Raw genomic sequence first — 72,089 nt, 5'->3', positions numbered from 1 at the left:
GATAATGGGGCTGAATCCATTTCTTTACGTTCTTTTTTTGATAGCAAGGGTATTGTGTTTCACACTTCTTGTCCTTCTACTCCCCAACAAAATGGGGTCGTTGAAAGAAAACATCGCCATCTTTTAAATGTTGGGCGAGCACTTCGTTTTCAAGCCAACTTACCTTTAATTTTTTGGGGGGAAAGTGTTCAAACGGCATGTTATTTAATCAATCGCTTACCAACACCACTCCTCCATCACAAAACCCCATTTGAGCTTTTACATTGTACACCTCCAGATTTTCATCACTTGCGTGTGTTTGGTTGCTTATGCTATGCCACAAATCTCACTCCCACACACAAGTTTGATCAACGTGCTCGGAAATGCATATTTGTTGGATATCCTCTTGGTCAAAAGGGGTACCGTGTTTATGATCTCACTACCCACAAATTCTCCACCTCCCGTGATGTGATATTTCATGAGGACACCTTTCCCTTTCTTTCCCAACCCCCAGATCACCAACCTGACAGTGTTGTTCTCTCCCTTCCCCTTGATACTACCATCGCCTCACCTGCCCCTACCACCACTACCATCCCCCTTCCATCCCACAACACACCACACGACCCACCGCACGACCCACCACAAGTCACACCCCCTATCCATGCCACCAACCCTTCCTCGGACCCTCTCATCACCGAGCCTGCTCCCTCCCCTCTTCCCCTTGTCATTCGCCACTCCAACCGTCCTCCAAAACCCTCCGTACGACTTCAGGGCTATCATTTATATCATGTACACTCTCTTGCTCCCAGTGCCACCTCCTCTTCCATGTCAGGTACACGTTATCCTTTATCTCACTATGTTTCTTATGCTCATCTTTCTTCTTCACACCGTTCTTTTGCTTGTGCTATTTCCAACATTGTTGAACCCACTACCTTTGAGCAAGCTAATAGTGATCCTGCATGGCAAGCCGCCATGCAAGCTGAACTCCTAGCCTTGGAACAAAATCAGACTTGGACTCTCACTCGTCTCCCTCCCGGGCATCGAGCTATTGGTTGCAAATGGGTTTACAAGGTCAAGTATCATTCAGATGGGTCTGTCGAGCGTTATAAAGCTCGCCTTGTTACCAAGGGTTTTACACAACGTGAAGGTATCGATTACAAAGAGACTTTCGCCCCAGTTGCCAAACTTATTACCGTCCGATGTCTTTTGGCCGTAGCTTCTGTTCGTCATTGGTCTCTCCACCAAATGGATGTTCAAAATGCCTTCCTCCATGGAGATCTTGAGGAAGAAGTCTATATGCAACTGCCTCCTGGTCTTCGTCGTCAGGGGGAGCACAATGTATGCCGACTCAACAAGTCACTTTATGGGCTTAAACAAGCCTCTTGAAGCTGGTTTCACAAATTTTCCACTGCTATACACCAAGCTGGGTATCAACAATCCAAGGCCGATTATTCCTTGTTCACCAAGGTACGTGATCACTCATTCACAGCTATACTAATCTACGTCGATGACATGATCATCACAGGCAATGATGAAGAGGCCATTCGTGATCTCAAACAGTTTCTTCACACTCAGTTTCGAATCAATGATCTGGGACCATTAAAATACTTTCTCGGCGTAGAGGTGGCTAGGTCTTCTCAAGGTATTTCTATCTCACAACGGAAATACACGCTTGACATTCTTGATGAAGCCAGCTTACTGGGTGCCAAACCTGCAAAATTTCCCATGGAAGAAAATTTGAAGTTATCTCCAACGGAAGGGCAAGTTCTTCATGATGCCTCGAAGTATAGGAGACTTGTTGGTAAACTTATTTACCTTACTATCACTAGACCGGAAATTTCATATGCAGTTCATGTACTCAGCCAATACATGCAACAACCAAGAAAACCACATTTAGATGCAGTCCATCGTCTCTTGCGATACTTGAAAGGGGCACCTGGACAAGGACTTCTATTTCCTTCAAAGGGGGACCTAATCTTGGCTGGATATTGTGATGCCGATTGGGCTCGATGTTCAATTACAAGGAGATCTGTCACGGGTTATTGCATATTCCTTGGAGGAGCATTGGTATCTTGGAAGACTAAGAAACAAACCACCGTTTCTCGATCTTCAGCAGAAGCAGAGTATCGTGCCATGGCCTCTGCGACGTGTGAGCTTACATGGATGAAATACTTGTTGGCTGACTTACGAGTTGATCATCATGTGCCAGCAAAACTGCATTGTGACAATCAAGCGGCTCTTCATATAGCAGCCAATCCCGTGTTCCACGAGCGTACCAAACACATAGAAATCGATTGCCATGTTGTTCGTGAACATATTCAATCAGGGGTTATCACGACAGCCTACGTTCGTACTGGAGCATAGTTGGCTGATATATTTACCAAGCCGCTTGGACAAGGGATGTTTCACTCATTACTTGGCAAGATGGGTGTGATTGACATTCACATTCCACCTTGAGAGGGAGTATTAAGCAATTAAAATGCATGAAATAAACATGTTGGAATAATGGTAGGCTAGTCAATTTTCTTGTTCAAAGTTAGGCAAGTTAGGTTAGTCAAACAAGATAGGTAAGTTAGGCAAAATTAGGCTTATGTTCTTTTTCTTCCCTATATATATGTTTCATCTTGTAATTGTTTCATTAAGCAAATATACAAAACCATCTTCAACACTTCTCTCTCATAGCTTAAACCCTAGAACCCACGAAACCCTAGCAGGTTCATATTTTATCAATACTTATTCTTAAACTTCTAATACTCGAACCAAAGAGATCTTAATTAAATATATGGGTGAAGGATTTAGGCGAAAATAAGTAGAAACATATCACAAAACATTAGATTAAAAGTTTGAAAATTCACTACATGAATATCATAAGACCGCGAAATAAAGGATTTTTAATGATTCATTTTAAATAGTCATATACAAATCTCTCTGTGCATTACATCAAAGTCATTTTAAATACATTTATCAAATGTTTTATTGCGCACATTGTAGTAGCAAAATTCCGCAGTCTTCGGTTTTGATGAAATTGTAACTACAAAACAAAATAACACCTTTGACCAAGTTAGTTTTTCTGAAAATATTCAGTGTTTATGACTTTCTGGGCTTGTATGCATAGCAAAAAGTTTATCATAATTTGGTGAAGATGAGACATTTATAGGGACGCGACCGACCTGGTTGTAAGGTTTTGCCTTACACATGACAGATTCCCATTGACCAAAGTGAGTCATTCGTAGAATAGATGAGATAAGAATATTCTCAATATATTTATTAGGAGATAATATCTTGAATGTGATGAAGATTCTTAACTTGTTTGAGTTGATATTCAATTAAAATAGTATTAAAAATAAATTTTGACAATTAATCATATCTTTAATGTCTTTGACTTCTATTCCTAGCAATGAAAGAGTTTAGAAGTATATCATTTACGTCTCCCAAATTTGTTGAATTATTTTTAGCTACACACAATCACACATCTTACTAGTGTGTTTCATAAAACACTCTCAGATCTCTCATCCTTTTACGTATAATCTTGACCAGCTTTTTTGTTGGAAGCCCCATGAATACCTTGCTTGTAGTACAAGGCCCTATGTGCTAGTATGGTCCCATCCATAGAACTCAAACTACAACCAGCATTTGATCTTATTTATATATCCACATTCAATGAACTTTATGACCCCCCGAAAGACCAACTTATTTAATTCCAGTAATATATAGCCCTAGGGAACAACGGTTTCTCTTCTTTTTATTTCATGGTCCCAACTGCTGCCTGTCTTATACATGTTTGAATTAAAAAGAGAGAAAGAAAGTTGAATGTCACATTACCCTTGTGGCCTATAGGTTCCAAATTTCAAAGTTTAAGTGAACTAATTTGAAAGGAAATGGAAGCATAGGTGGGTGAATTAGTTTTCAATCCCAAAGAAGCTTTGCTAAAATTAATATTTAGAGCAAAATTGACAGCTCCTTGCAAGTTTGGAGGAGAAAATCAGTGACTATCTCGTTAATATTTGTAATTAAATTAGAAAAGTGTTATTGACACTCTAAAAATCTCATTCTATACTCTTTACAAGTATATTTTTCTTTCATAATATAAAAAGTTTGAAGTGTAGAATGAAATTTTTGAAATGCTAATAACAATTCCCTTAAATTAATTGTATTCTCTCAAAAGGCATAGAGAGACCAATAATACCTTCTTCCTCCATCTCCCATGCTATCTATATTGGTTTCTTCGTCTTCAGCCCCAACCACCCTCCACAAAGTTCTCTCCTCTGTCAGTACCATTCTTCATCCCTCCTCCAACTGTCGACTCCACATCGTAGTGGTGCTTCGATGTTATATCACCAGTACCTCCAACAGATGAAGCAAGCAGATATGTTTGCTTCAGAGCTTCAGCTGCAGCATCCTGCATATAATAATAAAAAACTTGAGTCGCAATTTAGATACCCGAAAAAAAATAAAAATAAAAAAGAAATTAGCTAGAAGACTTAAAGCTAAGAGGTAACCACCTGAATTTGCGAATTAGGGTGTCTCAAATTCTCATTAAGACTATCAAGCAGACTACGTTTTATCTTTTCGGGCAGTGACACAGATGATACAGATACACATTCAATGAAGCGGGAAACAGCTGCACGCATTATTTCTCCGCCTATTCCACGATAAAGGCGTGCTTTCTCAATAGCAGGCACAACACCAGCAACACGTTTTTGCTTATCTGTAAACACCAAGTTTAACAAAACAGTAATGGCTAATGCAAAAAAACTACCAATCTTACACCACACCGCAGCCACTGCCCCCAACAAAAAAAAGCATGGATAGAAAAAGAAAAGTAGAAAACAAACCCGGTACAACTGCTTTGCTTGAATTGGAAAGAAAAAAGATCTATTTTACTTGAAATTTGAAAACTATCTGAAAAGGAGACATTAGGAACGTATGCTGTCAATGACCTCAGATGGGTTGGCTCCTAGACATGTCATTTTATAACTTCCTCCTCATGGATTAGGGCTTTTGGTACAACATCTAAACTGGTAAGCAAGGACTTTGTTTTGTGTGACCTAGTTCTATCAAACCATTTTGTTTCTAAGCAATCATGTCTTTCAAGTTTCAGAAGTGGCTCAAAAAACATTTCACTGTTTTTAACATTAAAAAAAAATAGTGAAAAAAAGAACATTTGAAAACACTTCTCTATGCTTTCACTCCTATAATTTATCTCCCTCTTATCCCACTGCACCTACTTTTTCTGTTCACTTTGGTGAACAGTACTACGTCCTTATCCTGATACCTGCCGGAAAATATATAAACATACATACAAGTCAATTTCTAAGAAAGTTACTCGGTTCACATTTGATTCAGAAACTGTACTTCTGAAATGTTTCTGAATCTGAAACCTTGTGCTTGGAAATCTAACTTGACAAGAAAACACTTTAATCGAAGGTAGACCCAAAGATCAAGTTTTATTTTGCTCATTGTAATCTTCTACTTGTATTTCTTAGAGGTTAGAACACCAACCTGCAGAAAGAGCATACCCACACTTGTGCAGTGCTAAAACAAGTTCCACAAATGGATAAAGATAACCCTCATATTGAGCAATAGAGACAGCAACATGAACATAAGACTTTATTCGTTAAGAAAGTGAAAAATAGTCCGCAGTGTTCACTATGTCAATTCCATGAGGGTAACTACCCTGTCTTCCAACATTCTCTTGAAAAGCCGCAGCAGCTGCTCTTCTACAATTAACCTAAGCATCATAAAACTAGAAAATAAGAAACCTAAAGCAAATGTGGTACCAAATAATGATTCAAATCATACTATAATAAAAGTTTAGTACCTCACGGTCATAGCAGGCCACTGTCAGAAGGTGTGGCGCAAGCTGGTCCAGTATATTTCTCATATCTGTGTGATAATATGCACGGCCAAAAGCCCAACAAACATATGCTGCAGCATCCCGTACATGAGATCCAACACTATGTGGACCTCTTCGAATATCATAATGTAGTGCCTATTTAGAAGATTTACTCTCATCAGTGCTAATTTATATCTCTACAAGCCAAGAATTTATAGTTTAAACTTAATTGAACTTTAACATCGATCATTAATCTAACGTCGAATACAACAGAGTAGAAGTACAACAGAGAAACAGCACCATATTAGAGCAACCTACTGCGGTGTAAACTTGAAGCTTAATTAAAGCTCACCAAAATAAGTGCCCTAGTATAACTCCACGTCAGAAAAAAAAAATATCAATTGTTTTAGTGTTCATATTTGTGCATGCCGATGTAACTTTTCTTTGATAAAACGATAGCATGATGTGAGGGATTATGCTAAGCAACAAGATGGGTTGGCCATAATTTGGTATCTAACTTGTCATTTAAAAGACTCAAACCTAAAATCTCTCACTTATAAGTGAAGAAAAAATAGATTTCATTTCTAAGCCATAATATTAGTTTGTATTTAGATAAGGTACACAAATATTTCACAAGCAAAAATCAACTAAGGTATGAAAGGTATTTTTGTATAAAACTTATAGTTATCGGATAATTTTCTAATTTATTGTCCCTTGGAGCTTCATAAGAATTGTCATATTTTTCTCTCTCTAATTTTTATATATAATGTTATAAACAATGAATGAACCAAAAGAAAAATTATTGAAAAACCAAAAACCAAATATATGTTATTAAAAATATAACTCATTTTTATTGGATAAGAAAGAAAAGTAACCCTAAACCCTAACATTATATTGAAACAGAACATCATTGCTAAAGAAAAAGGAAAATTAACGAAAAGAGCTTGAAAACTTTGAGTTTTAACGAAATGGTAAAGTAAATAGTACTAAGATTGATTTTTTAGTGTAAAAATGTGATTTTTCGTTAAAGTGAACAGTACTAGGAGCTTTTAGTTAAAGTTCTCAAAAGAAAAAGGTCCTCATTTTGAACTTGGGTGACTACTACTATTATTATTATTTGCCAAAGGGTGGTAATTAATTGAAAATGAATTTGTAAAAACCACTTTCGTCAAAGGCACATATAGAAATATAGCTACTTATTTAAACCAAAGATGAAATTAATGCATAAAAATAAAAAAAAAACACATTTGAGTTTCGAACCCGTGTTCCTTTCCATTGCAAGAAAGCAGCGAAACACCACTGCAAATGACATCTTATGACAAATATCCAGTTTTATATTTTTATAGGCTTATTGAACATAACATTATAATAATAGAAATTAAATTTTTTGGTGCCCTCGATTTTTTGAGGCCCTGTGCGGTCGCCCTTGTTGCCCTAGGCTAGGGCCGGGCCTAGTGGTGAGCAAAAATGCTCCCATTCTACGTGAGGTTCTCCTGGTTATGGCGAAATGAATGGCAGTAACTACTACCACGTGTAATGTAACATCCCACATTGTCCAGGGAAGTGGATCATGTAAGCCTTATATGTATATTCTCATCTCTACCTAGCATGAGGTCTTTTGGGAGCTCACTGGCCTTTTGGGAGATGAGAATATACATATAAGGCTTACATGATCCACTCACCTGGGCAATGTGGGATGTTACAATCCACCCCCCTCAAGGGCCCGGCGTCCTCGTGGGTACACTTCCGGCCAGGGATTGGCTTTGATACCAAATTGTCACATCCCGCCCCAGAACCCCATCACATCCTGGGCACAACTCTACCGTAGCACAATATTGTCCGTTTTGGGCCTCAACCACGCCCTCATGGTTTTGTTTTTGGGAACTCACACGAGAACTTCCTAGTGGGTCACCTATATGGGGATTGCTCTCTCGCGAACTCGCTTAACTTCGAAGTTCCTACGAAACCTGAAGCCAGTGAGCTCCCAAAAAGCCTCGTGCTAGGTAGAGATGAGAATATACATATAAGGCTTACATGATCCACTCCCCTAAACGATGTGGGATGTTACATGTAAAATGTAAACAAAACTCAAAGCACTCAAACGGTGTCATGTAATTAAGTTATAATAAACTAAGGTTTTAACTTTTTCATCTTCTTATTTCCGATGATGGGTATGCAGACTCTGCAATCTGCTACCGCACCAAGCTTTGCAACTGCAACCATGGTTGTCTTATTAAAGTCGAGATTGGCATCAAACCAGATGTTAAAAAAAACAAAAAAAAAACAAAAAAAAAACAAAAAAAAAAAAAGGCAATCAGTTGCTGCGCAACAGCATAACCAAATCATCGAAGAACAGGAAGGGGCTGAAGCCTGAACCGGTCGGGTTTTCCAGCAAGGAGAAGGGCTGAACTAGCACTCCAATTATGTTTTCCAGCGAGAGGAGTGGCAGCCGCCACTCCTCGCCCCCACGTGACTTTGCCACTAGTTCATGATCTTTGTGAGCCTCAAGTGGTTTAATTTTAGCATTGTAACTTTTGACCAAAAAATGAAAGTACCACTGATTCGCTTGTTTCCGTTGGGGCAACGATCTTACTTCTTGGTCCTTGTTGCCACTTATTTGCAAGCACATATGTACTGTGATCTCAATCATCGCATCATTGTTCCGTTGACTGTGGGTCTAACCATCCATTGCTCTGGTATAGTGTCAGAGCATAGCAAATTTTTTGTGCTTGCATGTAGAAACTCAATACACTAGCCAAAGATGAAAGGCCAAAATTGATGTCACGTTCAGTGCTATCCAAAAACCGAAGACCAAGGAAGCAGGGGTCCAAAATGGTGATGTCATTGCTTATCAGTTGATCTTGGTTGATTTCTGAAATCCAGTTATGATACAGTGAATGTCTTCTTTTGTATATGTGAATGACAAATCAATCGTACGAAACTGAAATGGAAGATTTTTTTTTGGGAGAAAAAATGGAAGAATTTGGTTCACGTGATGTTGTGAAAATTATTTATCATCGCATGGAATAGCATATCATGGTACCCAAGGGTTTTAGCCTTCCCCCCTTCCTCCAAAAAGACCATGTAACAAGTATTTTGTCTTTTAAAATGCCCATGTAGCAGATCAAAATCGAATCGAGCAACTTTGATCTATATTTGGATTCTGTTATAATCGGCTTATCGCATTTATCAAATTTAACTTGTCGACTCATATTCAATAAGCATTGAATCGGATCAAATTGAATTCTTGTTCGATCTAATTTATGATTTAAAAATGATTATAACATCATTACTAACATCATTCTTTTATTATATTTATCTATAGTTAATTTGAACTTTTCATTTTGTATAAACATAAAGTAGTGAATAAGTGTATTTTGAATGCTTACTAAACATGGTAATACAATATCATACTTATTCTTAAACTTCTAATACTCGAACCAAAGAGATCTTAATTAAATATATGGGTGAAGGATTTAGGCGAAAATAAGTAGAAACATATCACAAAACAATAGATTAAGAGTTTGAAAATTCACTACATGAATATCATAAGACCGCGAAATAAAGGATTTTTAATGATTCATTTTAAATAGTCATATACAAATCTCTCTGTGCATTACATCAAAGTCATTTTAAATACATTTATCAAATGTTTTATCGCGCACATTGTAGTAGCAAAATTCTGCAGTCTTCGGTTTTGACAAAATTGTAACTACAAAACAAAATAACACCTTTGACCAAGTTAGTTTTTCTGAAAATATTCAGTGTTTATGACTTTCTGGGCTTGTATGCATAGCAAAAAGTTTATCAGAATTTGGTGAAGATGAGACATTTATAGGGACGCGACCGACCTAGTTGTAAGGTTTTGCCTTACACATGACAGATTCCCATTGACCAAAGTGAGTCATTCGTAGAATAGATGAGATAAGAATATTCTCAATATATTTATTAGGAGATAATATCTTGAATGTGATGAAGATTCTTAACTTGTTTGAGTTGATATTCAATTAAAAGAGTATTAAAAATAGTATTAAAAATAAATTTTGACAATTAATCATATCTTTAATGTCTTTGACTTCTATTCCTAGCAATGAAAGAGTTTAGAAGTATATCATTTACGTCTCCCAAATTTGTTGAATTATTTTTAGCTACACACAATCACACATCTTACTAGTGTGTTTCATAAAACACTCTCAGATCTCTCATCCTTTTACGTATAATCTTGACCACCTTTTTTGTTGGAAGCCCCATGAATACCTTGCTTGTAGTACAAGGCCCTATGTGCTAGTATGGTCCCATCCATAGAACTCAAACTACAACCAGCATTTAATCTTATTTATATATCCACATTCAATGAACTTTATGACCCCCCGAAAGACCAACTTATTTAATTCCAGTAATATATAGCCCTAGGGAACAACGGTTTCTCTTCTTTTTATTTCATGGTCCCAACTGCTGCCTGTCTTATACATGTTTGAATTAAAAAGAGAGAAAGAAAGTTGAATGTCACATTACCCTTGTGGCCTATAGGTTCCAAATTTCAAAGTTTAAGTGAACTAATTTGAAAGGAAATGGAAGCATAGGTGGGTGAATTAGAAAAGTGTTATTGACACTCTAAAAATCTCATTCTATACTCTTTACAAGTATATTTTTCTTTCCTAATATAAAAAGTTTGAAGTGTAGAATGAAAATTTTAAAATGCTAATAACAATTCCCTTAAATTAATTGTATTCTCTCAAAAGGCATAGAGAGACCAATAATACCTTCTTCCTCCATCTCCCATGCTATCTATATTGGTTTCTTCGTCTTCAGCCCCAACCACCCTCCACAAAGTTCTCTCCTCTGTCAGTACCATTCTTCATCCCTCCTCCAACTGTCGACTCCACATCGTAGTGGTGTCAGTGGTTAAGTGACTTGGCAATTGAGGTCGCCCTCGGCGTGAGTGCGGAGGACGAGTTTGGTGCAGCCTTGGGCTTGAAGCTTGCAGACAGTAACTGATCCGGCGATCTATGAGCGATGTTTTACACTTATTTATACTACGTGGAGGAGGGATAGTTTGAATTTCGAATATAGTGAATTGATGACAAAAACCCTTATCATCGAAACAATCCATCACTTAAATGCACATACTAGTTCTGCTTCAAAATTGGCACCTATCTCAATGTCTCTACAAAGTGTCCCAGTTAATAAAGGTTTTCAAAACTTAATGTACATTGTAGTCTTTCCGAACTCCGAAAGAAGTGGTTAACCATGATTTATCACCAAATGTCCCCCTTTTAAAAAGAAAAAGAAAATGTACATTGTGAGTACATTCACAAAGTCTCAACTAGGTTTACCAATTAAGATGGTTGGCCTAACATAGGATTAAACATCTGGACTAATTAAATCATGTTTTTCATTGTTAAACTTACTCTGTTAGGTTTTTATTTATTGTTTTCGTAGTAGGGCCCCGGGCCCGAGTGCCAAGGTCTTTTGTGCGGTTTACAAGAGCAATTTATGGTTTGGTCTAGTGGATAAAAGCTGGTTTGGCCACAAGTTGAACGATTCTTTTGAGTATCATTCTTAAGGAAGTCAGAGGTTCGATCATCCGCTTGTAAAAAAATCTCTTGGGAGGGTTTTTCGTAAAAACAGTGACCCAGCTCGGAATGGTAGCCCACTACTACCATTTTTTACTTTTTTACCAAAAAAAAGAGAGCAATTGATATAAAATAAATACACCATATTCTGGCGTTTCAATAAACATACATTGTCAAGTAGAGAAAAACTTACTCATAATAATGCAAATCCAATCAATGTCTTTCTCTCAATTTATGAGTAATGCGCCCTAAGCCATGTGATGGGATTAGTACGATTAATTAGTTGTCGTAACTTTTTATAAGGATTGATTATGCTATAAAATGCAAATAAAAATAACACATGTTTCGTGTAAATTCGTTCGTTGTAAGTAATCATGGGATCCCTTCCTTCTAATCCACCAAGATTGAAGATCCGGCCATTGAAATTTAATTCAATGGCTAAAATTATTATAACTTTTCAAGTGAGCTCCTATTTGTAACCGTTGGATCAAATTTCAATGGTCCGGATTCCCGAACTTGATGGATTAGAAGGAAATGATCCAGAGAGGATCCCTTTCCAATAATCATACACTAAGTACTGTACATTAGGATTGAATTACTATATATAATGCAATGCTAGTACTTGTCCTACACACCAAACGAGACCAATTCTTGAAACGGAATCTTAGTTAAAAGAGAAATGTTAAGGAGATTCTTAAAAAGTTAGACTATTCATAAACTCTCTGCCAGCTTATGTTTTTGACATGATGTTTTATATGTTAGCAAGAGAATTGTGCCAAAAACATAATGTAGTGGAGAGTCCACCGAAAATTTCATTTTTGAGAAAATCTTCTTAGCATTTCTCTAGTTAAAAACGTTCCTCGTAGCTCTTCCATTGTGATTTTGCATAATTAATATTCTTTCATTGGTTGAATCATTGACTTACTCAAAGTTAAAATATGTTGCTCCATTTTTATATACGTGCCAAGAGTTAAAACAGCCACTCTCCAATGGTTCAAAGGGCTAGATTATTTTATATTGCGTACAAACAAAGCTTTCAATGGCATATATATATACTGAAATACATAATAAAGTTTTAATGACCACTAAAGGCATCATTCAAAAGTGTAAAGTTGACTTATGGAATTTTTTTTTTTTTTAATACAAAGATAGTATTTACACTAAGTGAGTGAGAAATGGGGCTAAACCACACAATAAGTTAGTCATAATCTAATATGTCACATTTGCTGGTGGAAATTTATTCTATAATGCTTCTTGCTCTATAGAGCTTTGAAATAGTGGGCTTTTCATTAAGGGGTGAGCATCAATCGGTTTTGATTTGATTTGATATTAAAATTATAACCAAATTAACAGTTTCGTTTAGTTTTGATCAATATCACCATTGAAATCGAACCAAACCATTGTTATCGGTTTAATTTTGGTTTGGTTTGGTCGGTTTAAGCCTATTCCCTACACATCAATAAGATATATCCAACATTTCGATACATCTCACACATGTCAAATGGATAATTTTGAAACATAAAGATTTCATCCAGTCAGCTAGGACTAATTAAGTTTCAATTATATAAAAACTCATATTAGCAAACATTTTATTAGTTACAATCTCACATAATCCTAAAATACAAACAAATCTTCTATTGGTTAGTAGTCATTAATTACAACTTATAATGTGTTAACACTTATTGTATATGTAAAATTAGACATCCAAAGAACCTATAATATGTTGACATATGTAAAATAAATAAAGTTATAATTAAAAGATATATTATCAGTTCCCGTTTAGTTTTGGTCAGTTTCAAAAGTATCAAAACCGAACCAAACTAACATAAAATCAGTTCGTTTTAGTTTTGGTCGGTTTTAAAAGTATCAAAACCAAACTAACATAAAATCAGTTTGGTTTGGTTCTGAAATTGTTTGACTTTTTTCTTGGTCAAAACCAAACCAAACCGACCAATACAATTTAGATTAGTCGGTTTGGATGGTTCGATCGATTTGATGCTCACCCTTACATTTCATACTTATTTTGTTCTATACTAAGAAATTATCACTATTAATTCCATCTGCTATATTCATTTTCTTTTACTTGAAGGCACTATTTGTGCTATTTTTTATGAATCAGACCACCCTTCAACGAAAATGAATATATACTATAGAGTGATATAATAGTTTTACAATCCAAACAATCTTATGCCTTATTACCAACAACTCAAAATAGATTCATGAATAAATTAATACCCTAACCAATTCACTACTATGATAAGAGAGATGGGCATCAGACCACCACTAATTTCATGGATATTGTTCCTACTTAATCACCTATGTAATCAATGGATGTGAGACTTTTATGTAAAGGACCTCTAGGAAATTAGAAATAAATCCATCTGATATAAGTTGTGTTTTATTTTGTGAAATGGTCAAAGTGAGACATTTTGCTTTAATTAACCAGTTCACCGTCACGTAGCATCTCAGTTTAATTATACATTGTCTTGTGCAAATTTCTCTGATTATATGAATGCATTATTGAAACACTGTCAAACAATCCATTATTGAACTAAAACGCTGAATGACACTGAACTCGTTTTGACGTAAGTTGCTATCAACAACTGTAGAAAACGAGGGTGGTTAACCAAAATTTACCTTTGTTTTATGATCTAATGTTGTTTGGAAGGAGACACTTTTGATAATAATTAACCTTATCTAGTTGCACTTTATAAGGCTATTACGAAATAGGGACCAAACAACTTTTTCTTTTAGGTGAACAAATTGTGGGGATAAAAAACCTTGAAGATCTTTTTACACTGCAGACCTGATCTGAGATGTATGGCAAAAATTCAATAGAGTAAAGCAAGAGACAGATCTTCTGGTTAGTGCGGCTGCCCCCCACCCCCGACAGATCTCACCGGCGGTAAAAACGGCTTTTACCCCCCTGCCCAGCCTTGACTCGTTCGCTCAATGCCATGCATCCATGCATCCATCCATCCATAGATCACATGTCCTAAATATACTACTGTTAATTACATAAAGTGAAATGGTGTAGCGTAGAGTAGGCTGTAGAGACAGGGGATGGTTGTTGTAATGTCTTTTGGTAAGAAGTTGGCGGGGTAGAAACAACAAAACAAAACACACAACTCAGAAGGGAGAGATTTTTTTATTGTGTTCTCAATACGAACAGTACATCACATGTTATTATACGTTTGTATAATGACATGTGTTGTACCGCTTACCGTGTTCGAGCCAAACTAAAAAATTCCTGAGAAGGGAAGCGTGTTCGTGAAAATCTCAAATGTAGCTGCTTCTCTGCACAAAAGCCAAACGCAACACACAAAAAACGGATTATGCAATAGAATTCTAGAGAGAGAGGAACACAAGCACAACACAGAAAACCTCTCTTTCCTCTCTCTCTCTCTCTGTATATGTAGAGTGCAAACTTAAATGCCCGTTTCTGTATCTCTCTGATTTGAAGCAAATTTTCTCAAGAAATTAAGGGGAAGAAATTTTGAACTTAGAAAGAAAGAAGGCTGCAATTTCTCTCACTTGTCCTCCGAGCTGCTTGTTCGGTCTCTCAGATTTTTTGCTTTACAGCGACATGTGAAGGGATTTCTGGCTTAATATCAAGGTACCGCTTCTTTACACAACCTTGTCATGCGTTTGGCTGCTGAGAAAATCAAAACAGAAAGAAAGAGAAGGAAAATTTCATGTCTTGAAGTTCTTTCTTTCATTTTCTTAGTAGCCAAACAGGAATGTACAGGTAGGAGATGAAACAGGGCTTTAAATTCTGCTTCAGTATTTCTGAGAATGCCCATGTCCATATTTTGCCCTAAATTTTGCAAATTTTTTAAATATATGTTGTAATTTGTCACAAATTGTTGAAAGAAAAGTTTTTATTCTGAATTTATAGTAAAAGTTTCTTAGTCTATGAGGATAGTGCTGCAATGTACACATAACTACACACACAAATATGAATATATAGTGAAAGTTTATATTTTTCTTTAGTTTAAATTTCATTTTTTAGCATAAAGTACTGAAAGAATTTGTTTCCGTTTTGTAGCTTGTTATGTGAATCTCAGTTTAATTCGTGGTGCAAAAATGAATGTTAATGGACATATGGAAATGCATTACCTGGGCACGGGCTATCCTTACCCGCCTACTGAAGGCTTCATGGGTTTCTTTGACGGTCTTGCTAATGTACCGATGAATTATGGTCACACCATGCCGATGCATGATCAGGCAAGTTAGCTTTTTCCATTTTTGATGTGTTCTTTTGTTGTGAGAGTTATTCTGCAATGACATGTTTTGCGCCGCCTCATAAGGTTTGCTGCCTCATAAGATTGTTTTAGATCCATCTTGCTTGTAAATTTGGAAAGCTGGTGTTTGTTCGGATGCACTTGCTTTCGTCTTCCGTCTGGTATTCATGAGATTTTGGTTAGATCTGGGGAAGCTGAAATGTATTAATGCCCTTACTGAGTGTCAATTTAGAGTTTTGGTTACAAATTACCATTTTTGCTGAGTGAAATACTGTATTATTTTGACGAACTTAAATTTTAGTTTTTGCTGAAACGCTAACCTTTATATGCTGTTTGTCCAGGAAACTGCGTACTGGTCAATGAATATGAATTCATACAAGTTTTTACCATCTGGTCCGGGGAGTACTTCTTATTACGGTACATATGAGGTAAATGATCATTTACCAAGAATGGACGTCAGCAGGAGGACTTGGGAATACCCTACATTGACAAATCCAGAAGAGCCTGCAACCTCCGACTCACAGCCAGAAGAAGACGCTGTCATGGAAGCTCAAGCTGTGCCTGAAGAATGTTAGTCAGAAACTTCTACGTATTTGTATTCCTACACTGAAAATTGTTTTGATTGATCACACTTTGATTAGACTGCATGTCAAATGTTTTAATTTATTAGGTTTCCCTTATTGTCATGCTTTGCTTCTTGTGCTTGGAATTTGAAATGAAATTTCAGTTCAATTCAGTTTCCTGTGTGACTACTTATCCGGTGGAATCAAAGATTATGCTACTGGCCAATTGGAGTTATCAAAGATCATTTTTCCTTGACATTTCATATTTTCATTACGTTTTAAAACCCGCAATACCATTTTGTTGCAATTGATTTCTGATGGTGCTATAATGCCGTAATGTGATTTGAATTTTCCTATAACCTTATTGATACTTCACTCATGTTTTGTGAAACTGACATTTAACAAGTCGATTGAACACTATCTCTAACCATAAAGAATTTCTTTTTCTTTTTAAGGTATTCAGAATCAGCAAAATACAAATACTTCTGAGGTATGGATCCTGCTTTGTGGTTTGTGCAATTGCATATTTTTCCTTCTGCTGGATTATTTACTCTGCATTATTAAGCCTACTAATTTGTTTTGGAAAAATGCACTTAACTATTTCGAACTTGAACTCCTGCACAGCAGTTATGCTAAATTTCAGCCTTTTGCTCTCTGTATACGTGCAGGTTGCATGGCAAGAGGATATTGATCCTGATAACATGACCTATGAGGTTCGTTATGTATACCTTATTCTATTATCCTGCATTGTTACTGTCCCATGGGTTTTTCAGACGAAGTAAATCTTGTTGGAAGTAGAAATTCTTTACCATTTTGTTCCCACAAGGGACTTATTAAGCATTAACACAAACCGGGGCAGTTGCACGTCCACACATAACTCTTTGAAGTTAGTAATGCATGAAACTGGCTTTTTATGGTTCTTTAGATTTTGAAGATGAACAATATAATCACATTGAGGCTTCAGAAACTATCTTATCACATTGTGATATACAGCATACAAAGTTACTTCAATATTGGTTTAACTTCTTTATACCCGGCCCAAATTAAGAATATGAGACATTGCAATCCGTTTTGCGCCAAATCTTCTGTTAGCTGCAAGTACTCCTTGTCTTTTCTTGAAGTCTCTTTCCAAGTCTTCTTATGTCTTCCTCTACCTCTTTTTCCTTGAGCCTTTGTCTCATAATTGCAATTAGCCATATTTGCTGTATAGATTGGGGTACTTAAGGCAAGCGGTTTCACTGATCTTGTGCACTGGCTTCTCTTTGTTTTGTTATTTATATTGGTTTGACACATCTAGTACAAACTATAGGATTTTCCAATTTTTCATGAATGATATTGAAATGTTTTATTTTATGTATTGCCACTAGGAATTACTTGACTTGGGTGAGGCAGTTGGCACTCAAAGCCGAGGTCTCTCTGACGAACTTATTAGTTTGCTTCCATCGTCAAAATACAAGTGTGGAAACTTCTTTTTAAGGAAAAAATCCGGAGAGAGGTAACATTCTGACTCATGGACAGTTGATAATGAGAATTTATCTGCCTAAATCAGTAAACCTGTTTTCCGACCTTATCTTTTCCTTATCTCAGAAGTAAATGTGATGGCCTCTCATTTCATTTGTAATTCTCTAGACAATCTGGATATTTGTCTGGTATTATGCAAATAATCTTGTCATAAACACTTAACCTATCAGAAATGAGAAATTTTTCCTGCTTCAACTCTATCATCATCTACAAGGCACTTGAGACGCAAACCTCATTATATAGCAACTGAAAATGTGATTTCTCGACAAGCGTTGTCTTAGAAACCTCTAAGATGAACTTTAATCTTTAAAAGATGTAAATTATCTGGTGATGCTTTTGATTTTTTTTTTACTGTCTTCACAATGATTTTCCAAAAAATGAAATTACTAGCATATAATTGCTTGATAAAATGGGCAACTTCGTGGCGCACCCTTTATTTGCTGATGATTTGTTCAGTTGGTTTGTGTTGTAGAAGTTATCAAAAGAACACTTCTTTTCCCATTCTTTTATCTGTTTCCAGAAAACTTGTTGGAGGATTCTCCTTTGACCAGAAAAAAGAAGAAGAATCCTCTTTTTCTTTTGATCTTTTGGAATTTGCCCCTTGATACGAACTTTTTCCACGAGCAGGTGTGTGATTTGCCAGATGCAGTATAAAAGAGGAGATCGACAAATCACATTGCCATGCAAACATGTCTACCATAGCGAATGCATCAGCAAATGGCTCGGTATCAACAAGGTAGGCCAACGCCCTAAAATCATGGATTTCAGAATTCATTATATCACTATTTTCTATCTTCCATTTGATGATCCATCCCGCTAACTCACTCTCATTTCCGTTTCTATATTTGTTTAGGTATGCCCAGTTTGCAACCTCGAGGTTTTCGGTGAGGAGTCAAGGCACTAGAGCATCAATTTCATTTCCTAGCTGAAGCTGAAATTTTATCTTCCTTTCCTTTCATATAGTTTGGTTATTTTTTCTTTGCCTATACATAAAGTAGTTGAAGACTATGGTAAGACTATGGTCCTCCCCCTTTACCTCTTTCGTTTAACACGCTCCGGTGAAGCAGTAGAGAAAACAAACCCTATAATTCAACCTCCTGTAAGTGAATATGAGATTCAAATTAGAGATAAATTACCTGACAAATTTATATTGTGCGTAAAATCACTGATTTGCGTCGAAGCTAGAGGTTTAGTTTATTTGAGCTTGTGTTCTTGAAAATGTTGTTATATCAGATTCATGTCAATTTATTTAGTTAATTTTTTAGTTTTGGATGATTGATTGAAGACTTGAGGATATTGAGGTGGATCAGATCTTATTTGGGTTCTGTGAAGTTGATGATTTGGTACTGATTGGATCTGTTTACATCACACGAAACAAAAATTCACTTGTCCAAAACAATAATGAATTCCTTATTTTACAAGAAGCTTTAGCATGTGAAAAGTGCCAACCTTTTGCTATGGAAGAGAGAGAGAGAAGAAAGTTATTGGCACTCTAAAAGTTTCGTTATTTTGAGACTTTGTGGCTACAAGCCAACAATCAAGGATTTAAGTTTCGATTTTGTAGATGTATTGATAGTCCAAATTTAGAAAAATATCGAGTGAAAATATAGGTTTAAAACATAAAATAATGAATGTATTAAAAATATATATAATATAAAATTTCTACGCCAGTAAGAATTTTGAATTTGAATTATATTGTATAAAATACACTTTCTATATTTCTATTCCTTGTTGTTTGTACTTTATAACATACATGAAACCTTGATGGTATGATTTAAGTTTTTTTTAATTAAACAATGCAAACACATGCATGGTAGTTGAGACAATTGTTTTATGAACAGAACTTGGCTGCTAAAAAATCAGCAGCAGCTCCTGCTATTGACCAATCATAGATGGACACGTGTCTAAGTAATTGATTTTTTAATCGCATATTGGACACGTGTCCATTTGTAATTTGCTAGCAGTAGAAGCTGCTGTTGATTTTTTCAACAGCCAAGTTCTGTCTTTGTTTTATTGTCTTTCAATTTTAAATTACACTATTCAGATATTGACTAGCAACTATAAAAAATATTGTGATCGAAATTGCACCAAAATTTTCATCAAATTTTTGTTGAAATATCTTTAAATTTCTCAAATCTATCTCGATTGAACCAAACTATCAAAATTCTTGATATTACTAAAATATCTTTGAAGTTTCTAAGATATCCTGTATAGATATTGCTTCACCCATATTGATTATTGGCAACCCTATTTTACAGATGTATTGAGATATACTTTGGTAATATGAAGGATATTTTAATCTATGGTAGCACATGTAGATGCAAATTCCGTCCATTTTTGGATAGACGAAATCACACCTACAAAACAAAAATCATCGTTAGCTTAATTGACGAACACCCGAGAATAAGGGGAAGGGTGTTTGCCAAAGGGCCTTTGATGCCTAAATCATCACAAGCAACTAGGAGGAGAGGTTGTAGATCATGCTTGGCAGATTACTATGTTTTGCGAGTGTGGTGTATACCAATTTCCGTAGGTAACTATGAGAAGTCCTTGATGGGAAGTCTCTAGTAGGAAGTGGCGCCGGAGGGTGCGACACCCAAGGGGGGAATCCGAAGAGTGGACCCATGCCTCATCAAGCCAGAAAAGGCACGGTAGCACAAATAATATATCATGGGCCTTAAGGATGTACGTGGGCCCGAATGCCATTGACCTACAAGGCAGGCGTATGTTTAGCTTTTTAAGGTTAGGTGTGGTATGCTCACAATTCATGTGTCGTTCTCTTATTTAATGTGCTTAATTTATGTGTCATCGTAATTATCTAATTTAGTATGATACTCTTTTTTTTTCCACAAATCTTAAAAATCACATGATTGTCATCCAAAAGCCACGTGTACCTCCGAAGTCCAGATCCAAGAATGGGAAACCCTACTAAATAAGCCACGACCCCAATACTTAATTAATTAATTAATCTCCAACGGTCGAAAAGTTGGTAAAACCCCACCGACGCCACCAACGTTCGCTCTCTCTCCCGTAACGGTTACTTCTTCTTCTTCCACTGTCCACCTCTTCAGCTCCAAAACCCAACAAAACCCCCTACTCTCTGTCTCCCTCTCTCTCTTGCAGTGGTTGTTGTACAGCTTGCTTTCTTTCTGGGTTTTTGTCTGTGAGAGTTATGGAACCGGCAAAAATAGATTGGAAACGTTTAGAGTGGAGATTCACAGAGGACAAATACTACGAGCAAATAAACGCCCCCAAGTGGTTCGATTTCTTGAACCCCAATGACAACTCCGTCGACGATCAGGCCTGGTTCTGCCGCCCAGGTACCTTAATCATTCACAAATTATACTTCAACCCCTTCTCTTTTTCTTTGTTTCGAATTTTGACTCACTCATGATTTGCTTGGATTTTTTTTTTTTTTGTAAATTGCAGAATGCAAGCATCCGAAGACGGCTGAAGATTTTCTCAAGTCATCACCTCCCAAGGTTTCTTCTTTTCCAGCCTTTCTTTCTTTTTGGTCGGTTTTCTGATGAGGGTTTTGTTTATTTTATATTTCATTCTTGTTAATCTGCTTGGTTGCTAAGAAAATGTGATGGGAAAGATTGAAAATTGAAGATTTCCATTTTCCAGCCTAAACCCTTTTTGTATTCGGGATAAGATTTTATTTTCGCTTTCGTCTTTATTTTCCTTAAATTTCGAAGTTACCCCAGCATATATTTTGTATAATTCTCTCAACTTTTACCCTTTCTAGAGTTTCTAAATTCTAATTTCTTTGTTTGTTGATTTGGGAAAGGTTCCGAGGTCAGCTGTTGTTTCTGAAGTTTCTCCACTTGGTGATAAAATCCAGAGGTAACAAGAAAAACCCATGAATCCTTTTCTTTCACAGTACAGTTTTAATTCAAATTCAGCACGATTTAACTTCTTTTTTTGGCTGATTCAGAGATGTGAAGTTAAAGAGAAGGGGATTGAAGCAATCTTCGATTTACCCAACTAATAACTCAAGATTCAAGGAAGATGGTGAAAATCAGAACCCCAATTTATCAACCCCTCCAATGAACCAAGCTAAGGCCATGAAGGCAACAATCAAATCAAGCACAGCGAAGAAGCAACCAATTGAGAGCACACCGCCAAACAATGAGGTGCTTCCAAAGCTGAGAAGCACGCTGTCTGCAAGGAATTTATTTGCGGGGAGGGATATTCTGAATCAGATTACAGACTTCTGTTCTGAATTGAAGAGAATGGCGATGAGAGCGAGGGAGAGAGAGGATGTGGAGAATTCAGATGTGAGGAAAATCCCAGCGGGTTTGAAGGAAGAGGTAGTGAAGAATGAGGAGTGTAACAGTGAGGTTTTAAGGGAGTTGAAAGGGAGGGAAACAGAGAGAATGCCACTGCTTGAGGTGGGTAATGGAAAAACTGAGAGGCAAACTGAGACAACTCCATTGCTGGAGGTTAATAAAGGGAAAAATGAGAGGCAAGCGGAGAGAACGCCATTGCATGGGGTAAGCAAAACAAAGACTGAAGGAATGGAGGGGAGCAATACCGAGGAGAAGCAGACGAGGAAGAAGTAAGTTTGTTCTTTTTCTCTATGTATTTGTGTGTAATGAAAGCCTCGATATTTGTGCACAGTTGTACGCCTTGTTCTGTATGTAAATGTGTGTTTGCATCTGTGTTTTTATGGCGTGATCATTTTCTTTTTCACTTGTTATGGTGAAAACATACATATGGTGCAGTTAAAATGATGATCATATGATAACAAGGCAATATACCTCCATGAATGTTGAAACATTCTGGCTTTGATGATTGGATACATATCGTTAACTTTTGATGATCACCTTCTGCAGAAGAGATGATGAGGCAGAGAACGTCCCAATCCCTCTAAGTTTAGAGAATGTCAAGTGCAAAGGAGGCGAGAGCTTGTTGCAAATCCGCACCAACCCTCCCTCTCCTCAATGCTTTTCTGCCACAACGCCCTCCAGCAACATCACACCTTCAAAAGCTTCCAAGTCCAAGCTGATGGTACGTACCTAGCTGCGTCCTTCTCCTTCTTCATATTATATTCGTTCGCTTAATCACAAGGTGAGAGAAGAATTGCATGAAGAACTAAAACTATGGTCTGGGTTCTTTCCCTGCCGATGATACCCAAAAGTCGGTAGGGAAGGAAATATAAGCTAGCTCTTTGGTCCAGTCAAGTCTATCTTTAACTTGACTGAGATATTCGAGTCTTTCTTGCAACTCAAGCTTGTTAGTACTAAAACTTTGGTCCAGTCAAGAAGAATTTCAGTCATGCCTAACCAACATTAGTAATTTGCTTGAGATTTACAAATAGATATTTCATCCCATAAGCGTTAGTGCTATGATTCCACAAACTCTAAACCATTTTTTATTTGACTCAACTTGCTGCCCCAAACTTAGATCACATCGTATATCCCTGCTAATATTTATCCAAGTTATGTCATTTTTCTGATTGACTTGTAACTGAATGATGATCAGGAACGGGGAATCCTTGGAGAGGTAGAGCAGAATAAAAAGGTGGTGAGCAAGGAGGATTCCACAGAGAAAGGTAAACCTGCCTGTATAGTCGATGGAAGAGAAGCAAGAGCGTTGGATGTTTTCTGGTTTTTAAAACCTTGCACAACACTTTCCGGCTAAAACATTGAGCAGCAAATTACATCCATTCTTTCATTCTTTCGATTCTTTTTCTAAGTTCTTTGTTACCGTTCGTTAATTGTTTCACCCTCGTGGTCTATAGTTTTAATTTGCTTCGGACAAATCTAGCTTTGCTAAATAAAACTGTACTGAGCACACCCACACAATAATTGTACTGAGCTCAGCTCCCATCAATAAGCTTTCGATATTCAGCATTGAGTTTCATACACCGTAAGCCTTTTGTTATGACATTGTTTTGGTTCTCTTGATCTGGTGAAGGCCAAATTATGAGTTCCATGTAGTTTGGCGAAGTTCTACTTTTGAACATGTAGTTTCAAGTTTCCAAATTTTCACATGAAAATTTGGATATTTTAGAGGTCTGAAACACCTTATTAATGAAAATTTGGACATTTTAGAGGTCTGAAACACCTCATTAACGTCCTCTCACGTGCTTGTCCAAGAGACAATGTGTTACAGATATCACTTTTTCTTTACTTCTAGAGTCTTATCTGCCATATAACATAGACATATTTTGATGGTCCAACGTCCAACGATACTATTATTCTATACCATAAGAGTGAAAGGTAAACCCGTCACATCTAATAGTTTAAAGAGTTGACATACGACACATTATGGTGTAAAGTTTCACATGACAAATGTTTCTAAAATCGTAGGCCTCACTTGTTAAGGTTCCCTTTCGTTTTTCTTAGGTGTGGTACCAACTTCAGATGTCAACAATGAACCAACAATGACCAACCGCCAAACCTTCTCAAGAATCTCAACCTAATCCACATAGAGATAAAAAACCCACCTCACATCCCATATTTTTTTTGTTCTTTTCGGCCTTGGCTACAAAGCCCACAATTGAAGGCTCCCAGAAAAAAACATTAATTTTGTACTTTTCCGCCGTTTTTAGTCAAATACAGACAGATTCAAATTTGAAACATCTTTTAAGATTTCATTTCGAATGTATACAACTAATAGTAAAAAGATTCAAACTTGAGACCTCTTATGATCTTCAAAGATTGAATCTCATTAATATACTAACCGATATAATTTGTATCTTAGACGACTCTCTCACTATCGATGTGTTATTTATTCTCATAGTTTTTTTTCTTTTGGTAAAACTGGGGCCAAAAGACCCAAGAAAAACAACTAACTATAGAACACTCTTCCAGAAAAGTACTATTAACAAAACGTTCTGCGGAAGCCCAACTACATCCTCAAAGATCAACCCATCCACAAGAGGAGAGGCTCATAAAAAACATGAAGACCAATGTCAAACTCATGGCCTAGTTCTGCCATAACATCAGCCACTCTATTCTTCTCACAATAAACATGTGAAAACGAGCAAATCCAATCCCTCCGCAATAGCTCTCGGCAAGCAGTAATGAGATGAGCAAGAGGGTGAAGTGAGGAATTAAAATCCATTACTAAAGTAACAGCCACAACAGAGTCCATTTCAACTAGCACTTATCTATAACAATCTCCAAGCAAGAGAGCGGCCGTGAAAAAGACCCCATAACTCAGCATTAAGCACACTCCCCACACAAACATTTATAGTGAAACAAGCAATCCACTCACCTGCAGCAGCACGTAAAATACCATTAGCACAAGAGCAACCCTTGCCACTCTTTATACTTCCATCCACTTTCGACTTAGCATAATTAGGGGGAGGAGGATCCCAGGCTAAATAAATCTTATGCCTCACAGGCTTTAGCATCAAAATTTTGCACCTCAAACCACACTTTAACGGCTTTAAAAATAAGAATCTGAGGTCGACTAGGGAAAACAAAACCGTGCGTATCTAGACAATTCTCTAACTATCAATATGTTACACATTCTAATAGTTAAAGCCACAAAGTTCACTCTTCGTTCCTTTGTTCTTATATTATCATCCTATAGTTTCCGGAAATTTAGGGCTCAACTTTGAATACTAATCCTCAAAGACATCTATGAAGCATGACATATGAAACTCTTGACCATCCAACTCTAGAAGCAACCGGCTTATAGCTCGAGCTGCCAAGATCATTGATCCTGAACTCTGAGCCTCAAAAGTCCTGTGTTCGATTCCCCTCGATTTCAGTTGTATAACAACAACAACAAAAAAAAAAAAAAAAAAAAAAAAAAAAAAAAAAAACCATCCAACTCTAAATAACTTAAAAAGCTATGAAGCTCATAACCATAGTTTTAACTCAAATCATGACTATTATGAGTCTAGCTGCCCGTGAAAACCCAGAATCTAAAATCCAGATTATACCATGTATATGTAACAATTGAAGGACTTACATGACATGGATGCTGCGACTGTCCAATTGTAAAAGAACATATGTAGTTTTTGTTCACATATGTTGGTAGACACAAGAAACTACTAAAATGGCGGTATACCAGTACCATATAAGTTGCACTAAAATATGAGAGATGGAAATAAAGAAATAAAAAAACAGAACATCCCTGCAATATGCCATGAAAATATTCTCATGAAATGATGAAATTACAAGACAGCATTTTTACAACATCAGCAAATAATCGGGCCAGCAAAACACCAACAACACAACCACCACAATCACCAAAACCAAACTCTCCATCACTCACACCTTATTTACCACAAAAAGGAAAAACAAAAACCAAAATCTGAAACATGTTTCAGAAGTGAAGCTAGGTGATATGTAGTTGACTACATGTACCAACTGAAATCAAAATCTTTATATATATATATATATATATATATATATATATGCGTGTGTGTGTGTGTGTATCTACCTTGTGGTTCTGCTGCAAAGTAAGTAATCCAAGATCCTAAACCAAAGATGTCGGACACGTGGGTAGACCCTATTTGTGTAAGCTCTTGATTCGGAGAAGAGTTCCTCCATGGTCTCCACGAAGGGGTTTAGGCTTCTGAGTGGAGGCACGTAGAGAGTGAGAGGCACTGCAGAGAAGGCCACTGTGAAGAACAACTGCAACACCACCATCTATCTATCTATCTATCAATTCAAATGAAAACCCACAAAAATATGATCTCAAAGATTGGATTTTGATTGAAACCCAATTGAGTTTTGAAGAGTGTGATGCAGAAAAGAAGAGGGTTTTGGAGAGAATTGTTTCTCGAAATTGGAGGTAGCTGGAGAGTGGGTGGGGAGAGGGAGCGAGAGAGGGAGAGAGAGAGAGAGAGAGAGAATGGATAACAGAAGGATTTTTTGGGAAAAGGAAGAATTGGAAAATGTAAAATGTCTGAATCTGACTGGTTGTTGGGTGGGGCTGACTAACTTTGTTGGCGGGGGATTTTGATGTTTGGCAGCTCGGTGTCGGTGTAGAGAAATTTTTAATTGTGACAGGAACACGGATGATATATCATTTTTTTATGTAAATAATAGGAAATTTTATTTTTTAAGTTATTAATTTTTTTACACATATATCTCACTATTTATATAACAACACGTGATTTATCATCCCATGTACCGATGAAAAATCTTCCATCAGTGTACAGCCCCTTATTATTCGATTGGGCCAAGATGAGAAAGGATTAAGCCATGCCTGAGTTCGCGTAATTGTTGGCTTTTCTTCTTCTTTTTTCTTTGGGTAAAGTATACTTTACCACCTTAAGTTTAGAATCGATTTTAATTTCTTACAATATCTTTAAAACATTTTAATTTCATATATCAAGTACTATTTTATTTTAATATAATACATTCGTTACATTTTTCATCCATTGATCCGTTAAGAGCTAACGTAACTGCCATATTAGTATCATGTGGCTACCAAATGTGTACCATGGCAATTTTTTTTTTAATTTAAAAAAAAAACCTGAATCTTCTCCAACAAAAAAAAAAAAAAAAACTGAAAACGCAGAACCCACCCCCACCTCCCCCTCAACTAGACCTGGCAAACGGGTCGTGTCTGTCGTGTTCGTGTCGTTTTCGTGTAACACCTGTTATCTTAACGGGTCGTGTCGTGTCACACCCGTTATCTTAACGGGTCCTTAACAGGTCGTGTCACTTTACCCAACGGGTAAAGTGACCCGACCCGTTATGACCCGTTAAGAAAAAAAAAAAAAAATTTTAAAATTTGCACATACCACACATTGCGACATAAATATTACTTGAAAACATTAAAACATTTCTCGTTCAAGTACTATATCTACACTAGAAAATGAAAGCCTAATAAAAAAAATAATACATACACTACTAATCTATTACAAATATTAAATGTGCAAGGATAAAGAGTTTTTGTTTTTAAGATTGACTATCACTTAGAGTTTATTTATACTTTTATTAAGTATAACATAAGATTTTGTGGTATCCACTTGTGTAAATATTTTAAATTGAAGATCAAATTCATTCATTGTATTCATATAGGGTCAAGGAGTGTAGTTATAAAAAATCATCAAAATCGGAGTTAAAATAACCGTTAAATCGTGATTTTTCGTTTATAACCGTTGAAAAGCTTTGTCCCGTTACTTGATCTCTGAATGTTTTTTTTTTGTGATTTTTTGCTGATGTGATCTCCAAGCATATACAAACAATTTTGACGGTTTGGATCGTTGAAATTAGTTTTGGAGAATTCGTAAAACGATAGATTGACTAACACTTAGAGTTTATTTATACTTTTATTAAGTATAACATAAGATTTTGTGGTATCCACTTGTGTAAATATTTTAAATTGAAGATCGAATTCATTCATTGTATTCATATAGGGTCAAGGAGTGTAGTTATAAAAAATCATCAAAATCGGAGTTAAAATAACCGTTAAATCGTGATTTTTCATTTATAACCGTTGAAAAGCTTTGTCCCGTTACTTGATCTCTGAATGTTTTTTTTTTGTGATTTTTTGCTGATGTGATCTCCAAGCATATACAAACAATTTTGACGGTTTGGATCGTTGAAATTAGTTTTGGAGAATTCGTAAAACGATAGATTGACTAACGCTTAGAGTTTATTTATACTTTTATTAAGTATAACATAAGATTTTGTGGTATCCACTTGTGTAAATATTTTAAATTGAAGATCGAATTCATTCATTGTATTCATATAGGGTCAAGGAGTGTAGTTATAAAAAATCATCAAAATCGGAGTTAAAATAACCGTTAAATCGTGATTTTTCGTTTATAACCGTTGAAAAGCTTTGTCCCGTTACTTGATCTCTGAATGTTTTTTTTTTGTGATTTTTTGCTGATGTGATCTCCAAGTATATACAAACAATTTTGACGGTTTGGATCGTTGAAATTAGTTTTGGAGAATTCGTAAAACGATAGATTGACTAACGCTTAGAGTTTATTTATACTTTTATTAAGTATAATATAAGATTTTGTGGTATCCACTTGTGTAAATATTTTAAATTGAAGATCAAATTCATTCATTGTATTCATATAGGGTCAAGGAGTGTAGTTATAAAAAATCATCAAAATCGGAGTTAAAATAACCGTTAAATCATGATTTTTCGTTTATAACCGTTGAAAAGCTTTGTCCCGTTACTTGATCTCTGAATGTTTTTTTTTTGTGATTTTTTGCTGATGTGATCTCCAAGCATATACAAACAATTTTGACGGTTTGGATCGTTGAAATTAGTTTTGGAGAATTCGTAAAACGATAGATTGACTAACGCTTAGAGTTTATTTATACTTTTATTAAGTATAACATAAGATTTTGTGGTATCCACTTGTGTAAATATTTTAAATTGAATATCGAATTCATTCATTGTATTCATATAGGGTCAAGGAGTGTAGTTATAAAAAATCATCAAAATCGGAGTTAAAATAACCGTTAAATCGTGATTTTTCATTTATAACCGTTGAAAAGCTTTGTCCCGTTTACTTGATCTCTGAATGTTTTTTTTTTGTGATTTTTTGCTGATGTGATCTCCAAGCATATACAAACAATTTTGACGGTTTGGATCGTTGAAATTAGTTTTGGAAAATTCGTAAAACGATAGATTGACTAACACTTAGAGTTTATTTATACTTAGATTCACCACTTCTATTAATTTTCATTTTTCCCTCTCTTTTTTGTTTCCTTTTCAACTTTTTCTTATCATTTTCACTTTTCCCTCCAACATCTTTCCCTAATTGAATTCCCTCACTTTTTTGTTTTATTTTCAACTTTTCTTAACATTTTCATTTTCCCTCCATTTTTTTTTTTCAAAAAGGGCGGCAAGTTGGCAAATGGCAATGGCAAGAAATTGATTATTGAAATTTGAGAATGGAAACAAATCACATATGAGTCCTGACGCATCAAATTTCAATGGATGCAAAATCATGCAAATATGCAATGCATGATCATGCATATTAAATTATTAATTAATAATTATTATAGTTTTTATAAAATTTAATATATATATATATATAATTAGTATAGATAGACTTAATATTTTGGGGGTATAATTATTATAGTATATATAATTATTATAATTATTATAAATTTTATAGTTAATTTAATATATATATATATATATATATATTTATTATAATTTTTAGGGGTATAAAATTGTAAAATTAATGTATATAATTAGTACAGTATTTTTTGAGGGTTATAAAATTATAAAAATAATATTCTGCTTATCGTGTGTCGTGTTTACCCACGTGTATACCCGACCCAACCCGTTATCTTAACAGGTGCTTATCGGGTTACCCGATAAGACCCGATTCGTTATCGTGTCGACCCAAACACCTGTTAATTTCGTGTCGTGTCGTGTCGGGTTATCGGGTCGTGTCAGAAATTGCCAGGTCTACCCTCAACCCCTCCCCACCCCTCTTCTCCCTCCCGAGCCTCCCAACCACCTTCCTCTCCTCCCCTCTCTTCACCTCCCCCCCAATCCAAAAACACCCCCCATCCCACCCCCACCCCCACCTTCCCCGAGCCCTTTCTCCTCTTCACTTCGTCCATGGGGTCGTCGGGCTTGTCCACTGGGTCTTAATTGAAGGTGACATAAATCACTGTGGTGGAAAGTCGTAATTGAAGGCGACATAAATCACTGTGGAGAACGAGAGAGAGAGAGAGGGGGACTGAATTGGGGGTGTTGGATTTTTTTTATGGGTGTCAACATCTTGTCTTCATAGTTTTTGTTGGCCTAAAGTTTTGGGAATTCTATTGGCACAAGGGTTTTTGGGGATTGGGCAAAAATTCCTGTAGTGAAATTCTTGCGTTTGTAGATGAGAGAAGGGAGAAAGGGGATGGGGGTGAAGAGGAGAAAGGGCTCGGGGAAGGTGTGGGTGGAGTGGGTTTTTAGATGGAAGGGGAGGTGAAGAGAATGGAGGAGAGGAAGGTGGTTGGGAGGCTCCGAAGAAGAGGGGTGGTGAGGGGTTGTGGGGGTGGGTTATGCAATTTTTTTTAATTTAAAAAATTATTATTTTTGCCACGTGGCACACATTTGGCAGCCACGTACTTGAGGTATGAAATTGAAATGTTTTAAATATATTGTAAGAAATTGAAATCGACCCTAAACTTGAAGTGATAAAGTATAATTTACCTTTTTTTTTTCCCCCAAAGGATAAGGCAAATTTTTATTTTTTAGCTTCATTTCTCATGATACCCACGTTAATGTTCTTTATACGTTTATTAGTAGTTGTACTCATAATATGAATGTGCTTATTAAATAATTTTTCGCCTTTTAATATGTTGTTGGTATTATTAAATGCTGTTTTTAGATAATTATTTTGTCTTCGCAATATGGAAATAAGATTTTAATATTGGAGTCCTAATGTAAAGCATCTAAGTTTTATTTAAACGAAAGATGTGCACGGTGCACGCATTATTTCTAGGTAGGAAATTTCTTGACCACTTGGTCGTGTGGATGGCATGAAGACTTATATTTCTTAGTTTCAATCAGAATCCTTATGAGTACTGTTTCTAAGGAAAACTAATAAAAAGAACTTGAAAATTTTGAATTTTAACGAAAAATACAAAATCAAAGGTAAAATAAATAGTATTAGAATTGAATTTTTAGTGTTAAAATGTGGTTTTTCGTTGAAGTGAACAATACCAGAAGCTTTTCGTTAAAGTTCCTTTGTTTCTATCTATTATTATCCAAGGACAATCAAATTATTAATGACCAGACGAACCAAATAATAACCCACACGTGTGAAATGAAAAATTCCCTTATCGTTTCAAGTCTTCGTATTGACATATACCAAAAAAATTTGTTGAGTATTGCCAAGATCCGTATAAATGTTGTCGACACGTCTTACAACTAAAATGCTGTAGAGATATTTCTAATGACGTTTCATCAAATCGGTATGTCTATCAGACATTCGAAGTGTCCCAAAAATCTCTACAAGAGCAAATCACAGGGAAACAAAACGTAATTAACCCATATTGATACTCTTAGTCCACGTGTTACGCTGCCGTGTTAGTAGCACACAAAATCAGTACCACTCGGTAGTAATGCGATGTAGCGTTCTCGCCCGGATGGCTAATTACCATTTACTACCCCTCTCTCCCTCTCTCTCTCTCTCTTTCTAGCTTTCATTTTTCGAAGCCGGTGTTTGGCTAAACAGCGGAAAGTAGAGACGACTGCGCGAGAGAGAATCACACAGAAACAACAAAAAAAAAAAAAATTAGGGTTTATTAACAATGGCATTTGCTTCTCGAATCCGTTCGAGCCTGCCTCTCGTCACCAAGATTCTCAAATCGGATTCAGTCTCCGCCGCCGCCAACGGATCCATTGCCCACCGCGCCGTGCTTTGCCCTACTTTCATCAATTCTGAGGTAATGAGATTTCAAATTTCGCAGAAATACATAGAACGGGTAAAAGTCATACAGTTCTCCTCGTTTTGGGCGTCTGATCTAATTTTTTTGCTTTCTCCGCTTCATTTTTCCCCAAAAGATAGGATTTTTATTGATTAATTAATTAATTTTGTTTATAATTTTGTATTTCGTATTTTGTTTCTAGATAATGAAAAATCTGTGTTACTGGGACAAACATTTTGGTTAGGATCGTTAGAAATTTTAGAGATTAAAATTTCTTATCAAAATTTGATTAATTTGTTGCTTCACATTGTTTTCAACCAAACACAGCTTTAGCAGTATATACAGTGTGTATCTGTGCGTGCGTTTTTCTTAAATATGGGTTTGAGGAATAAGCTTTAGGAGGCCGTTATCTTAAGTTGAGTCGAATTTTCAGAATGTGGATTAATTTTTTCGTATTTTGTATTTGTAGCCATTCAGGAACTTTTCTACCGCGCAAGGGAAGAAGGAAGTGAAGGTTAAGGTAATTGAACTCGTTGGTTTTCGACATTTTCTAGAATTATATGTGCTCAGCTCATTATTTTCATTTAAAAGACAGATTATCATGGCAAACACATATTATTGTGCATGGGCTTGGAAACTTCACGCCTATTTTGGATTTTTCAGTTCTTTTCATAAAGTATGTTATATTGTAGTATGCGTATTGCATAATTAACAAAATGGATTAGGATGTCACTTATTTAGTTATAACGGGGCATTGATAAAAAGTGCATCATTTTCTGTTACAAATTACATTAAGATTTATAGACGCATAGCTAAATTACGTGAAGTTTCAGTAAAATAGAACATAAACTGATGTACGTGCTTACTGCGTCCGAATTTGCTTATACTGATTAGGTCTGTATTGATTTGTTCTGCCATGTTATGCCAGGTGCCTCTGGTTTTGTTTGGGGGTTCTGGGAACTATGCCTCTGCTTTGTACATTGCTGCAGTAAAAGCTAATGCCTTGGAAAAGGTTGAGTCTGAGATTTTTGCCATTGTTGAGGCTATGAAGAAAAGTCCTACCTTTTCTCAGTTCACAAGGGATTTGTCAGTGCCAGCAGATACTAGAGTGAAGGCAATCCATGAAATTACCGCTGAAGCTAAATTTTCAGAAATTACAAAGAACTTTTTGGGTATGATTATTGCCTCTTGCTAGTAAAAAATTGTGATGTCTTATTATTTTTCCTTTTCCTTGTGTTCTGATATCAGCAGTGATGAATTATACTTGCTCTGAAAATTTCATATATCTGTGTGCTGTTTTGTGAAAATTACATCCCTGTATGACTGTTCAAACAAATATGACCACCTGTTGACCATGTGTTGCGTGTGTTTTAATTTGGATATGCCAAAAGAAAGGGAAAGTATATTCACATGTCTACGTGTTTTCCAAAAGAAACACTATAAGGTGTCCTTCGTGTCAATTGTCAAATATGCTCAGAAGTCATAATGTGTATCTTTTAAGGCGCTTAGATGTGCTTTCTTGCAAGAGTTGTATGCCTCTTGGGAGACTTTTTCGTGTTAATGCCCCTAAGGTCGAACATCTGGTTTGGCTTGAATTCTTTGGAAATTTAAGAAAGAGCATCAGACCAAGCACAAGGAAAGTCAGATGTGCTTCCTCCCAATAGAAAGTTAAAAACAATATAGCCTAATCCCATATCATTATCTTCTTTAGACCATCTCCAACCCTTGGCCTAAAACCTAAAATTTTTAGCTCAGAAAATTTAGGTTTTAACCTAGAAACAGCTTTTCTGCTCCAACCTTTCTGGCCTAAAATTTTAGCCCCAGATTATTAAAGAATGAATTTAGACTAATTTTTTTTCTTAAAGTAACTTTTTTAAAAGAAAAAATTATGTAGACTATCCTAATTTAATTTTATGAACATTTTAACCGAAAAATATTTAGATTCTGACAAATACTGAAAAATCACTAACCGACACCATGAAACTCGTTAAACACTATGAAAAAAATATGAAACACGTAAAAGATTTTTTTTTTATTTACTTTAGCCGTTAATTTAAATTTGGACCATTAAATTTTTTTTTTTTACCATTGAATTTCATCAAATTAGATTTTAACCGTTGGATTCAATGAATTTATAAATATAAAACTGAATAAAATATACATATATAGTGGGCCAGCCCCACTAATCCTGGGCTAAATCTGGCTTTGTTTTAGGTTTTAGGTCCAACTTTAAGCTTGGGTTGGGTTGGATTTTTTTTTGGGGGGGGGGGGGGGGGAGATAGAAGCGGAAAAATAGGTTATAGGCCAGGGTTGGAGATGGTCTTAGGCAGCCTCAAATTCAAATTTTAGGCAGTTCTAAACCTCAAAAACTCTACTACTTTGTATTTTCTTTTCTTTGTCCATTTGTGTGGCCAATTTTTTATTTTACTTTTTTCTTTATCTGGAGTATTTGGTCGAACTTATGTGAAAGAACCTAACAGAGAAAAATGATATTTACAATCAGCAACGGAGTAGGGTATTTTTAATCATGTATGTATTATAAATATATGATGGATGTGTTAGCAGCTGTAAAAGGATTTGGGTTCTGATTTTGATTTTTGTAAATTGTTCCTACTGGAGAGGTCTTGGCTGTAAAAGGATCTATATACATGTATATACTTTTATTTATTTATGCATCTATGTTTTTTTTTGTTTTAGTTGTCTTGGCTCAGAATGGGAGGTTAAGGAACCTTGAAACCATATCAAAGAGATTTGCGGAGTTGACCATGGCACATAAGGGAGAAGTGAAAGCTATCGTCACATCTGTCATTGTAAGTTGTAGTCCTTAAATGGTAAATTCATTTTTCTAAAGAGCATTACTTAGACTGCCTAAACAAGGCCCTACTGCAAAGGAAGAGGGAAGGTTACTTGGGTAAGTGATATGATCGCTTGAGTTGGTGGTCTGTCATTTCTAAATTGACTGTTCAATGGTTGTGCATGTAATTGTTAACTGTAAGTGATCTATATTATAGACTGATATTTGGTTTAAAATTTAAATGAGGAAACCATTACTCTAATAGCTCCGAAATGCAACGTTTTTGGGTGAAAGTAGAGTGTATGTAAAAGTTTTCTGATTGTGAAATAAGAAATGGTTGCTTGCAACCAGGATAGGTTTTTGTATTTGAAATGGTTGGAATTGACCTAGTGGTTTTTGTATTACTAAATAATTTTTTGTTGTTATCTTTGAAAGGATTTTTAATTCATGGGACTTTGTCTAAGCTGTTTATGAAATATTTGGAAGAAGCAAAGATAGCAATTTGTATCCCTAAAGAATGTTCAACAAGACCTGTAAATAAAAAAGTTAATTACAAAACTATGGCTGTTAGGCTCTAGTGAATGGTTATTCTCGAGTATAAAAGTAGGCTGCCTACTTTGGAGTGAATATTAAAACAAATTGATCAATAGCTATTTAAAGAAATGGGGTGTGCACAACTATGCTGGCCTGTTCTGGAGCCCTGACCTTTTGGGGCCAGTTATACGTTTACTTACTTTGTAGCTCATTTTTGTTTCGCTTTTCTTTGACTTTGAGGGGCTATGTATTTCCCTTGTTATCTCTTTGGGCGACGGAGGTACCACTTACGCTGTTTTTGCCTAAGTAGTTACCCTTTTGATGATTTGTGCTTGTTTGGGAAACAAGGGAACCTAATAGAATGATTACTATGATATGTGTATGTGTTTGATTTGTGTTCTGTTTTTGTACTGTATTTTGAAGTGTCATTTGTCATGGCATGATTAAAATTAAGGTGCTCCTTTTGGTATAATTTTCATGGAAATGATATTTAATTGACTAAAAAATACAGAACGATGAAATGTATATTTTATTTCATATTTTCCTGTCTAATTGTTATTCTGTGATCAGCCCCTTCCCGCCGAAGAGGAGAAAGAATTGAAGGACACACTGCAGGAATTAATTGGACAGGGGAAGAAGGTCATTCTTGAACAAAAGGTATGTACTGGTTTTTCCGTCTGCTCTTCAATTCACATATCTTTATACATTGGATGGAAATCTGATTCTCTGTTTCACATGCAGATTGATCCTAGTATTTTGGGTGGGCTCGTGATAGAGTTTGATAAAAAGGTGTTTGACATGTCCATTAAGACTAGGGCACGCCAGATGGAGAGGTATTTGCGGGAACCTGTAAACTTTGACAACCTCTAAAAGGTGTTTGAAGACTGAGTCTGCGATCTCCGCCCTTTTTCCTGTGTTCGTTATAGTCAAAATTCTATGAAGGAAAAGAAAGATTTGTTTTATTTTGTTGCTCGGACCTTGTTTAAGAGATGGAAAGCAACTTGATCGGGATGCCATCTATTTGCAAATAAAAGCTTCATTTTTCGGGTGTGTTGTGGGAGAACTGAGGGACTTCCCATTCTCTCTGATTTGATTCCTTTCCACGTTTGAAGTTACAGCTTGTTCAAGTTCTGCTCAATTGCTCCACAAGTTTTATATCGGTATTTTTGATTCGTGACACTCAATTTCAGGCACATTAGGGTGGCTTCTATAGTTGCCATCGCCAAGGCTCGAATCAAATGTTCGATCTTCAATGCTTTGAAAAGAGGAGGGTAGGCTGCTTGGGTAGTTTGATGACTTGGCCCTAATGTATATGTAGTTTTGCCTGTCTAATCCTCTGTTGCCCTCGTTTCGATTGCGTGAAGAGGATTTGTACGTCTTTTAATAGGTGATGCCACAACAATGTGTTGCGGAACAATAAATCAAGTGGGCATAGAATTCAAAGCAGGTAGACATTACGGCTAAAGGCTTTGCCTAAGGAGTTGGGTTTTAGTTAGAACTAGGGGTGTAACTTAGGTTGGGTCAACTTGAATTCATCTATGCTTAACCTGATTTCAAACTTGATCAGATGGATTAGAATAAAGGAAAAACTTGTCCAAACCCAACCTAACCTCAACTCGGTCATTTATTGGGTTGAATGGATGGATGCCTTATCTGCACCTATAATAAATTCTTTTTTTTATTATTTATTAAATAGAGAAAAAAAAAATACAAACAAAGAGCGGGAGGGCAAGAACCTTACCCCTCCTATAAAAATAGAGCTTGTTCAGCTAGTACACTCTAAGAGACCATAACAATAAAAATACATGTAGAGAAAAACTGAGAAGCACAAGCTAAAGTCAGTGACAAAGAAGAAAAAGGAAAACTAAACCTTTTTTGCCCCACACAGTGAAAACAAATCATCAAGGACCAAACCAGCAAAACCTAAAATTAGGTCATGAAGAAATGTTATAAATGTAAGCAGAAGCCGCATAAGGAGGAGAAGAACCTAATATAAACTCTCAGAATGATCCACGTTGAAATTAGTCAAATTATCAGCACTCTGAAAATATGAGAGACATGAATGTGCATGTGGGAGAGGAGCAAAGGCAATTAATCCAATGAACATGTAGACGCAAAGGACTACTAAAGAAGAATCACATTCAATCCCCAAAAAATTTCAACCATTTTCCTGAGCTTAATCCACGGCATGAATAATCGCATGCAATTCCACTTCTAAAGAATAAGCAATTCTGATTGAAGATGCAAAACAGCCTAAACAATTGCCAAAACGATCTCGAAAAATACCCCCAATCCCTGCCAAACCAGAGGCATCACGAGCCGCACCATTAGTGTTAACTTCACCAATTCCGCTTTATATGTAAGCTAGGTACAATTGATGACTTCAATTGAAGTAAGTTGTTTTATTTGAACAATGAATGATAATGTTGATTTTACGTTTCTTTTGGTTGAAAATTTGATATTATCTTGTAATTTTATTTCAACTTTGTATCTGCCAACCTGCTCGAGTTGCACCTCTATTTAGTAATCGCACGAAACATGTTGAAGCTGAGATAGACTGTTCGTTATGGATAGTTTGGCATCACGAGTATTGTTCCTGTCTGTAACTGAGGAACACATAAAAAATTTGGTAGTATCTGTCAGTCTCAAAGAGTTTCAGTTTTGGCGCTTCACAAGATTGAAATCTGAGATCATACGTATTCTCCATTACTGTATAAATCTATATATAGTTCGGCTTCAATGATGGTATTAGTGTGACTTACGCGACTAGTCATAGATTAGTTACATATTTTTTTTTTTTGCTAGTGTAAATAGCTTCATTGCTTCAATTTACACATAATATGCGGCCAAAATTTTTTTCTACATATCAGATCTTGTATGAACTTTTTGCCCTTAACCTTTTTCCCCTAAAAAGTGTGATGATAGAAACTCCACCGTCTATCTACCTACAAAGTTATAAAGGTTCAAAACCAGATGTGGGGATCAAACCTGATAAATCTCTCCACCTTTTTCTTTTGCACATGAGTTTCGTGAGTATCGCCTTTTTCACTTATGATTTGTTGAAGCACTTCAAGAAATTTGGTCTTTTACAAACCTCGCCAGATTTCGAAGACAAGATAGATCTATTCTCAGTGATACACACACTTTTTGTAAGGTTTAATTTGTAGGACAAGTACAAGGTGTGTAAGAGTGAATATTATGAATTAATGATGCGGTGAGTTGGTCTTTCTTGTCTTTGTAACCAAGTGAAGTAGTGGAGTAGGGCATGTTTGCTTGGGACAGGCTCAAAAGCATGATATAGATGTGTGTGTGTGTGTGTGTGTATAATGGATTTTGCTATCCTTCCTGGGACAGCTGTAGAAAAGATAGAGGGCCTTTTGCAAACACTTGAGTAGCTTGAGAGTTTTGCACTCTCAGTTTTTCCCAGAAAAGAAGTGAAATACATTAATGTTTTTTGGTAAAAATACATAGGTAATTGAATTTTCTTGAGATTATCTCTGGAGTTGAATATGACTGCTTATGAATAATCTGTTTTGCCATTTGGCTTGGAAAATGACTGGGAAGTCGCAGCTCTTAGCATGCAGGGACTGGAGGATTAGGTAAGGACACAACATGGGATAGAGAAATCTGTGGGTATATTGTACTTTTGATGGCTACAAATCATGAATGATATATTCCCGCAGTTAAGTTTAACTTATATTTTCAGGTCTATTTATTATCAGAAATCAGTTAAGGGAAATGATTTGTGCCGGCACTTTTTCATCTGATGCACACTCTCGTTTTTTAGCCATTGAATTGAGCAAAGGAGTGTCAGAATAAAGAATTTGTGTTTAGAAGGTGACTAGGTATTCAGTTATGCACATAGTCAACTTGACAAGATATAACGCGGATTCACATAAGGCAATGTTGCCAAATAGTCTAACAAGATTATAGACCTTAAGTATAGAATATATATTCTATTTGCTTAGATAAGTATCAGACTGTGAATCTAAACCACACAAATCAAGCAAAGAGCCAATTTTATGGCTTAGTTCATATTTACGGATATAGTTAAAGATAATTTTTTAGTCAATCGTTACACAAGGGCTGTGCGAATGTTGCAAAACACTGATGGCATGTTCAATCAAAATCCTTTAATTTAACAGTGATAAAACGAGAAAATGTAAGATCACGAGCTATATCTATATCTGCTGAATCCATCTCTATACCATATGCTGGATGCCTTTCACTATTACAGTTGATTAATATAACACTAGACTTTTTTTCTAACAAATAATTAGTTAAGTCATGCAAAAACAACCCGTCTTTTTTTTCTTTTATCTTTTTCTTCATTTGATTTGATATCTTGGGTTAGGGTTTAAGCTTTCTGTTTTGGTCGTAGGTTTCTAAGGGCTTTAATTAGATGCTAATTAAGGAACTATTAATAATTTTCATTTACTTTGAGTCTGGCCAAGGAAAGTACTTGAACAATTTGCTGTTTATTGCATGCCAGTAGTACCTGGGGTAGTAGATGTATAATGTTCAATTAATTTAATTTGATTTGGTAGCTGCGGAACCTTAACTTCTAATATCAGATTGAGAATGCATAATTTTGACCAAAGAGAGAACAACTGTAATTGATATCCGAAAGTGAGAGTTTGCTTCAAAAGCATGTTTGATATGATTGAGTTATCCTCAATAAGTTTCATGCAACCACTTAAACAATCCATAACCATCACAAATTATTTATTAATTAAAGTACAAATTACAAGTATCAAAAGTGCAACACTTTGCCTAGTGTACAAAGAGCACTCTTGTTCCTTCTCTCTCTCTCTCTCTCTCTCTCTCTCTCTCTCTCTCTCTCTCTCTCTCGGTCGGCATATAAACTTCAAATTCACGTATAGGAGGGGAGGGTTTGCGTTCTGTCTTTGACTCTTTCTTGTCTTTTTTGATGATTCATTTTTCTTCACTCACAAGGTAATCATGTATCATCTTTTGTATATTAGACATCTACTTTTTTGCTTCCACTTCACATAATAATCTCTCTCTCTCTCTCTCTCTCTCTCTCTCTCTCTCTCTCTCTCTCTCTCTCTCTCTCTTACACACACACATATGGGAATGGAGCCACGGAGGTCCCCCTCCAATCCGTTTCCCACTCCACCCATCGACCAACAAACATGTAATCTTTCTCTCTCTCTGTAAAATTTTTGATATGCATATTTTAAGCAAACCCCACAACCATCACTATCATCATCACCATTACCACCCCATGAAGCCATCTTATCATCATATATAGCATTCTTTTAGATCTCCATCCATCAAATTAACCACTTTGAACAACAAAAAGGAAAACCCTAAGAGAACAAGTCTAGCTAGCTTGCAATTACAATGAGAAAGCCAGAGTCTATGGAAAAAGACGACGTCGGTGGAGCGAAAACTATTAGCAAGAAGAAGATGATGATGAACAAGCTTAGGAAGGGGTTATGGTCACCGGAGGAAGATGAGAAGCTGATGAGGTACATGTTAACCAATGGACAAGGCTGTTGGAGTGACATTGCAAGAAATGCGGGTCTCCAAAGATGTGGAAAGAGTTGTCGTCTTCGTTGGATCAATTACTTGAGGCCTGACCTCAAGCGTGGTGCATTTTCACCCCAAGAGGAAGAGCTTATCATCCATTTCCATTCAATTCTTGGCAATAGGTACACTCTCTCCTTCTCTAAGCCGCAGTGTTTATAATGCACAAATATACATATATGATGATCACCTGTAACTGTTTTAAAAATCCCCGCCTAGGCGCTAGGTGGCTGGTCACCATCCCGATTAATGTCTAGGCATTTAAAAATTAAGAAATGGTGCCTAGATCTGCTGAGACACCCATCTAGACCGCTTAGGCACCTGCCTAGCCCGTCCAGACCCGCCTAGATTACGACTAACTTAGATAGATAACTTTCATTTTGCATTTTATTTTTTTTTCAATAAATTGTAAGAGACTTATTGAATACTTAAATGAACACACATTATATGCTTGTTCTTCATATTTTCATTATGTTCCAATACTTCATAATATATATGTCATTCTTTTTTGTAGTTTATGATGAAATTATATATAATTTAGGTATAAACAAGCACTTATTTACACAAAATATAATAGATTTACTTAAATCCGCCTAATCTGCCTAGGCGCTAGGTCCCAGCCCACCGCCTGACTAGCTCCTAGCATCTTTTAGAACCTTATTAATTATTAAATTTATGTATTAGAATGAGGATATATCTTTCAAGGAAAGATAATAAATTTCAAATTTTCTATTCAGCATCTAGGGTTGTAATGTTATGTTCCCAATAGTTTGAGACTTCACTTCTGTAAAAACATTTCAGCAGTAGTTATATATAACTATCAGGTTTATAACCTAATAATTAATAAATATGGTCAACATTTACATAATAAATAAGTATTTACGTCGCTGAATAGAACGATCAAGAAAACATTTTCTTATATATATGGCACCTTAATATTCAAATCTAAAGTGTTATATGTGCAATATATCTAAGCATCATCTATGCAGATATTTTCCACATGCATATGCCTCATTTTGACGGGTTATTGAAGTTCAAAATTAAAGTTCATGGTGAAATCAACATTAATTACCAAATGTATAAGCACATAATATTGGATATTAGATTACATGATACAACATTATACTTGTCTACATGCATATTGAGTATTATAGAAGGGTTAAATTAAGTTCTAACGTCCAAAGTGCATTCACAGTTGCACACTGAGAAAAAGAAAAAAGAAAAAAGGGAGGTTTCAGTGTGTTTTTCTGTGCCAGTTCTACGGATGCGCACAACCATTAGGAATTGATACATGCTTCAACTTGGGGACGAATTGTAGGCCCATATTCTAAATGCCACATTTTAAGTTTGATTCCTGGAGCTGAAGAATTGCAAGATGGTGGTTTGGGGGAGACTGAAATGTCTCTGTGAGTATTTCTTGCCCTCGAAAGGGTAGACTGCCAAGGGAAAGCCATCAACTGATCTTCTTTTAAAAGAAAGAAAAAAAACTTAGGGTGCATCATGCGTGTTTAAACATTGAAAGTAATCTTAAAATTAACTCATTTTGTTGGTGTCTTCCATAGCTGCTTTCAGAGCTGAATTGGGAATGTAGGATATATTTACACACGCACACATACTATATTGCATAAGTGCTTAAGCAACTAAACATCCATGGCATTTCAAGCCATGCATTTTGTTTTAGTCGTATAAAAGTCATGCACATATAAATTGTTTGATGTGTATATAAAAATTAGTTAGCTATTCATATAGTGGTGCTTTCTCTTTTTAAATGATGAATACGAAAAACAAATAGTGATGTACTGCGTATCTTTCTTGGTTAGTTTTTATTATATGTCCTAATTAATTAGTTGAATTTGTTTTTCTTATGATTAATAAAGGTGGTCACAGATTGCTGCACGTCTTCCAGGACGAACGGACAATGAAATAAAGAATTTTTGGAATTCAGCCTTGAAGAAAAGGTTGAAAAATAACAATATGTCCACGTCCACATCGTCACCAAACGATAGTGATTCTTCAGATCCTAGAGATCATGTCGTTGGAGGGACGTTTATGCCCATGCAAGACCATGACATGATGACCATGTGCAACATGGACTCATCATCCTCATCATCCACATCCATGCAAGCCATGGCCGTTAACAGCAACCCATTGTTCAATCCTTTCTATATGCTTGACAATCGTTACGACATTGCCCATGCAGACGATATCGTCCTAAGTCCCACATGCTTCCCACACTTACCAAACCTTGAAGTTAATCAGGAGCATTATGGGGATTATGGAAACTTAGAGGGTGGTCATAAAATGGGGTTAGAAGGTGACCTTTTTCTTCTTCCACTCGAAAGCAGAAGCATTGAGAATAATCTGAATGGTCAGTTGGTAGCTGATAATATAAGCAAGAAGAGTATTAGCAACTACCACTTCCATAATAGTTGCTTTAATAACACGGAAATCGGCTTTAAAGTAGATGAGGAGGAGGACATGTTTGGATATGAAAATAATGTTGGACAAGGAGAAAACGTAAGAGTGGGAGAATGGGATTTCGAGGGTTTCATGCAGGATATTTCCTCCTTTCTCTCTTAAAGAGGAGAGCAGAGCTACGTAAACTCGTATTTAGCTAAGGCATTTGCAAAACAATTTTTTGTGGCATTTGCTTACTTAGCCAAACAAAACCTTTGGTGCATACATGAAATAATATTGTTCCTTCGGAGATCAGAAATGTCAAAAGTGATGTTAGTAGAGAATAGAATATAAGATGGCTTGTAGTTTGTTAATTTTGTTGTACACAAGAGAATAAAAAAGTTGGAGGTGGAAGTTGTTAGTGAAAAATGAGAAGGAGGAAATTTCATTATGTAAACAAACGTTAATAACGAGCAAAGTAGATTCAATATATTTTCAATGTTCACTGCCTTTCTCTTTTATATTTTTATTGTTCATATACAACGATAATCTACACCAGATGCGAGTGCGAATTTATATGCCTTTTATTAATTTATCACAATAGAGGTTTATGAAAAGGTAGAATAGAAAGGATGAATGACATCAACTTCCCCAAAAAGTTCAGTTAGATCATATGTCTCATCTAATTCTTCATAAAGAACTTCTTGTTCTGCCAATGATTATTTGTCAAATAAGATGGAATATTTTTTTTTTTTGGTAATAAAATAATATGGAATATTAACAACATGTTGATGCACGAAATCAGGTGAATCTCAAGTCAACGTAGAGTGTGGTGTAGAGACTTTTGCGAGGATGCTCTGGTTAAGAGTAGACAGATATAATAAGTATCAATGGCATCAGTATGGTTCCGGCCTAAAAACCTCCAAGGCTTAAGTTAGCAAAGTATGTTTAAGGTGCCACATGGACGAGTTTAATTGTAGCATAGTGTTTAAGGGGTAATAGTGGTTAAACCTTTTGAAGGAGTAGAGGTTGCCCTATTATAGAGGCAAGCTAGTGCTTGAAAGATTAGCTGCTGAAACAAGAACAACACACTTTTTTGGCTTTTTTTGTTTAACTGCTAAAATATTTTGCCATCTTAACTTGGAAGGGCAATATATGTGTAAAATGCATGTTGCTTCTATTTCTCAGGGAAACAGACCATTTTTTGCAACCAAATCTTTTGTAACAGCTTTGTTCAATGTATATAAAACTCGAGTTGCTTATCTTACCAGCTCCGTTCACCCATCTATCCCTTTTGTTCATTTATGATTATGCTGGATTTTTTTTCTTCAGCTTAAGTGTGTCTTATTCATGTGGTTAAGGTTAGTGCATTCAAGTCCCTCAACAACGCGCTGGCATTTTTATTAGTATTAATACTATAGATTAATGGAGTGTATGGTTTAGGTTACACAACACAATCAACCATCCATAATAATTTGATATCAAACTCAACAAGCTTAAAACCGCTAACTCACACCATTAGAACAAAGTACCAGATGCTCTCTCTCATAATTCAAATTTATATAATTAATTTCCATAAAAAATCCAAAAAATGAAGAATAAAAACAATAATACAACAACTAAAATTCTAAGGGCCTTGTTTAAGTTTAGCATTGGGCTTCCGAAATCGCAGGCCTACCCTGTTATTTCATCATTATCAATGTACTATTATATAATTTATATTAATGTAACCACAATAGTGTTTAAGCTGTTGCAGTCATAATTATGATATGAATGGATTGTGTAAATCCTAAATTTTTTTTTTATGAGATTCTATCATATCTTATCTTTTAGATAGTATTATAGTTCAGTTGTAATCCTTATTGCATAAGGCATTTACCTTCCTTATTACTATAAATAGAGGCACAAAAGGGTGAGATAATACACACCTTGGAATTGCATCAAATTTTTTCTCTCTCCTTGACATCGCACCTCTTTCTCTGATAGGATTCTGCCATGTGGGCTAATAAGATGTTGACAGGTGTATAGGGTTGTTAGTAGTTGTTTAGAGAATAAGAGATAAATAGCAAGTTGTAACAGATGGGAAAGCAATTACTAAAAAGTTGTTGCATTTCTGTTTGCTATTCTTTGTGCAATTAGGAAGAAGTGGAGAAAGGGCTTAACAATTGGTATCGAGCCAGTTGTTCTTCCCTTCAAACCTTCATGTTGTATGACGCGACAAGCATCGTGAAGAACCATGGAGTCCAAGGTTTCGAATCTCGAATCCAAGATCGGTGAAGTCTAGGCCACACAGGAAAAATTCAGTGCTTCACAGGAAAAGCTCAAATCAACATAGAGTTTGATTCTTCATAAGCTTCAAGCACAGGAATTGATCATTCATCAGCTTTAATCCTTTATGACGCGCTGCAATGGTGGTTCGATAGGTGAATCTTCAGAAGCTACTCTTGGCGATAATCAATTTCGTGACAGAATGAATGGGAACGGTAATCATCACAATGTTGGGTAGAATTTCAATCAGCAACCACAACAACCATTTTTGAAGATAGAATTCCCAAGATTCATGGAAGGGGATGATCTACTGGGATGGATTTATAGAGTGGAACATTACTTCGAGTTTTTCAACATTGGAGACTCCAAGAAGGTGAAGCTCACATCGTTTCATATATAAGGGGAGGCTTTACAAAGGTTTCAATGGGCTCATTGCTTGGAGAATTTCCCTTTGTGGGAAGAATTTTCAAAGGTTATGTGCCAGGAATTTGGTTCATCGGAGTTGGAAGACTATGCAGAGAGTTCGGTTAAATTGAGGCAAATCGGTACTTTGCGCGATTACATCTTGGAGTTTAGAAGTTTGGCAAATTAAACGAAGGACATTAGCCCATCTCTTATCAAATCTTGCTCTGTCGGGGTTTGAAACTAGAACTCAGACACAATGTCAAGATCTTGAAGCCTAAAGATGTATTGGAAGCTTCGGCCATTGCACAATAGCTGGATACCAAATTAGCCGACTTAAAGGTGAAATCTTTCCCTAAGAATTCTGCAGTTTAGTCCACTTTTCGTTCACCTTTACAAACGTTGAATTCCAATGTGATGCACGAGAATAAACCTAGAGCTCTTAATGTGAGAAGCTTAACCCTTGAAGAGGTAGATTTCTATAGGAAGAATGGTTTATGTTTTCATTGCAAGGAGAAATACTTTAAAGGGCATACTTGTGATAAGAAACAACTGCTTTTGATGTTCAAGACTCTGATTCTTGTGTTAGTGAAGAAGTGGATAATGAAGAGTTAGAAATCATAGCTTGTGCATTATTTGGAATACCTGCACCACTAACCATTAAAACTATGAAGGTCCATGGGTTTATCAAGAACTATCCTGTTACTATTCTTATTGATTCAGGAAGTTCCCATAATTTTGTAGATCTTGGCTTGGTTAAAAGGGTGAAGGGTACTCTTGACATAGGGCATACTTTTAATGTAAAAATAGCTAATGGGGGTAAGGTTTCGACTCATGGTACATTGGCTTAGATTTTAGTAAAGATCCAAAACTACACTTGTATCACAGAGTTGTATGCCATTCAATTAGGAGGTTGTGATGTTGTGCTTGGTGTGCAATGGTTGAGAAAATTGGGTCCAATTCTCTAGGACTTTGAAAAACTGTTGTTGGCTCTAAAAATTACAAAACCTACGTGGCGCGCAGGCCGAGTAACTAATAAGCTAACTACGTCATTCGGTTGAATGCGGGGCGTGCCAACTCGTCGGCTGAGCTCGGCCGAGGAGTAAAATTCGTTGATGTCGCGTTGAGCGCGTTGTTGACTTCTCTATCTTGCGATTGCGACCGAGGAAGGAACACTCTCGGTCTCTGGGTTCTATAGCCTGAAGACAAGGCTACTAATTCTGCGAAGTTCACAAATCGTTAGAGCCCGATTCGATCACTGTGATTATATTCGTAAGAGTATAAGCACGTCGAATCGAGACCAAATTATATGGACACAGGTACTCAAATGTGATGTATGTCTTGATGGTAAATGTAGTTCGGCCGTCGGAATGCCGAACTCTGAAACTTACTTGCGAGTATCCAATCATAAAATCACTCGGCGTCCAGTACGCCGAGTAACGCAATTCGTAACACCTGACTAAGCTGAGAAGGCTAGCAAGGTGACCTTTACCAACAAGGGTTCAAAAACCCTTCTAGGCCGAGACTTAGATAGGTAACCCGTCGGCCTCGATGCAGTGCTGTTTATCCAAACTGAAGGTGATTCTCGGTCGGCTGATTCTGCGGCAGCAGTGCTGTTTATCCAAACTGAAGGTGCTCGCCGGGTGCCTCCACAGTGCTGTTTATCCAAACTGAAGGTGTGTTGACAGAAAAAGAAAAGGAAAAATCTAAAGGTATTTGAGAGGTTTTGCGCAGGACAATTGTATGCTGAATTGAAGGTCCTTTTTTGTTGCATGATTTCTTGTATTTATAGCACCTCATTCCTTGAAACCGAATTGCATCTTTATCTGGATTGGGAGTCCTTGTCTCGTTTCAAGTCTACCTCGAACAAACCTACTCCCACTAGGACTTTGAATTTTCCCCTTTTTCGAGGCTTTATTCTCTGCCGGCTGGGAATCCTGGTCGCACCAGGACTTCCTCGACCCTTTCTGTTTATCTGGGCTACTTCTTAGGATAGAACTCGACCGACCCTGCCAACTGGCCCTGGATTTATCACTCGGCCCATAGCATTTGACACAGCCTTGGGCCGAGCACAACCTGCTGCTCGGCCCAACAATATTATTTTGGGCCCAAATAACTGTATATGCAGTTCCAAAAAAGGGTAGTGACTTATTGCATTGCTAGTCCTGAGGTACCATCTGAGCAACTGGAAAATATTTCAGCCTTACAAATGTGTAAATTGTTGTAGCAAGAAACCACGGTAGGAGCAGTTTTATGTCACATTGCAACAGAAGAAGTCCAAACCCAACAGATGAATCCTTCAATGGTGACTGCTAACTTAGATAATTTGTCCATGAACCAACTTCAGCAATTACATCAACTGTTGAAGGGATATAAAGCTATCTTTGCTACTCCAAGGATTTACCTCCTCACAGAATTCAAGATCACATGATCCCATTAATTGAAGGGAGTAAACCACCCAATAGCAGGCCATATAGATATGGTCCAATGCAGAAAAGTGAGATAGAGAAATGTGTGAAGGAATTGCTACAGGTTGGATTTATTAGAGTCAACAGCAACCCTTATTCTTCTCCAGTCATATTGGTACGAAAGAAAAAGGGAATTGTCACGCCCCGATCTCGATATACGTCCAGGATCGACTTGTGACGTCACCAAATAACCATATATTAGACATACCCGTCTTTGAGATATGTATCAAGCACATGCCATGCCTCGAATTGTGTATTAGTTTTTTTTGTACACTTCATGACTGCATCTAACCTCCAGTTAGACTGTCTATGTAACCCCAATAGGGATCAAGCCATTCGTAGTTCATCATTTCACTACACTTAAACATCCATCACATAAATCGCTATGTCTTAACAATAGATCACAATGCATACCATGCAATATGTCAAAGAACCAGTGACGAAGCACAATATTCTTCTCAAGCCACATTGATCAACTAAAATAATCATAATAATGACATCCATATCCAAAGTCATTCCACAATCCTGTTAATTAATCAATTCATGAATAAAAAATGCATGATCTTAGCATTTATTTAAGTTAATCAATCAATGCGATAACTTATCATTTCACGAATTTAACTAAGGAACTCTATATAATTCCCTACTTGGATTATGATTAATGAACATGGTAATTCTAATTTATATTCATAAGATCTATTGTGGGTAATTCCCATTCACTCGAATCTAGGGTTCTAGACTAATCTTATGGGAATTAGCTAAAGCAAGGATTCCAGACTACTCAACAGAATCCACCAACATCGAGTTCCGGACCACTTAATGAAACCAAAATACCAACCGGTTTCTTGTACTCTTCCCAGACCTGTCATATGTAAAATCAGTGCCTACACCAAGGGAATGATGCACTGGCAAATCAGAACTCAATTAAGCTGCGAAGCTTGGGTGAGTGATAATAATATAAGTATGTGATATTCAATAAAAACAGACCATCGATCATAATTTATAAGCATCAAGTATAGAATCATGCTTTAAGATATCATAATCAAGTTGCTGAAAACACCGAAAGAGTCACCCAAATATTCAACGGCTTTTCTAATTCAAACCACAAGATTTTCAAAAACCATCGTTCATATGTACATTAAAAACTAGGGCTAGAGGGACGCAGTTCGGCCGAAGCCTACATAAGTAATCAAACAGGAAGTGGCCCCTCAAAACGGATTAACCAAGCAGAGCCACCCTTGAGAAAGTAACCAAGTAGGCAGTGACACCCTAATGCGGATTAACCAAGCAAAGTCACTCCTACAGTTGTTAGGAAGTGATCACCCAATGCGGATTAACCAGGCATGATCACTCATAAGCATACATGGCCATAAGGGTCGCCCAACGTGGATTAACCAAAAGCGATCCATATATAGTATGGTCCCAATGCAGATTAACCAAGCAGGACCATTAGTGACCGCCTAATGCGGATTAACCAAGTAGGGTCAAGATAATCAGGTAGGTATTGACCCCCCCAATGCGGATTAACCAAGCAGGACCACTACTGACCCCCTAATGTAGATTGACCAAGCAAAGTCACACCTACAGAACTGTTAGGCAGTGATCACCCAACGCGGATTAACCAAGCATGATCACCCATACATATAAATGGCCATAAGGATTGCCCAACACCGATTAACCAAGCGCGATCCATATATAGTATGGTCCCCCAATGCGAATTAACCAAGCAGGACCACTAGTAACCCCCCAATGCGGATTAACCAAACAAGGTCATAGTCTCCTACTAGCCCTCAATTTACAAAACATTTCAATATGCAATTTGAATCACTTTTTCACAAATATTACCAATCCATGAATCAAATCACATTTAATCACAATAGATCAATGGCCAATTATAAAAGAATCACATTTTAATAGACAACACATTTATAAAACCACGTCATATCCACAAATGATATTAATATAAAGAACCGGGTAATCACCATATCACATATGTTAAAGTCACTCACCTAGACAAGTCCGCAAAGCTTCATTAAGTCTTTAGTAATACTAATTTTAGTAATTCAAATGGTTCAAGACCTGTTGACCAAACGTCAACGGTGGGGTCCACACCCTAGCAATTTAATCCGGAAGATCTGCACATAATAATCTAGATCCGTAACTTTCTAAGGTCCACATTATGCTCAAAGAACAACATACTATAATCTCATCGTGATCCGACGGTCGGATCTCCACCAATTGCTAGAATTAGGTGGAGGTTAACAATTAATTTACTAACTTAGAAATCTAATCCGGGAAGATCTGTACGTCGGATTCCAGATCCGTTAGTTCTAGTTATCCTCAAATATTATGTTCTATAACACATTAGGATTTGGTGACGATCCAACGGTCGAATTGGTGATTCAAATTTTGATCAAGTGATGTATCATAATGAAACTAGGTTCAAACAATCAAACCACTTCATACGGATATCAATTATGAATTTAGGGCATCTAATTGGACTTAGAAAGATATCATTGGCCCAATGGCCACGCGCCGCCACGGGTGGCGGTCGGTCGCCCCGACTCACCGGAAAATTCAATTATTTCCAAAAATTACCAAATTTTATAGGAAAATATATCTTAGTGATTGGAACAAGTTTCATACCTGTGGCCAAGTCCAATTTGGCCCAGAAAAAGCTCCAATTGCCTTCCAACCTGCCGGAAAACCTAGAAATGGGTGTTCCTCGATTCATCGCCAAAACAAACTCTGACGCCTCATCCAATGCTTGGGCCTTGCTCCGTGGGTTGAGGGGAGTCTATCGGTGGTGGTGATCGATGGTAAGCGTTGTCGGAATCACCGTAACATGAGAAAACTCGTTGGAAAACCCTTGACACTTTGTGGCTTCAACCTAGAAAAATGGAAAAGAAAAATGGAAATCTAACACTACAGGGATGTAGGACTCATCAAGAGCTTTCTATGGACACCAAGATCACCAAAAACGGAAGTCGAATGAAGGAGATATGGCCGGGTCAAAAACGACCCAACTCGGGTCTCTCTCATTTCCCCTCCTTGCTCTCCCTTCTGATTGGGTTGCTCTTCCCTTTTTCTCTCCCGCACTCTCTCCTTTCTCCCCTCTCCCTTGCTGCCACTTGGCAGCTTCTAAACATTTATTTATTTATTTATTTCCCAACAACTAAAATGTCTCTAATTTCTTCGTTATAACTCCATTTCAAGAACGGTTTTCACTTACGTGTTCGTGAGATCGAGCTCTATTCGAAAATATAAATTATGACCTCGAAAGGTTTACGAAATTTAAATAATTAATTTCGAAACTTCAACCCTCATAACTAGTTTAATTAAAACCTAAATTCAAATAAATTAATATAAATTCCCGAAAAATAATATAAAATCTTAATAATACAAATACGAAGATTATAACAGTGAAATCCAAGAACGGGATTTCACAAACATGGCGCATGTGCATGGATTATAGAGGCCTCAATGACATCATTGTTAAAGACAGGTTTCCAATTCCCCTTATAGATGAATTACTGGATGAATTGTTTGGTGCACATTTCTTTTCCAAATTAGATTTACGAGCAGGTTATCATCAAATCCGTATGCACCCAAATGATGTTGAGAAAACAGCTTTTAGAACACATGATGGGCACTACAAGTTCTTGGTGATGCCATTTGGTTTAACCAATGCCCCGACCACATTTCAGTGCCTTATGAATGAGCTTTTTAGACCATATCTCAAAAAAGTTCATCCTAGTCTTCTTTGATGACATTTTAGTGTATAGTTCTTCTTGGTATCTCCATTTGTCTCATTTGAAGATAGTATTTGATACACTGAAGAAGCATAGCTTATATGTCAAGTAATCAAAGTGTGCATTTGGCAAATCTCAGGGAGAGTATTTGGGACATATTGTTTCCAAGGAGGGTGTTGCTGCATATCCTAGCAAACTGGAAGCCATTGCCAAGTGGCCTATTCCAACATTTGTTAAAGCATTTAGAGGGTTCCTGGGCTTAACAGGTTACTATAGGAAGTTTATTCCTGGTTGTGGTAAGATCATTGGGCCTTTGACTGCATTAACCAAGAAAGACAATTTTTCTTGGACCCAAGAGGCTACTGAAGCCTTCTACACTTTGAAACAAGCCATGCTCTCTCCTCAAGTACTTGCATTACCAAATTTCAACAAGCCTTTCATTATTGAAAGTGATGCATCTGGTATGGGCAGTGCTTCAACAAGACGGGAGACCAATTGAAAAAAGAAATCAATCACTGTTGGCCTATGAAAGAGAAATGCTTGCCATTATCCATGCTATTCACAAATAGCAGTCATATTTGGTTGGGAATCATTTTATTATACAAACGGACGACCATAGTTTGATGTACTTCCTTCAGTGAAGAGAACATACACCTTTTCAGCATAAGTGGGTAATTAAGCTATTGGGATTTGATAATGAAATCCAATTCAAACAGGGAAAAGACAATCAAGCTGCTGATGCTCTATCTAGGTCCCCTTTCAAAAATACTTCTTCTTCATCCCTACAGTTGTTAGAAGAAGTTCAGCTGACTACAATTTCATATTCATACTCTACATGGATAGAACATGCAACCTGGGAATCATACCATGAACGGAAAATTGTAAATCTTTGATAGTACAAGTATGATGGTTGCAACTCTGTTTCAATAATTCAATTGTGATCTTATTGTGTAAGATTGATTTTAAGGGGGGGGGGGGGGGTGGTTATTGATAGGATTCTGCCATGTGGGGTAATAAGATGTTGACAGGTGTATGGGGTTGTTAGTAGTTAGTTAGAGAATAAGAGATAAATAGCAAGTTGTAACAGATGGGAAAGTAGTTAATGAAAAGTTGTTGCATTTCTGTTTGTTAATGTCTATGCAATTAGGAAGAAGTGGAGAAAGGGCTTAACACTCTCCGACTTTATATTTTGTCAATTAAATAGGTCCTGTTTATATTTCGTCAATTAAATAGGTCCTACAATACGTTATTAACACGTTCTAATCCACATTGATGCGGTTGCAAGCAATTGAAGGTTCGTGTAGGAGGTTCTTTTACAAACTCTAATTCACGTTTCATTTCCATTTTTCAGTTGCAGATAATAAATAATTAATGACGATATTGACACATAAAAAATTCATTGCCTGTGCCTCTTGTGTGTAACTAGGAAACTGAGACTGCACGTAAGACAGCGTGATACAAGTACTTCGAAGGCACATGGGAGGCTTACGAATTTTTATTGCAGATATTTCAATACCAGAAGCAACACTCTAATTAAGTCAATTAATTTGCTTTGCGTTTAAGCACGGCAATAGAAACAACAGTCTTCCCCAACTCAAACTTGGAGGGTTGCTCTTCAACTTTCTTATGGTATAAGTTGAAGACTTCATCTATGATTTCTTCTCCAAAGTGCTGCTTGATGTGTTCTTCATGAACTGCTCTAACGTGAGATGTACATAATAAGGCATTAGAGAGATTGCTATTTGGAAACATATTTGGTAAAATTTCCATTCTCTCAATGCTAAAGTATCCAGTTCTTTCTACGGCAACTTCCAGTTCTTGGGGAGACATGACATACACAGGTATGTTAAATGAATCTATTTTCTCTTCACTAACCAATCCCTGCATGTACAAAAAACACATTGAAGCAACAGAGAATATATATATATATATATATATATATATATATATATATCCTCTTCTATGCAACATAAATATGAGAAATAAAATTCTCTCTTATTGGTAATTTTTACATGCATGGTTGTCTATCTTATACCATTATTTGGTTTTATAAAGATTAGATTAGAGGTATTATTATGGTAAAGAATATGGAAATATTTTTTTTTCTCTCTACGAGTTTGAATTATTTATTAAGCTGATTTGGAGCTAGCATTTGTCTGGTAATAGAATATTTTGTTGTCAGTATGTCTCTGTGTGTGTGTGTGTCTATATATATAAGCTTTTTACGCTAAGGACATCCTTCCTAAGTCTACCCCATAATACTTTTCAGTGAGTCATCCTTACCAAAAATCATCCCATTTCAAAATTGTTTGTCATCTAAAATGGAAAAAAAAAAGAAAAAAAAAGGGAACAATGAGGTTCTAGATAAAAAGTAAAATGAAAATGCGGATAGTTGATGGTTACGGAGTTAGCCTTTTTTCGGACATCAATAATCCTTGAAAGAGCTTCCAAAACTAAACGTTCCAGACCATCAAATCACATCCCAACAATAAGAGTCTGTAATTTATTCAAGTTAAATGATATAACGTAGCTGAATATTGATCATGGCTTACCTTTCTGGCCATGTCTATGAGGCAAGATCCTAAAGTTTCATAGATTACACTTGCCAGAGTATGAGAATGAGGGGTACCATTGGGGCGACATGAAATGATAAGCACCATCAATCCTCCATACACAATCTTTTGTGCCCTTGCATTAAGAAAACACTCCATGTCCAAGGCATGTTGAGTTTCATAAGCCCTTGTCACTTCAGTTGTGGAACTTGAGTAATAGATTTTTCCTTTATTCCAAGCTGGACTCTCTTTGTTCACTATCTCTTTTGGTACTCTAAAAAGCCAGTGATTTGAAGAAGAACAGTGAAAAAAGTGTATGGAAGCATTAGGAAATATCTTACCATAGAACGAACCAGGCACACCTGCGGCGTAGTATTGCCTGTTCTGAGGGAGGGATTTGAAGAGCATGTTAAAATCATTTGTGGTTTGATCGTTGAAGAAAACTTGAAATTTGGGGACTTGATGAGAACTCAGCCCTTGGCTTTGGTACTTGAGTTGCACGGTTTCAAGTATGGTTTCAACCGCAAAAAAAGTATTAGGCCCAGTGGAGCAGCCTAAATCTGCAATTCGAAAGGTGTTGCAGGATGATAACAAGAATGCGTGTACGTCAAGCTTTTCTTCAATTTCCTGTTTTAAAACTTCTTAAGAAGAATTCACTACACTTTTCTGAAAAAGAAACAAAAAATTAGATCGGATGATACATCTTAAAATTTGAAGTAACACCAGATGTACCAAATTTTATACAATAAATTTATGTATCAAATGACATGACAGATGCCATGTTATAAAATTAATTAATAAAAATTTCCTCCATGTATTAATCATAGAATTATTAAATTTTACTCGCCAAAAAAAAATCAAAAGAACTTTCCTAATCCCTTGATTCCATTCAGTAACTACTTATCGTCATAGATATGCCGCACCGTTGTATTTAAGTCTCTTCAGTTTATTGATAAAAAATAAAATGTAAAATAAAAGTTATTTATATAATGTCTCAGTGAGAGTCATGAACAAGGCGGGTGCCTAGGCTGCAGGGTCGGCCCTAAGGGTAGATGGGTAAGGTGACTACCTAGGGCCCCCGACTTCTGGGGCCCCAAATTATATATATATATATATATATATATATATATATATATATATATATGTATTAGTATATAAATACCCTAAAAGAAAGAAGAATAACACAAAAAACTTGGTGGCGTAGTGGAAAAGAAGGCATTTATTTGGTTAGTAAGGACTTCCTAGACAAGCATATTCAAATAGTTCATCTGAGACTCACCAAACAAGTATTGTTTTTCCGAATATAATTAGAAAGCCTACTCTAATAACAATTTAGATTATGTAAACTTAATTAGTACATTTGCATCTAAAAATACAAGACGTGTATTATCTAATTTTTGTATACCTTTCTTCTTTTGATAACTTTTAATGGTATTTGATGTAGAAATACATTTTTTCATGTATTAGCGAATTCTTTTTTTTTCTTTCTACATATCAATGTACTAAGAGTTGGGGGTCCGAGAATTCTAGGGCCCCACTTCGAAGGCTTGCCTAGGACTCTCAAATTCTCAGGGCCTACCCTACTAGGTGGCCTATGCGTTCTTTCTTAATTTTCAAACGTCTAGAGACTAATCTGAGCAGTGGCCAACCCAAGCAGCGTTAGACAAAGATTTTTAGAACAATGATAAAGAGCTGAACTCATTGTTGTGGTTTCCAAATTCCAACTAAATTGTTCCTATTTTTTTTTCTTTACAAACGATAGCCCTTCATTCAATTTTCTAAGAAATGTTTGCATCTTCAACAAGAGCATTAAAAAGCCATTCGGATATAGCATAATCCATCTATGAACATCTCACCATCCCGGTTTTGAAGCATTCTTGAATCCTTATACTAACAGAAGTACCGTTGACCCAAACAAATATTGCTTTTGCATGTTAAGAGTGAAGGTTACAAATTAAGAAGGTACCTGAAAAGTGGAGTTGTTAGCATAGCTGTTAGGGCCATCTCCAGCATTCATTGGATAGCCTTCAGACAAATTAGCATCCTCTACTTCAGTCATCTCTCTCTCTCTCTCTCTCTCTCTCTCTCTCTCTCTCTCTCTCTCTCTCTCTCTGTTTAGGAGTTGAGAAGAGAAAATATTGGCAAAGGCATATTGAAATTGCATGTTGCGGATCTTTGTTATTATATCCACGCTCTGACGCTAATAAAAAAAAATTGGCCCAATGGGTTGGCTGCGGGTCTGCTGTCTTGTTTCCCTTAAAGATCCATTCATTTCGTTTATTGTTTTTAATTTTTTTGTTTTTTGTTTTTAGCTTTTACTTTTTATGATTAAAAGAAGTACATGGAGAAAAATAGGACCGTGGAGAGTGATGTATAATTTCAAAATATATTATTGTATTTATACTTTGATTTGTTTCTATGGCCACTTGCAAATAAAAATTAGGGAATATGTCATAACCTTTCAATACATATATTCAAACGGGTTGGCTTCTGTGCTGGTGGTTTGTCATAGACAACACAATGATTATTTTATATTGAAAAGGAAAATTGTGCATGCTCGCAGTTTGTCTTTGGCAAACTGATGCTAATTTTCAATGCACCACTTGAATCCTATAGGATTGTTCGTAAAAGCTAGACCTAGTATTCATATCCCGTTTGTTATGTTTGTGTTATTTTCGTGACATATTTAATATCTTAATGAGCTTGTCGTGTGACACTCATTAAAATGAATGGGTAATATCACCAGACCCAAACTCGACCTATTAATATTAACGGGTAATATAATCCGACCTGATACTCGTTAAAAAAAATATTTTTTAAAAGAAAAAATATGCATATGAAAAACGTAAGTGAGATCAAAGAATCCAACGGTAAAAATTTAGTGTGAGCTTAAATTATATGGCTACCGTTGTAGTAAGGTTTTTTAATAGTTTTAAATTAATGCTTGGCAGGAGCAACAACATGAAGCTCGGGTCAGGTGCAGAGGAGGAGGAGCCATCAACATGAGGGAAAAGATCATGAACAATCAAGAAGGGATGCATCTGACATGTCTAGTTGAGAAAATTGCTCTTCGTAAGCTTGAAAAAGTAAGCCACGTTAGATCCGGAAGGAACAGAGGGAGCGGAAGGCGAAGAAGCTGCTACCATAGTAGAAGGAGACGGCAAAAAATAATTAGGTCAGACAAGGGAGAGGGTGCCGGCACAATAGGGTTATAAATCTAAATCGGTTCATACCATATAAAAATTATAATCTGATAATTATGTTCATAGTACAACTATCTTTTTTTTTTTTTTTTTTTTTTTTCTCTTTTTTTTGTGTGGTCAAACTAGAAACTTTCATTAAATAAAAAAACTATTACATGAATTAGAAAGCTCAAAGGCAGTCTGAATACAAGTATAGTCAAAACGAAAATACAACAAAAAAGCCCAAAAAAGCAAACCCACAACAACAAAAACCCTAGATCAGGAAGACTACTGACTCCACCACAGCAGCTAAGCCACCATTGCCGATCCTCCACCACCGTCACGAGAAAGAACCCACGAACAGCACTTTAACGACCACCCAACACCAAAGTGTGCTGCCGATGGGAGACACGAGATAGGTCGAGTGGTAAAGGTCGGCTGTGGAAAACTGATGATGGAGAGAAGCAACGGAGAAAGAAAAGAGCATAAAAGCACATATATGAGATAAACTCAAGGAGATTGAGACGAGCTCAAGGAAATTAGAAATTTAGGAGGAAAACCAAAACAAGTAAGAGAAAGGAAAGGAAAACAGGAAAGATTGAAGAAGGGAGGCCTTAGTGAGTAGGTGGGGGTGGGGGGGGGGGGGGGGGTGTGGAAAGAAAACGGATCAGAAGAAGGGAGCGATGGAGGAGGGAGTGAGGGATGGGATAGCTAGCTGGAAGGAAAGGGAAAAGGAAAAGGTGAGGAGATGTAGGGGTTGCCTGACGACCCTAACCGAAGGAAGGAGTCATCGGCAAAAAAAGGATTGGGGGTTTTCCTGGGCAAGAGAGAAAATTCTAGAGAGAGAGAGAAAAAGCTAGAGAGAAGAGTACAAAGACCTATTTATACAAAGACGTAGATTTATTTTTTTATTTTTTTGAACAAACTATATTATTTACAATAAGGGGAGAGAGTGGGTCTAGCCTCACAATGAGCTAGCAATAATGTGCTTCAAATTCGTCTTTAGCGTAAGGATCTCTAAAAATCAAGAATACAATCAGAATTATATTATAATTAATAGGCCTTAGGAGAAACATATTGCTTGTATTAAAAACTAGAGGTCTTGGGTTTGAAACCTGTTGCTGATGTGGAAGCCAAACTTGTGGCTCGGGGGAGGCTGAAACGCCTTTGTGAGTCTTCCTGGCCCTGGGAAGGGGTGGATAACCGTGACTTACCACTAGTTGTCCCTCTTTAAAAAAATTAAAAAACTACTAGACCAAAATAATAGGGGGCCTCTCTTTCATAATTCGAATTTATCTAATTAAATTATGCCGGAAATCCGAAAAATGAAAAATGAAAATAATAATACAACATCTAAATGAAAAATGAAAACAATAATACTATTGGACCAAGTATCAATTCTCTCACAAGGATGAGTGATATTTTTTTAGTTTTTAAATGTTGGTTGCTTATTTGAGTGTTCAACTCATGATCTTCTATTTGCATGGTTCTTTAATACCGTAAGTTTTTTTTTAATCTCCCTCAAAAGGTGTGAGCATGTTCAAATAGCCATAGGTCCAGTCATATGGTGAATTGCACCAGTATCCATTATCCAGGCTTTATTAGAATTGAAATCAGCTGGAGAATCAGTAGCCATGATGGTGTGTAATGGAGGTAGTTGAGCACTTTGAAATGCAAAGTTGCTCTTGTTAAACCAGCTGAAAGTAGGGGTGGAAAAATTCCCGAAAATCCCAAACCTAACCGAAAAAATCCCGATCTCAAACCAAAAATTTCCCAAACCGAAATTTCGGTACGGGATTCGGGATTGGCTTCTCGATATTTTGGGAATCCCATACCAAACCAAAAATATATATTATTAATTATTATATATGTATATTTATACATATATATTATTCTTTTATAATTGATGCTAGTAGTTTCTAATTCATGCTCTACAACCTGGAATACCCTACACCTTGCATATTTTTCATGTTCTGTTTGATATTCATTTGGATTTTATTATTGCTGCTGTCATGGCTGATGATTTCAGAAGGCTTGATTATTTTGTCTCTCAATAGATTGCCAAAAGGGTTTAATTAATTTGAATTTTGACTCTGATAAAAACAGTCAAGCATGCTAGTGTTTGATTAAATGGTAGTGTGAATGAAATGACATTCCTAGTTCATGAATGTGTTCTTGAATTATATATTTGAAGAATAAATCATAATTTCACATTTTAATTTGGGATTCTCGATTTGTCCCGAAATCCCGAAAATATTTCGAGATTCCCAAAATTTGGGATTCCCGAAAATTTGGTTTATGATTGGTATTCAAATTCCCGTCCGTAAAATTTTCGGTTTGGGATTCGAGATACTAGTTTCGGTTCGGTATCCTATATCGAACCACCCATAGCTGAGAGCAAGGTGACCTCTTTTTCCACAGATTTGACATTCTAGAATTCCACCAACAAATGTAGGTTGTTGTTCATTTCTATAAAAGTAATTTGGAGCAGTGTGCCCTGTTTTACTATAAATTCGGCACGCAGGTATGATATTTGACTTATGTGCATTGTTGCCATTCCAATTTGTCCTGGATGAACCCCTTTTGTGTTATTGGAAGAGGAAACAAAGACTTCATTATTTTTGTTATTGAAACCATCATTTCCACCATCATTAAATCGTGGATTAGATAATGTATCTGGAGCCATTAAAACCACCCATACTTCTATTAGAGGTAAACTGTTGTCCTCCATTCATTTGATGAATGTTATTTCCACTGTCATTGGATCTCTGATATTAACCCACAAAACCAGTACCTCCATGAAAATTCTGACCATTTTGAATAGAAGACTCTCCTTGGTAAAACTGCCTTTGAGCTCCATCAACTAATGATTCTCCTTAATAGCATTGTCTTTTGAAGAGTTCCCCCATGGCCGTCGGCTTTCGGCTAAGGCTGGGGGTCGGTGGCCGCCCCACCTTCTCCTCTTCCTAGCCTTCATTCATTCTCTTCTTCCCCTTTTCCCTCTCCATCCCCCCTTCTCTTCCTCCTAGCCCTTTCACCCCTCTCTATTTTCTTTCGCCATTTTCACCTCCCTGTCTTTATTGTTCTCAGCCTTCCTCATACCTCTTCTCTCCCGTGCTTCCTCCATAGCTTTTCCTTTCATCTTTCCCCCCGCGCGCGCGTCTTTTTTCTCCTTCGTCCATCCCTCCTTGCTCCCCCCCTCCACAAGGTTTTCCATTGTTGTCCCAGGGGTTCTATGGTTCCCTTGGATGGCTCTGCCATTTTGTGGCTTTGGTGAGTGTTGGTGGCTGTCGGGTTTGGCGTCGTGACGGCCCGGATATGGGTTTCGTAGTGTCCTTCCCTCGCTGGGGTGTGATGGGCTTTCAGATCTGTAGTGTTCTGTCCGCGGTGAAGTTTTTTTTGGGTGCTCCCGGCGACATGGTTGCTCACGGGTTGTTGTGCAGTGCAGGTCTATTACTTCCAGTGTTTTGGGCTCCCCGAAGGCTTTGCCCTTGGAACTATCGTTTCAGTCTCATTTGGGTTCGTTTTTTTTTGGGGGGGGGGGGGGGGGGGGGTGTGGTTGGTGGCGTGGTGACTTGGATGGGATAGTGCCCTCTGCCTTCCTTGTCGGTCTTCGCTACCCTTCCCTCTGCTACAACCCACACCGGACAACAGCTCCGACGATCTTTGGTGCCTTGGTTTTTCACCCTAGCTTTAGTGGGTGTACCACACCTCTGTTATCTCTGCACATGATCATGCTCCTTTGTATTCTTCCAATGCTGCACCTCTGACTCCACTGTGGACATGTCGGATTTATTTTATTCGCCCTATGCATGTGTTGGTCGCATGCTCTTTTGTTTTTTAGTCTAGCTTTTATGACTGTTTTGTGTTGCTTCCGTAATTGGTTTGTGTTGCTGCTGCGATTTTGTAGCCTCGTTGTTTAGTGTAGGTTTTGGTGAGGGTTCAGTGCTTGGTATGCCACTTATGGGTCATATCAATCTCATGACTCCTCATTGTAATGGTGAGTTTTGATTGATTGTCGTTTAAGGGTTTTAAAATTATTTGTAATTTGTGCTCATTACCTCCAGATCAAGAAATTGATCACTGGAGCTTATGTACCCATCTGACATCCTTGAAAGTGGTTGGTTATTAATGAAATTCTATCGTTTCTTTCAAAAAAAAAAAAACAAAAGTCTTCTGCTCTTGTAGCAGATGATTCTCCATGTGAATACATCCCAAACATGAGAAATTAGACTGAGCTTTGTAAATCTTCAATAGTCTTTTCAGTACTAAGAAGTTGTGTTCGAAATTCTTTGAAAGTGATTGGAGATTCCCTGGCTACAATAACTGTCGGTCTCATCGTATTGTAAAAGATCTCGAATCGTGCACCATATTGTTAAAGATCATTGCTGAATTGCGCACCACCATTGTTAAAGATCTCGAATCCCCGCCAAGAAATGTCAATTCAATTCCAGCAAGATTCTTCACAAATTAGACCGGATTATCACTGAGACTTAGGACTGATGAAGAACCTGAGCTCTTGATGTAAGAATCCTATGTGGACTCAACTAGTTAAAGATAAAGGAGAAATAATATGTTGGTAATACAAATTAATAAAAGTTTGGATATGTGGAAAACTACATCATATAATTGAAGGGTATATTTTCATCGTGCATTTGAAATGAAGCAGTAATCACAACCACCTCTCCACGATCGGGATTTGAAGCAATGGGAAAATAACCAACCCTCCACGATAGATGGGAGTTGGCTGTCATTGCTTCTATAAGTGCAAGAGTTCCCTGCTCACAGAGAAAAATATTCAGCGTTCTTGGCTCTATCACCATCTGAACATAAGGTCTCTTAGTGGGTAGAAGAAACTACTTGACATCCATGTACGTTGTTGGGATTGAGGGAGGTTCAAATCCAATTAGTCATGGGATCGAAACTGGCAGACCTCTCAAAGATCGAAAGGGTTTAAGGTTTGAGACTAACGATGGATATATAAATATATATGTATTGTGAATTGTGATTAGAGTTTCTGTTAATTTACTTAAATTTCAACATTTGGTATCAGAGCCAAATTAACAGGCTCTAATCCTTCGAACATTATTTGAAAAACCCTAACTTTTTTGTACCTGGAATTGAAACAAGTCAGTTACAACTGGTTCTATATTTATTGCTTCTTGAAAATTGAAAGTTGGGTTTTTGTTGATCTGTACTAATCGTTGCTTCTTCAGAAAGGTGAAGGTTTACTCAAAAGGCATAACCAATTTCCTATTTACATGCATTGTGGTTCAAAAACCCATGAAATGTTCACATTCTTTTCCAATGAGGAGAATGTATAAGTTGTTAGGTGTTTTTAATCAGTGTATAGCATCATATTGATCAGGCTACATTCTTATCCAAAGACATGATATAATTGCATGATAAGATCCTGTAGTGATGGTTGTACAATAAAAGACAATGGCAGTTTATATCTCTTGCTCAAGGGTGTGATATAAACATGCATTTACAACCACTGACAATGTTAGCTTGGCTTCGTCAGGTATGTCTTCTAGCTCTATTTGTATCATTGTGATCTAAGGTTCATGCTAAAGATTAAGGTTTCATCAAACATACGCACCTGAGGCAATATGAGGCTTTCTGGTTTTCTGTTTAAATTACCAAAGTTTATATCTTTAGCTGGAATGAAATGTATGAGCTTTTGGGTATAACTGGCTCGATTAGGTCGAATCAAGACTCAAGCAGTTTTTGGGTTTGCCCAATTTTTAATCTTTACTAATCACATAGGTTTGGTGATTTATATTTACTTTAGTAGTCTAATCATTCAAGATTTATACTAGTGTATATGGAATTGGGTGTCCTTTATTTTCAAGGTATTTTGAAGAATCTATTGAGCACTGGCTGTTTTGATCCCTTCAATATCAATGATCTGAGAGTTGATCTTGGGGTATTTTGTTCTTTATTCTCGACGTATTTTGTTCATTATTCACTGGGTTTTATCTCGGCCGACTATTGTCCAGTTTTTTGAGAATGTAATTTGTGTTTTGGGTGCGAAGGCAGGTGCCATCACATGTGATGATTGGGACTTTAGTTTCACTTATACCTCCGTAAGCATCATGCTTTCCACTTCACTGGAGCTTTATAATTAAGTTGGAGTGAGGGGAAATATTGGGTTTCTCTTATCAGTTTAATGCCCCATGTGATAACTTTTTACATGCTCACTTTATTTGAATTTCATGTTACATGGACACAAGGAGCAAGATTTCACTGGTCTGACTAGGGTAGCTTCCTAATATTGTTTGGGTGGTATGCCGTTATACAATGCAAGCCCTTATGTTCCATTGGTCTGGAAAGTCTATTTTTATATACATGGGGCAATTAATAATTCATATGGCTCTCTGTAAGGATAATTATCAATTATTTGTAGTAGAGGTTCCAGAAATATATAGTTTGGTTTCTCCCTTCAAGTGTCTAAGCATCAACTAGTCTGGATGGTCTAGATGGCCCTAATCAGGATTGGCATAACTAATATGAAGGCACTCGTCCCCTGAATATAGTCAGGGTGATGTCTTAAGATTCTCCTACTACTTGGGTTACAAGCTTACGCTACTAAGCTCGATATAAATGCTGCAATATGACAATTATGACAAAATTTGTTTTAATTTTTTTTTTTTTTTTGACTGATTGCCTCAAAGTTTGGTTGTCTTTGCAGCATTAGTTTTGGTTGTAGGGAAAGAAAACACAAATACATAAACAATAAATGGCAGTTTGTGTTTCTTGCCCAAAGCTGTGACATGAACATGCATTTATGAACTTTGAATTTCTTTGGATATTGATAGTCTGTTGTCTCCTTAAATGAATTATTGTGCCCTTTATAAAGTTATTTTCTTAAATTGATCCTAGATTTGTAGTCTTGAATATTGATCACTGTTCATGTGCATAAAGTTCCTCAGACGCAGGTTGACAGGCATGAGGATAAAGATAAATCAGCTCAAAGGTTAGTGAAGCCAACAGTTTTTGTAGGAGCAATAACAATGACAAATTATTCTTGAACAAATGTTTATATAATTTTTCACCAAAGTGGGAATTATTAGGAAATTTTGTTCAAGGACTTTCTTAAATGAAATTGTGACCAACAGTTTATTACATTGAGACTAATCATTCCAAAGGAAGACATAATGAATGGTTCAAACTGTGATACAGCGTACCATATTTCATGAAATTCTGAGACAACCTTATGTTCTTGTCCAATGACATAGGGTGCTAGTGGGTGTGCAATTAGCCTTTGAAAGATTGGCTGCAGTATAATTGTTTTAAGCAGAACAAATCTTGACTTTTACTTCAGTATTGGCCTTGAATAATACAAAGATTGGTGGGTCAAAGTCTGAAACCATATTTATAGGCAGGACTCTTGGTCGAGTAAATATTGGGTGATGTTGTTCAAACTTTTCATATTTAGTCAAACTAATTTGAAAATTTTCAATTGGTATGTGAATCGGAACTTGCTGGAATAATTTGTTTCAATAAACTACATTTTCCTTTGCCCATCTCTAGAAGTTCAATTTATCTCTGTGTTGGTTGCTTTTTCGGTTATTGGAACTTGATGACCAATTTAGTTTCCTTGGAACCTGTCTGCCTTTGGTTTGAGCGTTCTTTTCTTATATGGCTTTGGTTCGATGGTTCTTTTCTCATCCTGTGAAAAGAGTTGAAGGCTATTTCTTTTGAGTATTTTGTATGAGATGCTGATTCCTTTCTCCCATCCGCACTCTGAATTGCTCAAGAATTCTTGTTTGTTTGTTTAGAAAAGTAAAATCAATTACAGTAAATCCTAACGTAATTGAGACTAACTCATGGAATCTAGTTTTAGACTTCTAATCTATGGTGTTTAAAATTTTAAGCAACTATCTTTCGTAGTTTTCATGAAATAATAAATTAATGATTGCTTTGCCCATGTGGGAGAATATGTTGTGGACTTCTATCTTCCTTGTCTCATTCATATGGTTTCATTGGATGGTTACACGTTGGTCATTATAAAGAGTTTGAGGGCATTAAGAACAAATGTTAAATATCGGTCCGACTATGTTCTAATTGATTTGTACCGTTTGATTTTCTTTGGTCTGGGTTTGTGTATCCATCATACATGTTTAAATGAATGTTAAAGGAATATTATGCATGAAAGATTAATTGTGATACTGTTTTGATTTTTATCATTCATATTTATTCATGAGTGTTTGATTCTTGAAACAATTTTGTGAGACTAAAGCTTTTGTTTAGTTGCATTTTGAGAGTGCTCATGTGTATATGATTATTAGCAATACTTGCAGCTAGGGTCAGCTTCATTTGAAGAATTGAAGAATTTCATTGGAAATTGATGAAGAGGAAAATGAAGATGTTTGCAGACACATAAAGTACACCTTTATTTTCTAATTCATGACATGGTTATTCATTGAATAATTAGTTTATATGCAAGACGAAATCGAGGCTTCATTGGAAGCATTAAAGCAAACTCCAATGAGTTTGATAAAGGACCAAAGATGATTGTTTCGTTGGACACGTAATACAAAATACATTAATCATCTTGTTTATCATGTTTTGATGGTGTTTTCATGTGGGGAAATGAGAAGTGTCAACATATGGTATCGACATGAAACTGATGCTAGCTAACCCATTGACAAACCCATAGGCTGTGGGAGTTTTAAAGACCACTTTTCAAATATGGGTGTGCATAATGGTTATGAATATGCTGAAATGTGGGAGTAAAGGAAGCCACTACATGTTTTGTTGTATCTTCTATTGCAAGACTTTGGTTAATTTTCCTTCAAACTTAAGAATTGACAATGTCATATTGGTTTAATTTTGTTACATGCAATTAAATAACTAATCATTGTTCCAAAGAGCATATTGATTTAGTTTGTTATGCAGGAATGTGAGAGGCTAATGTCCAGTGGTTAAGAATGAAGCCTTGAAACCGGAATTATGAAGGTATACTGGGTAAAAATGTGGGAGGGTTTGGTTGTGATATGAGTAGTAAATTACTTGTATGAAATGTATATATACAAGTATATCAATTGCATCATATAATATGGTTTTGAGGATTGTGATTCTAGGGTGCGTGCAGTATTAGTACATGCATTGCTTTCTCGGGTTCAAGTCTCAAACGAATATTGATGGATGTGTATATGACGATAGCTGCGATAAACTCAAAGGTGATCACTAAGGAATAATTTGTCATGGACATATTATTTCAGACTATAACTAGTTAACGTCCATGTGGGAGAATGTAAGAATCCTATGTGGACTCAACTAGTTAAAGATAAAGGAGAAGTAATATGTTAGTAATACAAATTAATAAAAGTTTGGATACGTGGAAAGCTACATCATATAATTGAGGGGTATACCTTCATCGTGCATTTGAAAGGAAGCACTAATCACAACCACCTCTCCACGATCAGGGATTTGAAGCAATGGGAAAATAACCAACCCTCCACGATAGATGGGAGTTGGCTGTCATTGCTTCTATAAGTTCAAGAGCTCCCTGCTCACAGAAAAAAATGTTCAGCGTTCTTGGCTCTTTGACCATCTGAACATAAGGTCTCTTAGTAGGTAGAAGAAACTACTTGACATCCATGTACGTTGTTGGGATTGAGGGAGGTTCAAATCCAATTAGTCATGGGATCGAAACTGGCAGACCACTCAAAGATCTAAAGGGTTTAAGGTTTGAGACTAACGATGGATATATAAATATATATGTATTGTGAATTGTGATTAGAGTTTCTATTAATTTACTTAAATTCCTACACTTGATACCATCATAAATGTGCAATCGACGACAATGAAGAATGCAGAAAGAGAACCAAAAAAGAAGCACGAAAATAGAAACTGAAGAGTATCTTTCAAATCACAGTAGACATACAACTTAAATTAAAGGGCTTGACGGTTTAACATCCATTGGATCATGAAGCCCAAAACTAACTCAATGTCTAATACGAACTTATTTATTTAAGCTTATAATGGTCTTAATTGATTCAACACTTCAAATAAATTAAACTCCAGTAAGCATGTTTGGAACCTCCAAACTCATCAGGAAACGATTATATATATATATATATATATATATATATATATATATATATGTCCATTTCCAAACTCTAATTCACATTTCATTCCAATTTCTCAATTGCAGTGAAATAAATAATTAATGAGGCTTTTGAAACATAAAAATTTCAATGCCTGTGCCTCTTGTGTATAGCTAGGATACTGAGGCTGCACGTAAGACAGCGTGATATAAGTAATTCGTAGGCTCATGGGAAGCTTACGAATTTTTATTGCAGATATTTTTTATCACTTGCATAATTAATAAAACTCAAGAAAATTTAACTATATATAGGTCCACAAATACCAGAAACAACATTCTGATTAAGTTAGTTATTAATTCGTATTGCGTTTAAGCACGGCAAGAGAAACAATAGTCTTCCCCGACTCAAACTTGGAGGGTCGCTCTTCAACTTTCTTATGGTATAAATTGAAGAGTTCATCTATGATTTCTTCTCCAAAGTGCTGCTTGATGTGTTCTTCATGAACAGCTCTAACGTGAGATGTAGATAATAAGGCATTAGAGAGACTGCTATTTGGAAACATATTTGGTAAAACTTCCATTCTCTCAATGCTAAAGTATCCAGTTCTTTCTACAGCAACTTCTAGCTCTTGGGGAGACATGATATACACAGGTATGTTAAATGAATCTAACTTCTCTTCATCAACCACTCCCTGCAAGTACAAAAAACACATTGAAGCCACAGAGAAAATATATGCTCTTGTATGACATAAAATTCTCTTATTGGTAATTTTTACATGCATGGTTCTCTATCTTATAGCATTATTTGGTTTTTATAAAGATTAGCGATTATTGTTATGGTAAAAATATAGGGAATGAGTTTGAATTATTTATTAAGCTGATTTTGGATCTAGCATTGTCTAGTAATAGAACATTTTGTTGTCAGTATGTTCCTATATATATATATATATATATGTATGTATGTATGTATGTATGTATGTATAAGTTTTTTACGCTAAGGACATCTTTCTAAGTGTACCCCATAATATTTCTCAAGATCAAAACCGTCTATCATTTAGGTACTCATTCAAAGGTCATCTTAGTAAAAAATCATCCAATTCTAAAATTGTTTGGTCATCTTAAAAAAAAAAAAAAAAAAAAAAAATGATCTTAGAGAAAATGTAAAATGAAAATGCGGATAGTTAATGGTTATGGATTTAGCTTTCTTTTGGCATGGGTAACCCTTGAAAGAGCTTCCAAAAATTGAACGTTTTAGACCGTCAAATCACATCCAAAAAATAAGATGCCCTTTGCCATTTAGTACTACGGTTTAGTGGTATTTCTTTTCACTTGTAAGTGAGATATCTTAGGTTCTATTTTCGTCAAAGATGAATTTGAATCACATTATTGCTAGCATATTGTGAGGCTTAGCCTACTTTCCCATCCGGCCCCCAACTCCTTAGTGTTGATAATATCGTTTGTTCAAAAAAAAAAAAATGTCCTTAATTTATTGAAGTTAAAGTAAGGACATAACATAGCTGATTATTGATGATGGCTTACCTTTCTGGCCATGTCTATGAGGCAAGATCCCAAAGTTTCATAGGTTATATTTGCCAGAGTATGAGCATGAGGGGTACCATTGGGGCGACATGGTATGATAAGCACCATCAATCCTCCATACACAATCTCTTGTGCCCTTGCATTAAGAAAACGCTCCATGTCCAAAGCATGTTGAGTTTCATAAGCCCTTGTCACTTCAGTTGTGGAACTTGAGTAATAGATTTTTCCTTTATTCCAAGCTGGACTCTCTTTGTTCCCTATCTCTTTTGGTACTCTAGAAAGCCAGTGATTGGAAAAAGAACAGTGAAAAAAGTGAATGGAAGCATTAGGAAATATCCTACCGTAGAACGAACCAGGCACACCTGCGGCATAGTATTGCCTGTTCTGAGGGAGGGATTTGAAGAGCATGTTAAAATCATTTGTGGTTTGATCGTTGAAGAAAACTTGAAATTTGGGGATTTGATGAGAACTCAGCCCTTGGCTTTGGTACTTGAGTTGCACAGTTTCGAGTATGTTTTCAACCGCGAAAAATGTATTTGGCCCAGTAGAGCAACCTAAATCTGCAATGCGAAAGGTGTTGCAGGATGATAACAAAAATGTCTGTATGTCAAGCTTTTCTGCAATTTCCTCTCTTACAACTTCTTGGGAAGAATTCACCGCTATTTTCTGGAAAAAAAAAAAAGTTAGATCGGATGATACATTGTAAAATTTAGAGTAATCTTAGAGGTACCAAATTTGTGTATCAAATACGCTGGGGATGCTACATCATGAAATTAATTATTAAAATCTTCCTACATCTTCAACAAAAACATTAAAAAGCCATTCGGAAAAAGCATACTCCATCTATGAACAGAACCATCCAAGTTCTGAAACATTCTTGAATCCTTATACTAACAAAAGTACCGTTGACCAAAAAAAAAAAAAAAAAAGGCCTAACAAAAGTACTTAAAAAAAAAACAAGAAATTTTGTTGCTTTTGCATGCTAAGATTGAAGGTTACAGATTAAGAAGAAACCTGAAAAGTGGAGTTGTTGGCATAGCTGTTAGGGCCATCTCCTGCCTTCATCGGATAGGCTTCAGACAACTTGTTAGTATCCTCTACTGCAGCCATCTCTCTCTCTCTCTCTCTCTCTCTCTCTCTCTCTCTCTCTCTCTCTCTGTTTGTTTAGGAGTTGGGAAGAGAAAAAAAATTGGCAAACGGGCATTGAAATTGGATATTAGGGATCTTTGTTATTATATCCACACTACTTTTTTTTTTTGAACAAAAAACCACACTACTATTGGAAACTAATAAAAACAAATTGTTGTTCTGATTGGTGATAAGGGTTAATAAAATCGACCTACAATAAGTGATGGTCGCAGTTTTTAATTAGCCTAAAGAATTTGTACATGGGTGAGTTAGAAAGACTACGTTTTGATTTTACAAAAAAAAAATGTTAGGAAAATCATATTTTGTATAACATATTTAAAATATGTCTCAAATAGATGTATATGATCCACAATCAAGCAAGTCTTAGATCTATTAGAGAGGTAGGTTTTTTTTTTTTTTTCTTTGATAAGCGAGAGGTTACCACGGGAAGAGAATTCAACGGAATATTGGGTGTAATAGCAAATGCTCTTAACCAACTGAACTATAAATCACTTGCTGTTAAAGAGGTAATTTAAATGTGATCTTCCTAACAATTACCTTTCTAAAAAAACCATTATATCCTATTTTTCTGTCATCGTAGTGGTACCATCAGTTTCTTAAACTTATGAACGACACCTTAGAAATGTTCTAGCCACATACTTTTTGGGCACCTCTTAAGTGGCCTTATGATTTATATTGTTTTTTGTATTTTTTTTTTTTTCTACTTTTCAACTATGGAGTTAGATTAAATTACTTATAAGACTAAGTAATTGAGAATAATTGATAAGATAGCTTTCATATGAATGGAGAAAAGTACTTAGAGAAAAATAAGACGAAGAAGAGTGTTGTAAATTAAAAATATATTAGTATATATGGAGAAAAATAAAAGAAGGAGAATTTATCGTTTATAGCCGAAATTTAACACTTAAATTAAAAAATGTTACTTTTTATAAAAATTATTTTTTATGGCCAAAATCTCATGTCAATTTACCAAAGTACCCTCAAAATAAAAAACCAAACGCCAAAGAGGTTTTCTTTATGTTCCTTCTTCTTTGGTCGTTTTCATTTTAATGGTTTTATTATTTTCATATTCCAATTCGAATTCGGAAAAGATGGAAAGAGGAGCATGATGAAATTAAACATTTTATGAAGATGTATTTATTCTGATGGAAATTAAGTCAATCAAATTATCAATTTCATTTCTTAATTTACAAGCCTACAATCAAGATAATGATGAGAAATTCACATACACCTTCCTTTTTATTTAATTATTTTTTTTTATTTTTTTTTAACGAACGATAACAACTTTTTATTTTGGTAGCTTTATAGCATAAGTCTCCAAGGATAGGCTTACCCCGATGTCCATCACGCCATGTGGTAGCCCTTAATTAGTGGCAGAGACCTAGAATGGGACGTAAAG

The 72,089-nt window shown here is 36.3% G+C and overlaps 5 protein-coding genes and 2 pseudogenes across 5 annotated transcripts; 4 read left to right on the top strand and 3 right to left on the bottom strand.

The window, feature by feature from the left end:
- Positions 1-14,624: 14,624 nt before the first annotated feature.
- LOC137748959 (E3 ubiquitin-protein ligase BIG BROTHER-like) lies at positions 14,625-19,055 on the top strand. The gene is made up of 8 exons (XM_068489144.1): positions 14,625-15,007; positions 15,440-15,618; positions 15,977-16,205; positions 16,654-16,688; positions 16,867-16,911; positions 17,566-17,693; positions 18,347-18,455; positions 18,573-19,055. Exons 2-8 carry the CDS (start codon positions 15,478-15,480, stop codon positions 18,621-18,623), a joined length of 738 nt encoding a protein of 245 aa, XP_068345245.1. The 5' UTR covers positions 14,625-15,007; positions 15,440-15,477; the 3' UTR covers positions 18,624-19,055.
- Positions 19,056-20,788: 1,733 nt separating this feature from the next.
- On the top strand, positions 20,789-24,280 carry LOC137748907 (uncharacterized). The gene is made up of 6 exons (XM_068489099.1): positions 20,789-21,039; positions 21,149-21,201; positions 21,510-21,565; positions 21,657-22,280; positions 22,558-22,732; positions 23,207-24,280. The coding sequence occupies exons 1-6, from the start codon at positions 20,892-20,894 to the stop codon at positions 23,363-23,365; spliced, it is 1,215 nt and encodes a 404-aa protein (XP_068345200.1). The 5' UTR covers positions 20,789-20,891; the 3' UTR covers positions 23,366-24,280.
- A 244-nt stretch (positions 24,281-24,524) lies between these two features.
- Positions 24,525-26,466, bottom strand: LOC137748760 (uncharacterized). Its single transcript, XM_068488941.1, has 2 exons — positions 26,126-26,466; positions 24,525-24,946 (listed from the first exon to the last, which is right to left on the bottom strand). Exons 1-2 carry the CDS (start codon positions 26,332-26,334, stop codon positions 24,943-24,945), a joined length of 213 nt encoding a protein of 70 aa, XP_068345042.1. The 5' UTR covers positions 26,335-26,466; the 3' UTR covers positions 24,525-24,942.
- A 5,339-nt stretch (positions 26,467-31,805) lies between these two features.
- On the top strand, positions 31,806-36,418 carry LOC137747592 (ATP synthase subunit O, mitochondrial-like). Its single transcript, XM_068487727.1, has 6 exons — positions 31,806-32,061; positions 32,513-32,563; positions 32,972-33,215; positions 34,741-34,853; positions 35,942-36,028; positions 36,113-36,418. The coding sequence occupies exons 1-6, from the start codon at positions 31,927-31,929 to the stop codon at positions 36,239-36,241; spliced, it is 759 nt and encodes a 252-aa protein (XP_068343828.1). The 5' UTR covers positions 31,806-31,926; the 3' UTR covers positions 36,242-36,418.
- Positions 36,419-40,738: 4,320 nt separating this feature from the next.
- LOC137746669 (transcription factor MYB83-like) lies at positions 40,739-43,504 on the top strand. Its single transcript, XM_068486669.1, has 2 exons — positions 40,739-41,049; positions 42,802-43,504. Exons 1-2 carry the CDS (start codon positions 40,739-40,741, stop codon positions 43,502-43,504), a joined length of 1,014 nt encoding a protein of 337 aa, XP_068342770.1.
- A 10,249-nt stretch (positions 43,505-53,753) lies between these two features.
- Positions 53,754-56,822, bottom strand: LOC137746546 (loganic acid O-methyltransferase-like; annotated as a pseudogene).
- Positions 56,823-68,355: 11,533 nt separating this feature from the next.
- On the bottom strand, positions 68,356-70,745 carry LOC137746530 (loganic acid O-methyltransferase-like; annotated as a pseudogene).
- Positions 70,746-72,089: the final 1,344 nt, after the last annotated feature.

Source organism: Pyrus communis, chromosome 10 (genome assembly GCF_963583255.1).
Source record: "Pyrus communis chromosome 10, drPyrComm1.1, whole genome shotgun sequence".
NCBI lineage: Eukaryota > Viridiplantae > Streptophyta > Magnoliopsida > Rosales > Rosaceae > Pyrus > Pyrus communis.
Note: the sequence above shows the minus strand (reverse complement) of the source record. Positions and strands in the feature narration are given on the sequence as shown.

Bases quoted from the DNA above. Each gene is read 5' to 3' on its own strand.
- LOC137748959 (XM_068489144.1), top strand. From the start codon at position 15,478: ATGAATGTTAATGGACATATGGAAATGCATTACCTGGGCACGGGCTAT. The intron at 16,689-16,866 runs GTATGGATCCTG...GTATACGTGCAG, and splicing joins AAAATACAAATACTTCTGAG to GTTGCATGGCAAGAGGATAT. The intron at 17,694-18,346 runs GTAACATTCTGA...TTCCACGAGCAG, and splicing joins AGGAAAAAATCCGGAGAGAG to GTGTGTGATTTGCCAGATGC.
- LOC137748907 (XM_068489099.1), top strand. From the start codon at position 20,892: ATGGAACCGGCAAAAATAGATTGGAAACGTTTAGAGTGGAGATTCACA. The intron at 21,202-21,509 runs GTTTCTTCTTTT...GATTTGGGAAAG, and splicing joins TCAAGTCATCACCTCCCAAG to GTTCCGAGGTCAGCTGTTGT. The intron at 22,733-23,206 runs GTACGTACCTAG...AATGATGATCAG, and splicing joins CTTCCAAGTCCAAGCTGATG to GAACGGGGAATCCTTGGAGA.
- LOC137746669 (XM_068486669.1), top strand. From the start codon at position 40,739: ATGAGAAAGCCAGAGTCTATGGAAAAAGACGACGTCGGTGGAGCGAAA. The intron at 41,050-42,801 runs GTACACTCTCTC...TGATTAATAAAG, and splicing joins CATTCAATTCTTGGCAATAG to GTGGTCACAGATTGCTGCAC.
- LOC137747592 (XM_068487727.1), top strand. From the start codon at position 31,927: ATGGCATTTGCTTCTCGAATCCGTTCGAGCCTGCCTCTCGTCACCAAG. The intron at 32,564-32,971 runs GTAATTGAACTC...ATGTTATGCCAG, and splicing joins AGAAGGAAGTGAAGGTTAAG to GTGCCTCTGGTTTTGTTTGG. The intron at 34,854-35,941 runs GTAAGTTGTAGT...TTCTGTGATCAG, and splicing joins CTATCGTCACATCTGTCATT to CCCCTTCCCGCCGAAGAGGA.
- LOC137748760 (XM_068488941.1), bottom strand. From the start codon at position 26,334: ATGGTGGTGTTGCAGTTGTTCTTCACAGTGGCCTTCTCTGCAGTGCCT.